The sequence below is a fragment of the Amblyraja radiata genome, chromosome 29, assembly GCF_010909765.2.
Source record: "Amblyraja radiata isolate CabotCenter1 chromosome 29, sAmbRad1.1.pri, whole genome shotgun sequence".
Taxonomy (NCBI): domain Eukaryota; kingdom Metazoa; phylum Chordata; class Chondrichthyes; order Rajiformes; family Rajidae; genus Amblyraja; species Amblyraja radiata.
In genome coordinates, this window is record NC_045984.1 from 22,187,021 (window position 1) to 22,259,109 (window position 72,089).

A 72,089-nucleotide genomic window follows, 5' to 3' on the forward strand; every position below is an offset into this window, starting at 1 on the left:
AAAATCGAAACAACTTCTGAAAAATTTGTGGTGAGAATTAAATCACTTCATTACATTGAGGGTGACTGAACATTGAGAACAACAAGGAGAAAGCTGGCAAATAATAAGAGTATTTCGTAAACTCTGCTGTTTCCGATATCTGTTTAAGCAAACTGACCTTTCAGTGTATTTGTTTTAGTTTAGTGATACAGTATGGTAACAGGCCATTCAGCCCAATGAATCCGTGCTAACCAGTGATCCCCGCACACGAACACTATCCTACACACGCTGGGAACAATCTACAATTTTACAATCTTACCAAGCCAATTAGCCTGCAAACCTGTACATCTTTGAAGTGTTGGAGAAAACTGGAGCACCCGAAGAAAAGCTATGCAGGTCACGGGGAGAACATGCAAACTCTGTGTAGACAGCACCCATAAAATTGAACCTGGGTCTCTGAAGCTGTAAGGCAGCAACTCTACCACGGTGCCACTGTGCCGCCCACTGCCTTATTTAGATATCATACTGAAGTGACAGGTTCTGATTGTGCTAAATCTAGATTTGTCAATTTTATTTTAATTATAAGCTATAATTTCTAATAATGTGAATCTCGGAATCTGGACCTGCAGATTGACAATCTTACAGGAAGCTGCATTTGGTCTCTGTATAGGTGTGAAAACTAAACGCCTACTCAAAGCTGAAATCATATCTCTGAGCATAAAGGAAGTAAGGGACAATAAGGGACTAATTCCGGTATCAAAAGACTTAGTCTCCCAGAAAAATTTAATTTGTTGTCCAAACTTATGAATGTAAGGGTGACCCAGTGGCACAGAACCAGAGTTGCTGCCTTACCGCACCAGAAACCCGAGATCGATCCAGACTACAGGTGCTGTCTGTACGTTCTCCCTGTGAACTGCATGGGTTTCCTCTGGGATCTCTGGTTTCCTCCCACACTCCAAAGACTTCCAGTTTTGTCGGCTGAATTGGCTTGGTATGATTGTAAATTGTCCCTAGTGTGTGTAGGATAGTATTAGTGTGTGGTGTGTGCGCTGGGCGGCATGGGCTCAGTGGGCTGAAGGGCCTGTTTCCACGCTGTATCTCTAAACTAAAAAAAAAACTAAACCACATCCCGCCTACTGTTATTCCTCCAAAAGTACCAACTTATAGTCAACGGAGCCAGATGTAGGAAGACTCGTGAGAAATTAAGTTTCTTCTGTCTTCTCTGTGTCTTTCCATAATGTTTTTCTCTACGAAGCTGTTTCTGCAAGTTGGATATAATGTGATCATTGAATGAGAGAACACGATTCGCATTATGTGGTTACAATGTTATTTGTTATTTCAATCAGGAACTAGAAAATCACTTAAAAGTTATTCTGGAAATCCCCCCCCCCCCCCCCCCCCCCCCCCGCTCCCCCAACTGGTACTGCCCTCAGATGTCTGAGCAAAAATGATGTTTGTAGATCAAGGTTTAGCTCTCGTGGTCGATGAAAGTCAACAACAGCAGATGACGAAAATCTGAAATGACCGTTAACCATCACGTTGTCTGACCTCCTGAGTGTTTCCAGTATTTTCTGTTTTATACAAAGGTCATAGTCCAATGGGCAACAGTGAACCCTGAATGCACCTGAGACTTGGGTTACGTACAACAGGGAATTCAAATCACACCAAGACACAAAGTCCTGAAGGATATCAGCAGGTCAAGCAGCATCTGTGGAGGGAATGGACAGGCAACATTTCAGATCAGTAACCTTCGTCAGACCGATGGAGTTGGGGGGGGGGGGGGGGGAAGCACTGACCTTCTGAAGAAGGGTCCTGACCCAAAACGTCTGACCATTTCCCTCCACAAAGGCTGCCTGACCTGTCCAGTTGCTTCAGCACTTTATTTCTTGCTCAAGATGCCAACATCTGCAGTCTCTTCTGTCTCATATCCTTTGGCACAAACTACTGATCCAACATTGGGCTCCATGGTGACCTCCAAGCCACCGAGCTGGACGAGAAACAGGTCTTCCCCAAACCTGAGCCCCAACAATCATTCTAGCATGTGCACAAGGTTCTAGCATCTGCAGTTTCACATCACACCAATGTTGTTTCCACAAAACTCCCTCAACCCTTTGGCAAAGGAACCATAAGCAAATCAAGATCACTATACTCTTGCTGGCTAACACCTCCAGCACTGAGTCCTTCTACACGTCATTGGCTTCATGGAGTAAGTGCCACACCATACTCATGAGTTTAGTTTAGTTTAGTTTAGTTCAGTTTAGTTTAGTTTAGTTTAGTTTAGTTCAGTTTAGTTTAGTTTAGTTCAGTTTAGTTTAGTTTAGTTTAGTTTAGTTTAGTTTAATTTAGTTTAGTTTAGTTTAGTTTAGTTTAGTTTAGTTTAGTTTAGCTTGTTATTGTGGGACCTATTGACCCAGGTCAGTAACAACAATAACAGTTTTTTATTGTCACGAAAACCGAGGTAGTGAAAAGCATTTTTTTGTGTGCTATCCAGTCAAGAAAAGTACAAAAATACAATCAAGCCATCTACAGAGAAGAGGGGTCTGGTTAGCTAGTATCACTGATAATTTATTATAGATTTTTATATATTTTCTTCTTGTATTAATATTTTAATGTGCCCGAAAAGATATAGCAAGTAAGAATTTTATTGTTCAGTTCTTGATGTGTGTGTCAAATGAAATCTCTTGACTCTAGTACAGGAAGGTGCTGTTGAGATGAAGGTTCAGCCTTGATCTTGCTGAATGGCAGAGCTGATGTGATGATCTGAGTGTGCTCTTCCTGATTCTATCTCTATCATTTTATCTGTTGGTTGAACTGATGTAACAAGGACATTGTGTCCCTTGTTCAGCGGCTGTTCTAGATTTTGTGGGTTGAACTGTTGAAACTCAGCACCTGGGCAGATTCTGGGTCCTCAGTGTATCAGCCTCAGCCATAATACAGAAGTTTAGACTAAACATTGTACTCATAATTAACTTGTGCAGAAATCTTTTTCATTATCTCTTCAGTCTTCTAACTCGAAGATTAAAGCGGTATCATTTGGAACAAAGCATTCTTCTCATTGTTGCCTAATTTAGAGTTTAGAGCTTACAGATACAGCCCAGATATAGTCCAGGTCAACCATCGATCACCCGTTCACACCAGTTCTACGTTACCCCATTCACGCATCCACTCCCTACACACTAGGGGCAATTTACAGGTGGTAAAAAATCTACAAACCTGCACTACTTTAGGATGTGGGGGGAGACCAGAGCACCCAGAGGAAACCCACGTGGTCACAGGGAGAACGTGCAAAGTCTACACAGACAGCACCTGAGATCAGGATCCAACCCAGATCTCTGGCGTTGTGAGACAGCAGCTCCACCAGCTGCACCGCTGTGCCATCAAAGTGCATTCACCCATTAAGGGTGTATTTGTTTACATGAAACATTGACAAATAATTTCAAAGCAAGTGCAGGGCAGCTCAGCGCTCTTTTTGTTCATTTGTCTTTCTCATGGTTAGTTTGGACTTGACATTTGTGTTGTGATCAGATGAATCCTGCTTTCTATGTTCTCTCAGTTACTGACCTGGCTGCATTACGCTACACTTTCCACATCACAGCCAATAACCCCAGTCCCTGGTTGAATCGGGTTAGTGTTTCTGAAACATTTTGTTCCTTATTATTTGCCAGGTCTATATTTTGTATGAAAGTCACATGGTTAACAATTCAAACAAGCATTTGGCCAGACTCTGATTCACAAACACGTTCCTTGTGGTAACGTATAAGATATCGTTTTACAACAGGATTTAAATTGGTCCTACTCCAGTTATGGATGTGACACAGAACCTCAGTCAAGACATTTTATCTGCAATTAAGTTGCATCGAAACTTATACCCATTAGAAAGTAGAACGGTCCAGCACTGGCAATAGCCTCCATGCCAAATGCCAAACCCCACGCCATGCCTGCGTTCCCCACTCTGAAGAAGGATCTCGACCCAAAATGTCACCTGTCCATGTTCTCCAGAGATGCTGCCTGACCCGCTGAGTTATTCCAGCGCTTTATGTCCTCTCATGATGCCAAGTTAAACAAATCTCCTCTGCCTGCACGTACATGGAACATAGAACAGAACAGCACAGGAACAAGCCCTTCGGCCCACTATATATGTGTTGAACATGCTACCATTAAACTAATGGGCCTGTCCCACTTACGCAACTTTTTCGGCAACTGCCGGCACCCGCCATGCGTCGTTGCAAGTCGCCGAAAATGTTCAACATGTTGAAAATTCAGCGGCGACCAGAAAGACGCTACGACTCTTTGGGCGACTGAGGAGACTACTCACGACCATGCAGGCGACAGCCTGGCGACACATGGGTGAAGCCTGTATGGTCGTGAGTAGTTACCCAAAGAGTCGTTCCTTGTTCTGGTCGCCGCTGGATTTTCAACATGTTGAAAATTTTCGGCGACCTGATACAACTATGACTGGTGTGGGCAAGACATCAAAAGAATCACATGAGTGGGACAGGCCCATAACCGCCTCCATAGTCCCCCATTCCCTGCCTTTCCACATTTCTATCTAAAAGCCTCTTAAATGCCACTATTGTATTGCCTCCACCACCACCCCTGGCAGTGCATCCTCTGTTTAAAAAAACATGCCCCACATATCTTCTTTAAACCTTGCCCCCCCCCCCCCCCTCCCTCACCTTAAAGGTGTGCCTTCCACGCTTTGGCATTTCCATCCTGGGAAAAACGGTTCTGACTGTCTACCCGATCTACGCATTGCTTAATTCTATATACTACTTCTATCACAACAACCCAAGTTTGTCCAACCTCCCCTTACACCCAATAGCCTCTAATCAAAGCAGCATTCTGGTAAACCTGTTCTGCATCCTCTCCAAAGCCACTCCACCCTTCCTGTAGAGGCAACAGAACTGCACACAGTTAAGTTTAGCATTGCCATTAAAGCATTTAATACTGAAGCCGTATATATATGTATATATATATATATTCAGCCAGAAGAATGAAGTTACAATGCATTACAATCTTTAGAGAATCTTCTGACTTTCATTCTGATGAAATGGACATTGTGTTAAGAGACTCAAGAGTGTTTAATTGTCATGTATATTGGCAACAGAACAATGAAATTCTTGCTTGCTGCACCTATACAGACCCATTAACGCAATAACATATAAATAAAGACGACCCAAAATGTCGCCTATCCATGTTTAGTTCTATTTTGGAGTCAATTATAAAAGATGAAATAGCGACATATTTGGATAGCAGTAACAGGATCGGTCTGAGTCAGCATGGATTTACGAAGGGGAAATCATGCTTGACTAATCTTCTGGAATTTGTTAAGGATGCAACTAGGAAAATGGACAAGGGAGAGCCAGTGGATGTAATGTATTTGGACTTTTAGAAAGCATTTGATAAGGTCCCACATAGGAGATTAGTGGGCAAAATTAGGGCACATGGTATTGGGGGTAGAGTGCTGATATGGATAGAGAAGTGGTTGTCAGACAGGAAACACAGAGTTGGGATTAACGGGTCTCTTTCAGAATGGCAGGCAGTGACTAGTGGGGTACCACAAGGCTCGGTGCTGGGACTGCAATTATTTACAATATACATCAATGATTTAGATGAAGGGATTCAAAGTGACATTAGCAAATTTGCAGATGACACAAAGCTGGGTGGCAGTGTGAACTGTGAGGAGGGTGCTATGAGAATGTAGGGTGACTTGGACAGGTTGGGTGAGTGGGCAGATGCATGGCAGATGCAGTTTAATGTGGATAAATGTGAGGTTATCCACTTTGGTAGCAAAAACAGGAAGGCAGATTACTTTCTAAATGGTGTCAAGTTGGGAAAAGGGGAAGTACAACGGGATCTAGGGGTCCTTGTTCATCAGTCAATTAAAGTAAGCATGCAGGTAGAGCAGACAGTGAAGAAAGCGAATGGCATATTGGCCTTTATAACAAGAGGAGTTGAATATAGGAGCAAAGAGGTCGTTCTGCAGTTGTATAGGGCCCTAGTGAGACCACACCCAGAGTATTGTGTGCAGTTTTGGTCCCCTAATTTGAGGAAGGACATTCTTGCTATTGAGGGAATGCAGTGTAGGTTTACAAGGTTAATTCCCGGGATGGCGGGACTGTCATATGCTGAGAGAATGGAGCAGCTGGGCTTGTATACTCTGGGGTTTAGATGAATGAGAGGGGGTCTTACTGAAATATATAAAATTATTAAGGGTTTGGACACACTAGAGGCAGAGATGTTCCTGATGTTGGGGGAGTCCAGAACCAGGGGCCACAGTTTAAGGATAAAGCATAAGCCATTTAGAACGGAGTCGAGGAAACACTTTTTCTCACAGAGGGTTGTGAGTGTGTGGAATTCTCTGCCTTAGAGGGCAGTGGAGGCCGGTTCTCTGGATACTTTCAAGAGAGAGCTAGCTGGGGCTCTTAAAGATAGCGGAGTCAGGGAATATGGGGAGAAGGCAGGAACGGGGTACTGATTGGGGCTGATCAGCCATGATCACATTGAATGGCAGTGCTGGCTCGAAGGGCCGAATGGCCTACTCCTGCACTAAATGTTGTCTATTTAGTTTAGAGATACTGGGTGGAAACAGGCCCTTCGGCCCACCGAGTCCGCGTCGACCAGCGATCGCCGCACTATCTATCGCACATCAGGGACCATTTACAATGTTACCACGTCAATTAACCTACAAACCTGTTCCATCTTTGGAGTGAGGGAGGAAACCGGAGCTCCTGGGGAAAACCCACACAGGTCACGGGGAGAACGTACAAACTCCGCACGGACAGCACCCGTAGTCAGGCTCAAACCTGTGTCTCTGGCGCTATAAGGCAGCAATTCCACCGCTGTGCCACCGGAAAGGCTTGGATAGAGTGGATGTGGAGAGAGGATGTTTCCACTAGTGGGCGAGTTTAGGACTAGAGGTCATAGCCTCAGAATTAAAGGACGTTCCTTTAGGAAGGAGGTGAGGAGGAATTTCTTTAGTCAAAGATTCAAGGTTCAAGGTTCAAGGTTCAAAGTTCAAGGTTCAATTTTATCTGTGAACTGTGGAATTCTTTACCACAGAAGGCTGTGGAGGCCAAGTCAATGGATATTTTTAAGGCAGTGATAGATAGATTCTTGATTAGTACGGGTGCCAGGGATTATGGGGAGAAGGCAGGAGAATGGGGTTAGAAGGGAAAGATAGATAGCCATGATTGAACGGCGGAGTAGAGTTGATGGGCCGAATGGCCTAGTTTTGCTCCTACACCCACAGAGGGTATAATAGGGGATCTAGCCCATGCACTTTCAAAGGTTAGTTTGTTTACTGATATACACCAGCCCATCTCTAATTCTAAATGCGCGGAGTCCATCTTCAGCCAAGTGCTTGTTGGCTGATGTGCCAATTGGCCTCTCTCCAAAGAAATATATTTTCCAGCACAGTTTGTGAGATTTCCTGGCCAACTTCACCTGTGGCCAAATCCAGGAGTTGAGGAATCCAGCACCCAACTGCCATCCTGGTTCCAGTAGTGAACTCAGCACAGCACAGCACAGCACAGCACAGCACAGCACAGCACAGCACAGCACAGCACAGCACAGCACAGCACAGCACAGCACAGGGCCGTTACTGGTGTCCACCTCTCACTGGCTCTCGACCCACGCCTGACGCTTCAGAACTTTTCATAAAATTCTCCCAATGTTATTGAAGATCTGATTGCTTAGGAGGTTATGAGAGAGCCAATCAGCTATTCAAGAGAGTTACAATCAGCAATGTATCTGGTGGCTTCCAACGTAAAACATTTTCATTCCAAAATAGTTGCTACAGAGAGCGAGAATTTTGGGAGTGTTTTATTCGTGTGCCCTCAAAGAAGTCATCAATTATTTAAAATCTATGGCCTTCACAGTATGCTCACCCAGCTAGTATAAATATCCAGGAAGAGAGAAGAGAGGCCAGTCTCTGAGAGATAGATAGATAGATACAGTAGATACATAGATAGATAAATAGATATGTAGACAGACAGACAGACAGACAGACAGACAGACAGACAGACAGACAGACAGACAGACAGATAGATAGATAGATAGATAGATAGATAGATAGATAGATAGATAGATAGATAGATAGATAGATAGATAGATAGATAGATAGATAGATAGATAGATAGATAGATAGATAGACAGACAGACATGGGTGTCCGATGGGTATTGTATTTGTAAATGTATTTTGTATTTCTACACTGTATTTCTAAAGTCTAATGTCTAAAGTCTACCTATGCCAGGAGAAAGGCTGAAAACTACACTTGGCATCCGTTAATGCTACTGTCGCTGAATGTCATGCCATCAATATTCTTGGTCTGAAGAGGGATCTTGACCCGATACGTCACCTATATCTTCGCTCCATAGATGCTGCCTCACCCGCTAAGTTTCTCCAGCATTTTTGTCTACCATCAATATTCTTGGTGTCACCATTGAACAGTAAGTTCACATAGGGCCAGTCACATAGGTCCTGTGGCTACTAGAGCAAGGCAGAGGTGGGGTTAGGTTTATTCGGCTTAGGTTTATTACTGACGTGTACCGAGTAACTGTGAAAAGTTTTGTCTTGCATGCAATCCAGTCAGATCAGATAACACTATACATAATTACAATCAAGCCAAACTCTACAATATGTACATCAAAGGGGAAGATGCAGAGTGCAGAATATAGTTCTCAGCATTGTAGCGCACCAGTTCCAGGCCAATTACCCTACAAACCTGGGACGTGGGAGGAAACTGGAGGTTAGTTGAGTTTAGTTAAGAGATGCATCACGGAAACAGGCCCTTCAGCTCTCCGAGCCAGCGCCAACCAGCGATCCCTGCACATTAACACTATCCTACAAACAAGCTAGGAACAATTTTACATTTATACCAAGCCAATTAACCTACAAACCTGTACGTCTTTGGAGTATGGGAGTAAACCGAAAATCTCAAAGGAAACCCACGCAGGTCACAATGAGAACGTGTAAACTCTGCACAGACAGCACCCGAGGTCAGGATCAAACACAGGGCCCTGACACTGTTGCTAGTCAAATTTTCAGTAGATTGCAAAAGGTTGGAAGGTGTACGGAATAGTATTAAACATGAAAGTTATCTTGACAAGACAAAACTCTGCAGTCTTGCATTTAGGCTTCACAGACCACTGAGTAATTTGTGCATCTAATACTACTCCGTTCTCAGCTTTCACTTTCCCAGGGCCATTCTGTCTCTGGCACAAGCAGAGAGAACGTTGGGAACATCAGCCGCTCGAGTGAGAAGAAGCCTCCGAACCTTACAATCCATTCCCTTGTCTTCGCGTGTGTGTGTTTGGAGGTGTTTATGACGGTCAAATTTATTTCTGGTGGTGTGCCAGCTCTAGTTAGTTTCTAGGTCAGTGTTTGTGTAACACGAGCAGGGAGACACACTCCACTGGGGCTGCTTCAATTTCCAGCTGACGTCACCCTCTCAGTCACCAGGTGAGTGCAGAGTCTTTTCTCCAAAGATAAATTTAACGCCACATATCTTCCTTGCGATACGGTAGAGATTTTATTACACAGAGGGTGGTAAGTGCCTGGATGGTCGAGGCAGTTACAATGGTGACTTGGAAGCGATTTTTGGGTAGGAAGATGGATGTGCTTGGAATGGAGGGATGTGGATCACGTGCAGGCAGATAAGATTTGGCATCGTGTACAGCACAGGCATTTTGGGCCAAAGGGCCTGTTTTGGTGCTGTACTCTTCTGTGTTCTCCCTCATTTTGACTCTGGGCAAGGCAAGCTATCTCAAGCCTGAGTGTCCGTACTTCTTTGTGACATAGGGGTTTATGGTGAGAGGGGAAAGATTTAGAAACATAGAAACATAGAAAATAGGTGCAGGAGTAGGCCATTCGGTCCTTCGAGCCTGCACCGCCATTTGATATGATCATGGCTGTTCATCCAACTCAGTATCCTGTACCTGCCTTCTCTCCATACCCCCTGATCCCTTTAGCCACAAGGGCCACATCTAACTCCCTCTTAAATATAGCCAATGAACTGGCCTCAACTACCTTCTGTGGCAGAGAATTCCACAGATTCACCACTCTCTGTGTAAAAAATGATTTCCTCATCTCGGTCCTAAAAGTCTTCCCTCTTATCCTTAAACTGTGACCCCTAGTTCTGGACTTACCCAACATCGGGAATAATCTTCCTGCATCTAGCCTGTCCAACCCCTTAAGTTTTGTAAGTTTCTATAAGATCCCCCCTCAGTCTTCTGAATTCCAACGTGTACAAGCCGAGTCTATCCAGTCTTTCCTCATATGAAAGTCCTGCCATCCCAGGAATCAGTCTGGTGAACCTTCTCTGTACTCCCTCTATGGCAAGAATGTCTTTCTTCAGATTAGGAGACCAATTTGAACTCGAGGGGCAACTTTTTCACAAGGAGGGTGGTGGGTGTATGGAACTACCTGCCAGAGAAAATGGTTGAGGCAGGCACAATGATAGCATTTAAAAGACATTTGGACGGGTACGTGGATAGGAACGGTTTGGATATGGGCCAAATGCAGGTAAATGGGTTCAGCTTAGATGGGGCATCTTGGTCGGCATGGGTGAGTTAGGCCGAAGGACACATTTCCATTCCATGAATCTATGAATGTAGCTCACCATTGAACAAGACTCTCTGCTTTAAGAATCCTTTTTGGACACATTTAACATCTAAGCTAACCCCATTTACAACTCTTACCCCATATCCATCTAAATCTTTACTAAGTGGATTTCAGGAAGTGCAGATGCTGGTTACTCAAGGGAAGACACAAAGTGCTGGAGTAACTATTTTCCTATCCATGTTCCTGCGCACTGGTTAAAGGCTGGAATGTGATAAACATATTGTGATGCTGGAGAGGTTTGCAGCCGTTTATCAATAAGCGTGTGTGACCGTTTACACGTGGGTCTAATCAATAAATCCCCCCAGATCGGCACATTTCATGTTGGTTGTAAATCCTATTTTAAAGCAACACTCAAACAAAATGCTTCAAACAGAGTGGTAACCCGAGAATATGACATGTAATACATCTTCCCATAACTTGGCCAGTTGTAAATAGAACTGTGGTCATAGTGTCATACAACAAGCATACAGGCCCTTCGGCCCAACTCATCCATACTGCATGAGATTTCCTGCGTTTAGCCAATATCCCTCTATTCCTTATCTATCCATGTACTTGGGCAGAGATTATGGGGAGAAGGCAGGAGAATAGAGTTGAGAGGGAAAGATAGACTGGCCATAATTGAATGGTGGAATAGACACAATGGGGTGAATGGCCTAATTCTGTTCCTGTTACTTATGAACATAAACTTACTTGCCCAAATGCTTTTAAAATGTTGTTATTTTATCTGTCTCTACCACTTCCTCCAGCAGCTTGTTCCACTAATCTACCACCTTCTGTGTGAAAATCTTACCCTTCAGAACGTCTTCAAATAATTTCTCTCTCACTTTATAAACCTATGCCCTCTAGTTTCTTTGCCCTCTAGTTTCTTTGCCCTCTAGTTTCCCAGGGCATAGGTTTAAAGTGCGAGGAGCAAAGTTTCAAGAAGTGTGCAGGGCACATTTATTACACAGAGAGTGTTGAGTGCCTGGAACTCACTGCCGGGGGTTGTGCTTGAGGCAGATACGATAATGATGTTTAATAGGCTTTTTGACAGGCACATGGATATGCAGGGAATGGAGGGATATGGTTCACGTGCAGGAAAGGAGATTAGTTTAATTGAACATTGTGGACCCAGAGGTCCACCGTGCTGCCTCTAAGTTTGTGTTAATTTGGGTATTTTTTAAATACCCTGATGATTATGATCATCCCCATTCCTTCAGACAGTCACCGCAGACATCGCTGGTTGAAAACAAAATGGTCTCACCTCCTTTCCAACCATTCTTCCTTTGATCTCTGTCCTCTGGGTATAGATATCTCTGCTCAGGGAACTGGGCACTTCCTGGTTACCCTGTCTCAAACTTTCATGGATTCATACTCGTCCATTAAATCTCCCTTCAGCTGCCTTTGTTCCAAAGAAAGCATCTCCACCTTGGACAAAAGATAGACACAAAAATCTGGAGTAACTCAGCAGGACAGGCAGCATCTCTGGAGAGAAGGAATGGGTGACGTTTCGGGTTGAGACTCTTCCTCAGACCAGTCTGGGAAAAAGGAGATGAGAGATATAGATGATGATGTAGAGAGATAAAGAACAATGAATGAAAGATATACAATAAAAATGTAACGATGATAAAGGAAACAGGCCATTGTTTGCTGTTTGTTGGGTGAAAACGAGAAGCTGGTGCAACTTGGGTGGGGGTGGGATAGAGAGAGCAGGAATGCCGGGGTTACTAGAAGTTAGAGAAATCTCTAACAGTGGTTCATACCACTGGGCTGTAAGCTGCCCATGAAAAATATGAGATGCTATTCCTCCAATTTGCATTTAGCCTCACTCTGACAATGGAGGAGACCTAGGACAGAAAGATCAGTGCGGGAATGGGAAGGAGAATTAAAGTGTTTAGCAACCGGGAGATCAGGTAGGTTCAGGCGGACTGAGCGAAGGTGTTCAGCGAAACGATCTCCCAGTCTACCTTTTGTCTCGCTTCTTGAACAATGGATGCAGTAGATGAGGTTGGAGGAGGTATAAGTGAACCTCTGACTAATCTGAAAGGACTCTCGGGGTCCCTGGACAGTCGAGGGAGGAGGCATAGGGACAGGTGTTGCATCTCCTGCGGTTGCAGGGGAAGGTACTTGGGGAGGGGTTGGTTTGGATGGGAAGGGATGAGTTAACCAGGGAACTTGACCCAAAACGTCACCCCATTCCTTCTCACCGGAGATGCTGCCAGTCCCGCTGAGTTACTCCAGCATTTTGTGTCTATCTTTGAGTTAATCAGGTGGAAAGGGGTGGAGATGGGAAGATATGACTAGTGTTGGGATCCCATTGGAGGTGGCACAAGCTGTGCCCATGACTAAAGTCCTGGCAACTTCCTGGTGAACCTTCTCTCCCACGCTCTCTCATCGGGTACGATGTTTTGAGAGTTTATTAAATAAAAACAGAGGACAGTCGATGAACATATCTTTTTTTGGTCTGTACGTGTGCGTCAGTGGATTGGAAAGTGTTTGGTCTCTGCATTGGAGAGGCACTTGTGCTCTTTTTGTCTCTAAGTGTCAAGAGAGTCAAGAGTGTTCACTTGTCATATGTATCGACAACAGAACACTGAGGGTCTTACTTGCAGCAGCATTACGTGTCTGTTAATGTAGTACACAATAGTACACAAAATAAACAAGCAAAAAAATGTTCAATAAATAAAAACTACAAGATAAAGCAAAAGCCCGAAGTCCCTAGTATGAACAAGACAGTTCATTGTTGGAAATAGACCCAAAAAGCTGGAGTAACTCAGCGAGGCAGGCAGCATCTCTGGAGAGAAGGAATTCTTCAGAAGGGTCTTGACCCGAAACGTCATCCATTCCCTCTCTCCAGAGATGCTGCCTGTCCTGCTGAGTTCCTCCAGCTTTTTGGGTCTATCTTCGGTTTAAATCAGCATCTGCGGTTCCTTCCTACACAGTTCATAGTTGGAAGTTTAGTTGGAGTTTGTCTGATGGTTGTTGGAAAGATGCTGTTCTTGAACCTGGTGGCCACAGTTTTCAGACTCCTGTAACTTCTTCCCAAAGGCAGGAGTGAAATGGGAGCGCGGCCAGGGTGGCGTGGGTCCTTGGTAATGATGAGTGTCAATGAACTGGAAAGCCATAGAGTGATAGAGTCATGCAGCATGGAAACAGGCCCTTCGGCCCAACTTCCCTATGCCAACCAAGATGCCCCACTGCACAAATCCCACATACCCGCATTTGTCCCCTATCCCTCTAAACCTTTTCTATCCATGTACCTCTCCAAATATCTTTTAAATGTTGTTATAGTACCTGCCTCAACTACCTCCTCTGGCAGCTTGTTTAATACACTGACCACCCTCTGTTTAAAAAAGGTTGTCCCTCAGGTTCCTATTGAATCTTTGCCCTCTCACCTTAGACCTATGTCCTCTGCTTCTTGATTCCCCTACTCTAGGTAAAAGACTGTGCATCTGGCCTCTTTAATCACCTCATGATCTATACACCTCTAAGATCACCCTTCAGCCTCCTGCACTCCAAGGAATAAAGTCCTAGTCTGCCCAACCTCTCACTATAGCTCAGGCCATCAAGTCATGGCAACATCCTCATAAATCTTCTCCATAGCTTAATAACATCCTTCTCATAATGGAGATTGGCCCAATCCATTGTAGAGGCACCTGTTACACCAAGTGCAAAATCTGGATACATGCAACAAAGGAGGAACTACTCAGGATTCACTATTTTATACCAGTCGGTGAATTTACATGCAATCCATTGGCTCAATCCATCAGCAGAAGGTTTATAAATCGACTTTACAGCATTTCAATAGAATCAGGAGTGATATCCCCACTTGCTGAGGGAATCGGGCATCTAACAGGAAGTGTCGTGGTTATTGACTCACTTTGGTACATGAGTCACATTTTCGGGATATTACAAGGTTATATGGCCAATGTAGACTTATTGCCAAACACACAGCCATAGTTGCATCATAAAAAGATGACCTTGAATTCAAAAATATAAACACATGCACTGATAGCGTGGAAGTTATTCCTGTTTAGTAAATATATTTATAGAGGATTATAGCACTTTCATTCGTTTTTCACTATCACATTGCACAGTGGTTGGTATCAGTATTGGTTTAATATTGTCATGTGTGCCGAGATATGATAGAAAAACGTGGCTTACATACTATCCAGTCTAATCATACTGTACATGGATACAAAAAAACATGCACAAAGTGCTGGAGTATTTTATAAACAGTGGAATTGTTGGAAGAATTTCAGAATTGTTCTGAATTTATTGTTTTTTTGTAATATGTAGGTCGTGTATGAGAGACGCAAGGAACTGCAGGTGCTGGAATCTTGAGTAAAACACGAAGTGCAAAGTGTTGGAGTAACGCAGCAGGTCAGGCAGCATCTCTGGGGGACATGGACTGCATCGGGTCAGGACCTTTCTTCAGACTTTTCGTAAACCCCCATCTGCTGCTCTAAGTGTCTATATTTTACTGTTCCACTGCAAAATCTCCTCAGGTTATGTCCACTTTGAAGAAGTTCTCCTCCTCTCAGAGTCTAAGTAAGGGTCCTGACCTGAAACATCGCTTATCCATGTCTTCCAGAAATACTGCCTGACCCACTGAGTTACTCCAGCACTTTGTGTGTGTTTTCTTTTTAAACCAGCAACTGCGGATCCTTGTGTACACATGAGTGCAATCAAGCCAAACATAAGTACAACAGGTAGTGCAAAGAGAAAAATACCAGAGTGCAGAATAGTGTTACAGTTTTATAGTGTTACAGTTGCAGAGAAAAATGCAAGGTGTGCAATGAGGTAGGTTGGAAGATCTGGGCTACACCCTAGCTTGTTGGAGGACAGTTTAGTAGTCTGAATACAGTGGGGAAGAAGCAAGAATCTAAAGAATCTAAAGGGTTGTGAGTGTTTGATTTTCATATGGACCAGGAACAGAACTATGAAATTCTACCTAGCTGCAAAGTTAATCAATAATATAATGAATTATCCTAGTTATACTCGGTATACAGACCATAACAGCATCGAACATAACTACCGGAGTAACTCAACAGGTCAGGCAGCATCTGCAAAAGGAATGGACAGATGACGTTTTGGGTCGGAGTCCTTCTTCAGACTAATCTATACCTCCACATGCTTGACCCACTGAGTTCACTTCAGCACTTTGTGTTTTGCTCAAGATTCCAGCATCTGCAGTTCCTTGTGTCTCCATAATTGGGTTGATATAAGTTAATGAGAGAGAATAGGTTACAGGAAGGTGAGTGGGGAAGTAGGATTGATGGGAATAATCTTACGAGTCAGTATAGACTCAATGGACCCAATGGTCTCTGGTTGAGACCCGTCTTCAGACTGAGAGTCAGGAAGGGTCTCGTCATCTATTCCTTTTCTCCAGAGATGCTGCCTGACCCACTGAGTTACCCCAGCTTTTTGTATCTTCGGATTTAACCTGCATCTGCAGTTCCTTCCTACACAAATGGTCTCTGGTTTTGTTAGGAAATAAGGGGAAACAGGATCTTGAATCATCAATGTGTTTGATCTTCTCTGCCATCACACCAACACTTTATTCTGCTCCTCTTCTGCTTAAAAATCCGTGCATCAAATCCATGACCTTTTGACCAGTGGTTTTGTAATACTCTCTGTTTTAGCAAAGCAGACGTATTTGCTTAGAAAAAGGTACATGCAGATCCTCAGCGGCAGGAAAGCTTTGGTCTGTTCGCCAAGGTTCTAGGAACACAAAACCTGGCCCTCTCCAGAGGGGGAGTCAGATTCCTTTCCCGTCAGGACTGACATACATATGCTTTTCATTAGCTTGTTCATTAAGGCTGAAATCCACACTGAGATTAAACGCAGCCTCAAGAACATTCCACGGATATTTTTTTTAAACATTCAACCAGCCAGCCATTATATTCCTCATGAGCAGAGTGCCAACAAAAAACTCTCAATGTGATTTGGTAGGAATTTAGAATAAGAAGCATTTAATATTTTGCAATAATAAGGAACCCCGTTAAATGAGAACAGCAATGTCACAGATGGGACTTGTTACAGCACCTCCAGGAGCATAAGTGTGTCTAAGCTGTTCAAAAGGGAACTGCAGATGCTGGAATATCGAAGGTACACAAAATTGCTGGGGAAACTCAGCGGGTGCAGCAGCATCTATGGAGCGAAGGAAATAGGCGACGTTTCGGGCCGAAACCCTTCTTCAGACTCAGAGTGTGTCTAAGCTGTTTAGATACAACTTTGGCTTTGGTCTTGGTTTTCTTGGTTGAGTGCTTATCCTGGTGTTATAGCACAAGAACTTAACAGTAATTTTAACAGTAATTCTCTACTCTTCTTTTCCCATCTCCTTTTCTCTTTTTTGCTCAAACCTACAGTAGTTCAAAACGAACTAAACTATGAACTATGGACTGTCTTTGGTTGCAATAAGGATTTGGTGGGGGGGGGGGTTTGCACTAGTATAGGAGTTATTAATTTATTGAACTTTGGTTAATTTATGTTATCGGTGCGTATTGTGTTTGCAGGCTTGTTATGCTGCTACAAGTAAGAGTTTCATTGTTCTGTTGTCGTTGCAAACTATAATTTGGAATGGATAGGGTAAATGCCCAGTGTCTTTTATCCAGAGTTGGGGAATCGAGAACCAGAGGACATGGGTTCAAAATGAGGGAGGGGGAACCTGAGGAGCAACTTTTTTACACCAAGGGTCGTAGGTGTATGGAATGAGCTGCTGCAGCAGATAGTTGAGGTGGGTATTATCGCAACAATTGGGCAGGTACATGGATAGGAAAGATTTAGAAGCATATGGGCCGAACACAGACAGGTGTAAATGGGCAAGTGTTGATCGGAGTGAACAAGTTGGGCCGATGGGCCTGTTTCCATGCTGTATGTCTCTAACCACTCTTGACTCTTTACAATGTTCCATTCGGGTATAAAGATCTGAGAGTTCTCGTGATTCCTGTACTGTTCTTCTGAGCTTCAGAACTGAATTTGTACCTCAAAAAACTTGTCATCGAATGCTTCGTATGCACATAGAACACTTTCACAATTTTCTCCTTGTGTCAGGCACACAAACGGAGACTACACCATTTGCACAATGACACAGAGGTGCATGTGTCACAGGTTTCGATGGTGCAAGAATTCTTTGTGCAGTTGAAGCCCATCAAGGTCAGGCCTGATTCATAGAGTAATTGCATCCTACAGTACAGGAACAAGCCTTTCGACCCAACTCGTCCACACCGACGTAGATGCTGGTCCTCATTTGGCCCACGTCCCTCTGAACCTTTCCTTTCCATGCATCCATCCAAAAGTATTTTAAATGTTGTTATAGTACCTGCCTCAACTACCTCCGCTGGCAGCTCGTTCCACATGTCCACAAGCCACTGAGTGAAAGGTTTCCCCTCAGGTTCCTATTAAATATTGCCCTTCCCACGTTAAACCTGTGTCCCTGTTCTTGATTCCCTTTCTCTGGGTAAAATCCTCTGTGCTATCTAGTTCCCTCATGATCTTATACACCTCTATAAGAGTGAAAAGGTTGCCCCTCGGCTTCCCATTAAATCTTTCCCCTCTCACCTTAAACCTTGGTCCTCCATTTCTTGATTCCACTACGACTCCGTGCATTCTTCCTATCTATTCTTCCTCATGATATTATACACCTCTAAAGGAATACATTCCTAAATCAGAGCGTCCAAGCGTGCTTTGGCATTAGTTAAATGGGCCGCAGATCAACAACCTGACATATTCTAGGTCCTCTAAGGAGTCTCTTAGGTCCTGAGACAACTCTACCCAGACTCAAGAGTGCTCGTCCGATGAACCCTCTTCCACAACCTTATCATGCGGGTGACCATTCCCCCAACTCCCCCCCCCCCCCCCGCCATCCCACCCCTCCCCCCCAATGTCTCATTCTCCCTTCCTCTGCTGTAGGAAATATGGAAATATGCCATTGTTGGACAGGGTGCTGAAGAGATTCACCAGGATGTTAGGCTTGCAGGCTTCAGTGACAGTGAAAAGTTGGATAGGCTGGGATCTTTCTCATTGCAGTGCAGGAGTCAACGTAGAGGACATAGGTTTAAGGCTGAGAAGGGACAGATTTAATAAGAACCTGAGGGCAACTATTCCCTGTAAAGGGTGGTGGGTGTATGGAACAAACTGCTATAGGAGGCAGTTGAGGCAGGTACAAAAACTGCATTCAAAAGATATTTGGACTGGTACACGGATAGTAAAGTCCACACCGAGTCCACAGCGACCATCGTTCAGCCGTTCACACTAGTTCTATGTTATCCCACTGTCACGTGCACTCCCTGCACACTGGGGGAAATTTACATTGGGTCAATTACCCTACAAACCCACACATCTTTGGGGATGTGGGAGGAATCCAGCGCACCTGGAGGAAACCTGTGACGTCACAGGGAGAACATGCAAGCTTCACGCAGATAGTACCCAAGATCAGGATTGAATCTGGATCTCTGGCGCTGTGAGGCAGCAGCTCTACCAGCTGTGCCACTGTGCTCCTCATGCAGCTCACAGATGTGACAGCACACTGTGGAACGTGTTTATAAATAATACAACGGCCCTGTGTAGACTTGCTCGCACTAATGTCATGGGCACTGTGCTCCCGTGTGGTACAGGGTTTGAACACTCTATGAGAATCGAGGGTTTGGGCCTGATGTGTGTGTTGTGCTTTATTTTTTGGAATGTTGGCCATGTTCTGACACTTTCACCTGCCACTTGTTGCACCGTCATAATTCAGCAAGGAGGTCTATCAGTTGTTGCAAAGAATGATGCAATTGTCAAGAATGTTGCAGAGAGAGGGGGAGAGAGCTTAGTGCATTTAGAAACGTGCAATATCAGTTAGAGCAGAATTCCTCCCCAGCGGTCAACGTCATAGTCATACAGCATGGAAAACAGCCCCTTCAGCCCATCGAGTCAACACCCACCATTGCATTAATTCTACACCACCAATCAAACCTCCCAGGCCTGTATCCACCTATCACTCGTCCTGCTCTGTGCTGCCCTCATCTCTCTTTTACAACTTTCTACCCCTCAGTCAGTCAGTCTGAAGATGGGTCGCAGCCCAAAACATCGCCTGACTCTTCCCTGCACAGATGTTGCCTGACCCGCTGAGTTACCCCAGCACTTTGTGTTTTACTACACCAATCCCATTTTATTTTGCCCACGTTCCCTTCAGCTCCCCCCACATACTACCTGCACACTGGGAGAGAAAGTTACAGCGGATAATTACCAACCCGTACGTCTTTGGGATGTGGGAGGAAAATGAATCATACATGCTTTATCTTAATATAGTAAAAATAAGTTATTCTATCAAACTGGGTAAGCCACAGCCGTGAAGCATTTTGCCCAGTGGGATTGCATACCCCTGTGGCAGGGTGGCTACATATCCCTCTTGTCTGCTACATGAACCAAGGCAGAACATGTCATATTTTCAGCAACATGTTAAAGTCATAGTCATACAGTCCAGAAACAGGACCTTTGGGCCAGGTCATCCATGCAAACCAAAATGCCCCATCTATGCTGGTCCCATTTGCCCGCATTTAGTCAGAAACCCTCTAAACCTTTCCTATCCATATACCTGTCCAAGTGTCTTTTAAATCCTGCCTCAATTGCCTCCTCTGGCAGATTGTTCCATATACCTACCACCCCCTGTGAAAGAGTTGTCTCTCAAGTTATTCAATCTTTCCATAAACTCATCTCCTTTGATTCTAGGTTCCCCTACTCTGGGTAGGGGAGTACGTCATACACCTATGACCTCTGGCTTTTCTTTCCCCTTTTGATTCTGGGTAAAAGATTCCGTCCATTCACCCTATCTATTCCCCTCATGATTTTATACACCTCTATAAGATCACCCCTCAACCTCCTGTGTTCCAACAAATAAAGTCTTAAGTCTACCCAACCTCTCCCTATAGGACGGGTACATGGATAGGAATCGTTGAGACGAATATAGGCAAACAACAGGCAAATTGGGACTAGCTTAGATGGGGCATCTTGGTCAGTGTGTGGACAAGTTGGACCAAGGGGCCTGTTTCCATGCTGTACGACTCTAAGATAAGAATCCAAAAGCATCTGTATTTCCTTGTGTTTCTAAGTTAATGGAGTTGGCATGTAGTTTAGTAGAGATACAGCATATGAACAGGCCCTTCGACCTACTGAGTCCACACCGGCCATCGATCACCCGTTCAAATTGGTTCTATGTTATCCCACTTTCACACCACTCCCTACACACTAGCCTACAAACCGGCACAACTTTGGGATTTGGGAGGAAACCCACGTGATCATAGGGAGAACATGCAAACTCCACAGACGGCACCCGAGGTCAGAATTGAACCGGGCTCGCTGGCACTCTGAGACAGCGGCTCTACCAGCTGCGCCACTGGGTGTCGCCCATATCTGTCATTCTACAACTGCAGATATATCAACACAAGGTTAGATCATTCTGATAAAAAAGACACAATGTGCTGGAGTAACTTAGCAGGTCAAGCAGCATCTCTGGAGAACATGGATCGGTATCCTTCTTCAGACTGAACCCAAAACGTCACCTTTCCATGTTCTCCAGAGATACTGCCTGGCCTGTTGAGTTATTCCAGCACTTTGTGTATCAACCAGCCCTTTGTTTCTAGATCATTGTGATGGTGGAAATGGTGACATTTTGTATTCTGACCAAACATTCTAAGGGGAAGGGTTGAACAAAATGCACAGAAGTGGAGGGACAGCTTGTCCCAGCGGTTCCATTGTCTGATGCAACCGGGGCGGAGTTTGTGAAACTCTCCGGCGAGGAAGGAGTTAAGTGCACGTAGCCATGAGCACTGTGATTGGGGCGGCTGCTGTACAGTACAGCGCACTGTTCCCAGGCTAATCTCTGGCTACGCAGCCCTGACGGGTTGGCACGTAGGCGGCCTTGCATGTTTACAGCTGGGAGGTTATAAATGAGCGTGTCCCTACGGCTGCCGCTTGTAGATTAGCACTAGGCTGCTGGCTGGCTAGTGAAGGAGTGTTGTGCTGGTAAGTTATTGTGCTGGAAAATGGAAGGTGCATATTTTTTCTAATGCAGATTGAAACTGCTTGCATTTAATACAAGCTGTCAGCAGTTTTAAACAGACGTTGATGCAATCTGAAAATGCACTTTATAAGTTGCATTTACAACATGTATTAGGAAAAGCGATCGGTGTGTGGACATATCGGAAGGTGGTGTGATCTAGTTAGGGGTTGGACGTTTATTTGGTGGCTGTAGGTTGGATTTGCAACGATTTCAAGGAAAGATTAAATATCTAAATGTATCGTTCTATTTTTGGTATTGCAGGCCATATACACTGGGACAATAGCGAGCACTTCCACCTTCAAACTACATCCTCTGCCTGAGACTTCAGCTGATTCTTTTTTTTGTGTGTGTGTGTGCGTGGAAATTGTTACTGTGAAGGGGGAAAAAATGGTTCAGAACAAGACTGCAGAGTTGAAAGGATTCCACCGTTCATTCAAGGTAAAACTTGCCGAGCCTTGTCTGTGAGGCGGAGAAAAAGAAGATAAACATAAATCCATTTTTCCTCCATTTGCTTGTCAAGCGACATTTAAAATCTCGGAGTGAACGGTGTTGCTGGCAAGGAGCAGAACGTGGGGAAAATGACCAGGGAGATTGTCCTATATTAATTTTCACCGCGCCCTTGTTGCATTAATTCCTGTTCATTTGGGTTTAATGAAGCTTTTCAGTGGGAGGACTAATGCCCTGGACACCTTTCAGGGTTTAAAGCCGGCTCCATTTTGAGGCATCAGCTGATGCAAACCCCAAGTAGGCGCTCTCCTTGTAACTGTGATCTTTGTTTTGGTTTGACTAGCTGGTTACAAAAAGCCTCTTGCACTGCACTGCATCCTACACCAGCTATGAATTTGTAATATTAACCTGTATTTGTGTTACAGGGCCAGACACCTTTTGATGATTATTGTGACGACACTGGGCCATCTCATATTGAGAAGGTGTTTAATTTCGACCGTCCTGCCAGGCCTGGTAAGTTGTTGCTGAGCTTATTATTATTTTAAAATGCTGCCCGTGTGAGTTGTGTTTTATTCTTCCTGTCTGCTCACATGTGAAATTAAAACCGAGTGTGGTTTGTTGCAGGTATGCCCTCTAGTCAGCCCATTGACATCCCAGACGCAAAGAAAAGAAACAAGAAGAAAAAGCGATGTCGTGCCACAGACAGCTTCAGTGGCAAATTTGAAGGTAGGCTTTCTCTCGCCGGATGTGTTACTTTGCTACATTTGCAGATTGCATTCCACGTGCACAATCGTTTCCTGTGGTCACAGCTAGGTGCACATTTACAGCTGGGAGAGCTGCTGCCTCACAGCACCAGAGACCCGGGTTCCTGACCTGACCTTGAGTGCTGTCTGTGTGGAGTTTGCATGTTCTCCCTGTGACTGTGCAGGTTTCCTCTAGGTGCTCTGGTTTCCTCCCAACGTCCCAAAGACGTGCAGGTTTGTAGGTTAATCAGCCCCTGTAATTTGCCCCTAGTGTGGACACAAGGCCCTCCTTCTGAAGAAGGGTCTCGACCCGAAATGTCACCCATTCCTTCTCTGCAGAGATGCTGCCAGACCTGATGAGTTATTCAGCATTTTGTGTCTATCTTCAGTGTTAACCAGCATCTGCAGTTCCTTCCTACACTCCTAGTGTGTAGGGCTTGGATGGGGAAAGTTGGATAACATAGAACTGGTGTTAATGGGTCAGTGTGGATTCAGTTGGCCGAAGGGACTTTTTCCATGCTGTATGTTTCACATCAATCAATTTAAATCCCTGTGTTTAAACAATGGGCAGTCAGGAAGGGCTTAAATGTTGTTGAAATTGCCAGACTTGCAGTGGAATGTACAGGAAATATCAGTAACTGCGTTTTGTTTTACCAGATGCAACTGAAGTGGAGATTCATGGTTTGGGATATTGTTCAGCTTAGCAAGAGCATTAAAAGGGGTTTAAAAGAAAGAGGGGAAAGGAGGAATTTGGTGATGTTTCATGTTGAGACCCTTCAGTCTAGTTGAAGGGCCACCTGTCCATTCCCTCCACTGATGCTGCCTGATTCGCTGAGTTCCTCCAGCACTTTGTTTTTTGCTCCAGATTCCAGCATCTGCAGCTTCTTGGGTCTTAGTTAAAAGGGGTATCTGTAATTAAAAACCTTTTCTCCTTTGACTTTCTGCTTAAATGCACTGCAGATACTTAGCAAATTTGATTATTTATAGGCTGCATAATCCAGTAACTGTTCTTGTATGTGAGCAAGGGTTTTATTTGAACAAGGTTGAGTTTTGTAGGAGTGATATTTACCTTTGCTTGAACTTTAGAAAATTATTTATTCACAAATTTTAAATTTGGTTGGTGTTCCTCATGTTGGGCAGTGAGGATTATGTCTGGACAGACCCTCTTACTCAAAGAAAACATAATGTGCCAGAGGAACACAGCGGGTCAGGCAGCACCTGTGGAGGGAATGGACTGGTGACATTTCGGGATGGGATCCTTCTTCAGACCTGACCCGAAATGTCGTCTGTCCATTCCCTGCACCTGACCTGCTGAGTTCCTCCAGCACTCTGTGTTTTGCTTAAAATTCCAACATCAAATTGTTTTTTTACACACAGAGGGTGGTGTGTGGTGATCGTGGAGGCAGAAATGATAGTGGTGTTTAAGAGACTTTTGGGATAGGCACATGAATATGCAGGGAATTGAGGTTTATGGATTATGCGCAGGCAGGTAAGAGTTGGTCTTGGCATCATGTTCAGCACAGACATTGTGGGCCGAAGGGCCTGTTCTCTCGCCGTACTGTTCTATGTTCTGTGTCTTATCTGCAGTTCCTTGTGTGTCTCTTATTTTGCCTTTTTTTTTCCTGCTGTTCTCGCAGATGTTTACAAACTCAATGGAGAGATGTTGGGGGAAGGATCTTTTGCCAGAGTGCAGACTTGTGGGAACCTAATCACCAACAAAGAATATGCTGTGAAGGTGAGTTGTGTGCTTAGTAACTCTGAATGTAAATTGCATCACGCGCTTGTTGATTGAGCAATCTGGGTTAGTTTGAGGGCGCGGCTGTATTAGGAGGAGTTGCTCTGAAATCTTATCCTCTCCCTTGGTTATGATATTTCAGCCAAAGCGTTCTTGGCAACAAGTCATCGAGAATGTAGAAACCAGGAACTGCAGGCGCTGGTTTACAAAAAAAAAAGAAAAAAAAAAAGAGGCAAAGTGCTGGAGTAACTCGGCGGGTCAGGCAGCATCCGACCAACATGGATAGGTGAAGTTTTGGGTCTGGAAGGGTCCCAACATGAAACATCACCTATCCATGTTCTCCAGAGATGTTGCCTGACCTGCTAAGTTACTCCAGCACTGTCTTTTATTAGTTAATAAGAATGACTGGTATCTGCCTTGAATGTATTGTCCCCAAATCTAATTAAAGTTTCTGAAAATTAACTTCGCCAGAGACCCGGGTTTAGCCCTGACCTCGGGTGCTGTCTATGTGGAGTTTGCATGTTCTCTTTGTGACTGCGTGGGTTTCCTCTGGGTGCTCTGGTTCCCTTCCTCATCCCAAAGACACATGGGTTAGTGAACTAATTGGCCTCTGTAAATTGTTTCTTGGTGTATAGGCAGTGGATGAGAAAGGGGGATAACATAGAACCAGTGTAAATGGGTGATCGATGGTCAGCGTGGATTCAGTGGGCCGAAGGGCCTGTCTCCATGGTGTATCTCCAAACTAAACTAAACTTGATGCACGCTGGGGACACTTGGAAAAGATCACTGTGTGCTTTGGCTTGCACTGTTATGGTCTGGGTTACTTGTGTAACTAATAATGTATTGCCTATTTATTGGTGGTGTTTAATGTGCCTGTAAAGCTGCAGCAAACAAGGATGTCATTGTGGAGCCGCAAGGCAGAAGTTGGAGTCTTGAGCAAAACACAAAGTGTTGGAGGAACTCAGCGGGTCAGTGGAGGGGATGGACAAGCAACATTTTGGGTTGGGACCTTGCTTCAGAATTTCATTGTCCTGGTACTTATGGTCAATAAATAATCTTGATACTCTTGACTAAACACAGATCTTTCAGTAAGTTTAGAATCTTATATTGTGCATCCTGATGCAGAGTCTCAGCCCGATACGCCCCCCCCCCCCCCCCCCCCCATCCATGTTCTCCACCCACTGAGTTACTCCAGCACTTTGTGTCTTTTTTCAGAGTGTTAGTTTGGTGTGTAGCCGCACTTAAATGAGCAAACAGAATTTAACAGAAATCTCAGGACTCAAAGATAGGTTTGCGTTCAAATAGCCTATTCCTTATAACTTCAGCTATCCTTTAGCTCGGAGAGTGCCCCAAGGGTTATTAAATTGACAGATGGGTGATGGTATTCTTGTTGATGGTACTCTATGTCAATGGGTGCAAGCTGAATAAATGTTCATTCTACAGCTAGAGCAACAATTTCAGTCACGGAGAGCGGATAAGAGAAATCCAGTTGGCTGAGAGGTCGTGGAGCTGGTAGATGCAGGGGTGAACAAAGAGAATAGAGACCTATCTGACCAATTGTAGTCTATTGCGATATTGGTGGACTTGTTCAAAAGTTCATAAGTAATAGGAGCAGGATTAGGCCATTTGGCCTGACGTCTGCCATGGCTGATCTATCTCTCCCTCCTAACGCCATTCTCCTGCCCTCCCCATAACCCCTGACACCCGGTGTATGTTGGTGGTTAGGATAATAATTGGAGGCTGCAGTTTGAATTCCAGCCCAGATTGTAATTTCAGTTTTTTTTTTTCCATACTTGGCAGTGGCCTCTATGGAGGAGGTTAAATGTAGTGCAGGCAAGCTAAAGTCTAAGTTAACCCATCAACTTCCAATCATGTGATTTGCTGAAACTCATTGTGAATTATACAATGAAAGCCAGCGATGAGTCATAGTCATGCAGTATGGAAACAGGCCCTTTGGCCCAACATGTCCAATCTTGCAAAGAAAACAGGTGCAGGAGTAGGCCATTCGGCCCTTCGAGCCAGTACCACCATTCAATATGATCATGGCTGATCATCCAAAATCAGTATCCAGCTCTTGCTTTCTCCCCATATCCCTTGCATCTGTTAGCCCTTGGAGTTAAATCTAACTCTCTCTCGAATACATCTTGCCTGCACATCTCCTTTAAACGTTGTCCCTCTCAACCTCAGTATACCAGTGTACATGGTTCATTTTCTTCAGTAATATGGGGCACAACATGAAAAAGAGGTTTAAATGAGTTGGTGCGAGAACTGTGGAAGTTATTTTAAGATAACCGTATTTTGGTATCATTAGTAGAAGCAGTGAAAATAGTTTTGGGATTGTAAATTGTAGGTTTATATGGGGAAATAAACTAATATAACAAACTGAAGGCAGCATGGTTTGAAAATTGAGCCCTGTTGTAGATGTTATAAAGTGTCTTCCGGGCTTGCAGATGATGAAAGTACAAGATGTATAAACAGAAAACTCTGTGCCACTGTCTCAGTGGATCAGGCAGCATCTGTGGAAAGAGAAATGGTTAACATTTTGGGTTTTTTACTCTACACGGCAATCTATAAATGTCAAGGGTTAGAGGATGTAGCTTGAGAGGGACAAAGTTTAAAGGAGATGTGGAGGCAAGATTCTTTTTAACACAGAGGTGGGTACCTGGAACACATTGGTGGAGGCAGACATAAATCTGGGGTTTAAAAAGCTTTTAATAGACACATGGCTAAGGAGAGGTATGGATCATGTGCAGGCAGAGGCAGTTAGATTAACTTTGCAATATGTTGACCATAAGGTCTGTTCCTGTGCGCTATTGTTCCATGTAGATGTTGCCCGACCTGCTGAGTATTTCAGCTTTTTCCCATTTTGATTTTTATTGAAATAATTTGTGTTTCGCCTGCAATTTTTGCAAGGTGCAGTGGGCTTTTGTCTCCCTTGTGAAGATTTTTTTTAAGGAAATGGAGCTTAGAAACAAGTCCTCATTCCCCATCCTCATTCAACTGCACTTGGCCCAAAGGTTACTGTGCCTACTGTGTTTGGATACTAAACTATTATGGGTGTCTCTTGGGCAGAATCTTCCAGATTTCAACCTGTGTGAAGAAAATCTTTATCTGTTCCTTTCTAAACCCACATCCCCTTATCGTGAACCTATACAAGAGTTTAGTTGTCATTTGCACCAGGAACAGAAAAATTAAATTCTTAGACACGAGGAACTGCAGATATTGCTTCGCCCAAAAAGACAGAAAGTGCTGGAGTAACTCAACGGGTCAGGCAGCATCTCTGGAGAACGTGAATGAATAGACGATCTTTTGGGTTGGGACCCTTCTTCAGAAATTCTTATTTGCTGCAGCTTTTACAGGTACATTAAATGTAACAACATGACAAAATGAATTCAATGTTTTTTAATTTCAAAAATAAACTTTATTTGTAATAAACAATACAGAACAAAATATATGCAGGAAAAGGACACAAAGTGCTGGGGAGTAATTCAGCAGATCAGACAGCATCACTGGAGAACATGTATAGGTCGCGTTTCGGGTCGGGACCCTTCTTCAGACCTGTCTAAAGACGGGTACCGATTCCTATCCATGATCTCCAGGGACAATGCCTGACCCGCTAAGTTAGTCCAGCACTTTGTCTTTTTTTGTAAACCAGCATCTGCAGTACCTTGTATCTACTTCTAAAAATATGCAAAGTCCCTAATACATTTCTTAGTGTGTCTGTATGTTCGGTATTGCTAGTGGTATACCCTGCAGTAAAAGTCGGAAGAAGGGTCCTGACCTGAAATGTCACCTAGCCATGTCCTCCAGAGATGTTGCTTGACCGGCTGAGTTACTCCAGCAGGTTGCCTTTTATTTATTTTTTTATACCCACTAGTGTTGGTGCCCCTCTTTTTCCCTGCACATAGCCCTATAATCGCCCTCTAGTTTTAGACGCTTCAACTAGGAGACAATCACGGTGGGGTTTTGACCCTGCAGGAGGGTATTCTGGCCCAGCCGCCACTTTTACAGAGTCTGTGTCCTTTGTCTTCGGAGCAATCAAAGCTCAGTTTATTGGTGATTGAAGAGGGTGGGACTGCCTGCCTCCAGACAACGCTATAGGCAGCTGGCAGCTAGGACATTGTGTTCAGCAGCAAGAGCCAAACAATGCAGTGTTCTCGACCGAGGGGGGGGGCGGGGGGAGGGGTGGGGTGGGGGAGGGAACTCTGCACAACTCGCTGGCAGAGGGCAAACTTTGCTGCAAGCAGCTGTTTTTAATTTGTGTCTCCAGTGAACTCCAAAGAGCTTTTTGTTCGAATTGCGTTGCTAAACTGAAGAATTTACCAAATGTTTTGGATTGGAAGAGGATTTTTTTTTTTTTAAATGGCAGCTGAAATCATTTCCTTTGTGCTAAAGGAAGCTGACACACTTTTAGACTGGGACTCAACGAATCGGCGAAAAATATGATTTTTATATTTCTTAACTCCAGTTCCTGATCACGCTATTTTTAAATTCTTGTGATCTTTAGACCAGAATTCTTGTGCTTTGTAATAAACATAGATATACCAGATATGCCTTAACAGTACATACTGTCCAAATAGGGTTGCCTTGAGTGTGGTTTATAACAACAATATCTTTTTTGAACTTCATTTAACCCTTGCTCAGCCAGATCTATCAATGTAGGGCGATACCTTAAACACACACAGTAATTACTCCACAGTAATTACTCCGCATAAGTATAGATGCAAGCAACTGCAGGTATGGTTTACAAAAAAAAGATACAACGTGCTGGAGTAACTCTGTCGGTCAGGCAGCATCTCTGGAGAACGTGAAAAAGTGATGTTATGAGTCGAGACCCTTCCTCAGACTGATTGTGGGGGTGGGGTGGGATGGAAGAAAGTCTGACAAGTGAGAGGTGGACATCGGTGAAGGGGGTTTTGACTGGCAGATGTATGTATTTTGACATTATTGAATCAAAATCATACTCAAGAATGTTTAATTGTCACATGTACGGACAACGGAACAATGAAATATATTTACTAAATAGTTAAATGTATTCATATATCAGTTATAACTGTTTCTGTTGCTGAACTGTGGACAATCCAATAATGCAGATTGGAAATATTTGTAAAACAGAATTGCTAATATTAGCAAAACAAGCTCGGCAACAATAAATCAAACTTGCAGGAGTAGCTCAGTGGGTCTATTTTACAGACCTGTGGATAGATGAGGTTGTGGGTCTAAGAGTCCCAGCCCAAATGTTGTCTATCCATCTATAGATGCTGCCTGACTCTATGAGTTGCTCCAGCACATTTTTGGTTATAACGCAATTTTGATACAGAACAAGGAAACTACTGAAAAGTTACTTTGGAAATTGATAAGCAGAAAAATTGCTGTCTTGAGGAGATGATAGATTTAGCCATGATCTTCTTGAATATTGTCTGAAGAAGGGGCAGATGGTTACTTTACAATAACCTCAACTATAAACTACAAGTTGTCGTGGTTGTACTAAGGACTTTGGGCTTTTTTGCACAAATATTGGAGTATTTTAGTTTATAGATACAGCGTGGAAACAGGCCCTGCATTCCACACAGTCCATGCTGACCAACAATCACCCATACATGAGTTCTGTCCTACAGCCTAGGAACTATTTACATGCCAATTAACCTGCAAACCTGCACGTCTTTGGAATGTGGGAGGAAATGGGAGTGCCCGGAGAAAACCCACCTATCGCAGGGAAACGTGCAAACTCCGTAAGAGAGCAGCTGTAGTCAGACTCAAACCCGGGTGTCTGGCGCTGTAAGGAAGCAACCCTGCCACTGTACCGCCCGTTAAATTAACGACATTTCTTTTTTGATTATCTAGTCTTTCTTGTGTTATCTATTGAGTTTTGTGTTTACAGACCCGTGGGGCTGTTTGTTGCAATTAAGAATGTCATCGGTCTGTTTTTGGTACATGTGACAATTAAACACTCGCTTGCCTTTCATGAAAAGTATGAACAAGAGAGTGTGGGCATAAGTCACGAAGGTGTGATGGGACTTTGTGCCTGTGGCTGTACTAAAGGGTTTTACTTTGATTGCTTGTTGCAGATTATTGAGAAGCAACCGGGCCGTAGTCGCAGCCGTGTGTTCCGTGAAGTGGAGATGCTCTATCAGTGTCAGGGACACAGGTACAGCTTGGCTCTCACTTAATCCTAAAGACAGCACGAGACAATTAATGCTGCGGCACACCCGCTGTTTGCTGACAGGATCGATTTTAGTCCATCAGGTGATTGCTGTAAATAGATAATCCTGATGCGCGACTAGGAAATGGCTTTGTCTTAACAAAGCCTAAACAATGCATCAGCAGCACAATTATTTCTGTCACACTGCATTTTGATCTTGCTGGTGAAATGCATTCTCTCATTCATCTGCATCTTTTATTTATCATTGCCGGCAAATTTGTTTATGCATTTTTAGAAATGCAGTGCAAAGTGACATCGCGCGGTTTAAATGAGTTGGGCACGTTAGTTGGTGCGCACTTTCGTGCTGTCTCGGCTTTTAGAACTAACCTTTTTTTAAATATTGTTTGCCTTTAGGAACATTCTCGAACTCATTGAATTTTTTGAAGATGAGGATAAGTTCTACTTGGTTTTTGAAAAGATGAAAGGAGGTATGAATTTAAACTAATTAACTGATGGGTGTTTTTAGATAAAGTGCAGTTTGAAAGATTGGTATAATCATGGCTCATTGAGCACTGAACCAGGCCCTCCCTGTCAATGCTGATCAAGTAACTATCTATCAATAGTTGGTCTGAAGCCTTTTATGCCTTGATGATTGAAGTGCACAGCAGAATTGTAATTAAATGCTATGAGACTATCACCCTCACCTTCTCGGGCACTGCATTCTGAACTCCAACCATCTGGCTGAATCAAATCTTCCTTGTGTCCTCTCTAAACCACTTACTTCTTATCTTCAACATCTCGGTGAAGAAGAGTCCCATGTTCTCCAGAGATGCTGCCTGGCCCGCTGAGGTACTTCAGTGCTCAACATAGCACAGTGGTGCAACCGATACACCTGCTGCCCCATGATCCTGACCTTGGATGCTGTTTGTGTGGAGTTGGCATGTTCCCCCTGTGACCACGTGGGTTTTCTCCATGTGTTCCAGTTTCCTCTCGTATCTCAGGGACGTGCGGGTTTGTAGATTCATTTGTAAATTGCCCCCCAGTGTGTATGGAGTGGATGAGAAAGTGGTTATAACATAGAACTAGTGTGAACAGGAGATTGATGTTCGGTGTATCTTTGAACTAAACCGGAGGTCAGGATCGTACCCTGTTCTCTGACACAGCAGGGCATCAGTTGCAGAATTGCCCTTTATTATTGACCACATTTTGGATATTGAATTAACTTTTGACGTCCTAACTCCCCTGACTTTTTTTTCTCCAGGGTCTGTATTAACGCACATACACAGGAGAAAGCACTTCAACGAGCGAGAAGCCAGTATTGTTGTCCATGAGATTGCAAGCGCATTGGACTTCCTTCACAACAAAGGTAACAAACAGACTGGTCTGTTACTTAGTTTATTCAGATATATGGTTACAGCTACAATTAGTGCCGATGTAGGGAGTAAACAAGATGCTACTGCTATTTGTCACTTCATGAGATTAGATGACCATCTGATTCTTGGCTGAATTGTATATAAAACTCTCCATAAGGTGCTGAAACCTTGGAAGTCTCTTAGCTATTCTATTTAATTAGTTTAGTGTTAGAGATACAGCATGGAAACAGGCCCTTCAGCCCATCAATTCCATGCATACCATCGATCGCCCATTCACACTAGTTCTGTATTATCCACTTTTCATCCAGTCTCTACCAATTGGGGGCATTTTTACATACATATATATGAGGCAAAACCTGCACATCTTTGGGATGTGGGAGGAAATCAGAGCATCTGGAAGAAACTTACGTGTCATAGGGATAACATGCAAACTCCACACAGACAGCACTCAAGGTCAGGATTGGGCTCTGGCCTCTGGTGCTGTGAGGCAGCAGCTGCACCACTGTGCCGTATTTGATGTTGTATCACTTCTTACTATGCCCCTCCCTGCCCTGCACTCACTGTCAAGCCCAGTCTATTTTCATCCAAATCCGCCCTTATTCAACAAGTTCCAACTGGCAGTGTTTAATTTTCATATATACTGACAAGCAGAACAATGAAGCTCTTACATACAGCAGCATAATATGCCTGTAAACACAATGCACACGCTATGTATATGTATATGTGTGTGTACAGTGTGTGTGGGTGTGTTGTCATACAGTGAGTAGCGTCAACAATAAGAAAATAAACTATAAAGTCACCAATATTTTATTTTTAGTCTGCATAGTCCTCCACCTCTGTAGACACAGGGAACTGCAGGTGCTGCTTTACCAGTGCCAGTGTAACTCAGCGAATCAGGCAGCATCTCTGGAAAATACGGATAGGTGACAGACATTTTGGGTCGGATCAGGATTGAAGAGTTGCAAATTGTGAAGCTAGAGGAAGGGATGTAGTGGGAAGGGGGGGGAGGCTGCTGCCTGATCCACTGAATTATTCCAGCACTTAGTGTGTATTTTCCCTCTGTCCCTGTGTTTGACATGAGAACATTTATGGACAAAGGATATATTTAAATGGCAATTGCTGATCTAATTCCACTAACAAGGTTGCTCTTTCTGTTAGGCATGGCCCACCGTGATTTGAAACCAGAGAACATCTTGTGTGAAAACCCAGAACAGGTATGCACAGTTGGAATCGTTTTGAATTGCAAAGAATGCTTATTAAAAGTACATGAAGATAGTGTTTTGTTTGGAGAGTAATTGTCGATGACTCTAGTTGGTTAATTAGTAAGTTTGAGAGTCTGTCTATGTAGGAAATAAAACTCGTAGACTCACTAATGCGGAATGAAGGCTTAATTGACGATTGCTAAATGTTTGGATTCTAAATCTTTTGTAGCCGGATGGTCTCCTTAGTCCATCATTGTAATTACTTACACAAGAGGGTGCATTAAGTTTTCACCTTCCCTGCAATGAATTGGTTGCAAGGGCTGGTGAAAAGGAAGACCAACCTGTATAAATTCACAGGGAAACATTACATTGCTAGAAATCTCCAGCTACATCTAAGAACATACAACTGGGCAGTCAGTACCCACGGGAAAGGTATGCAGGGCATTTTAGTCATGTTCCTGAAGTAAAAAGAAGGTGGAGGTTATGTGCCAATAGGTTGAGATTACTGACTAATTGGAGGATGGACATGTTACTTGAACCTCTGTCCACCATTTTGTTTTGGAGTGATGCTGGCAATCCTTTTGCCCTGTTCATTGAGTGTGACTTTTGGGCTTGATTGACCAAATGGGAGAAATAGTTTAACATGCACACGCACGCACCCACTGACAGGTGAGTGGGTGTGCCCACACACTGACCCATTTGACGTGCGCACACACACATATTGACACATTTATTGGCACATGCAGATGTGCACACATACCAACTCACACTTACTGGCACACATACATACTGACACATGTTAACACGCACAGACACTGACATGTGTAAATACACACGTGTAAACACATGCACATACTTACTGACACACTAATTGATACGTGCGTCGACGCACACGCCCAGTCAGAGATGAGTCATTTTTGTTTTTAAACCTAACCAAGCTTTGCTCATTAGTTTGCAGTTAGTTCATGTATTTTTCTTTTGGCTTTCAGCTGTCTCCTGTAAAGATCTGTGACTTTGACTTGGGAAGTGGGATAAAATTGAACGGTGACTGTTCCCCCATCTCGACCCCTGAACTTCTGACGCCGGTAAGAAGGGGCTTTAATTAAGGCTGTAAAATGGTATTACACTCCGCGTCTACACTGCTGTGTAATCTGGGGCTATTTAAAAACCTGATATTTTGCCATCGACTGCAGGTAACTCTGTCGTGTCGCAGCGATCCATTTGTCTTGAGATTATCTCAGCTGTCACCTACAGACCTCGTGCAAGTCACCTGGAGGCTTCCCCAAGTCCATTTGTACGTTCCTGCTCTCAGCAACTTTCTCTGCACCTCTGCTTGCTGCAGATTTCACCACCTTGGCAAAGCCTGACACTTGAGAACTAACGAATGTTATTGCATTGAGAACAAGACACTTAACCTAGATTTATTGTGGTGCTCTCTAAACCCTCCAGTCCCTTGAATATCATTTGTCAAGAGTCGTTCAATTAGCACATGGAGACTTTGAATCTTTTCTCTCTTATTCTTCGGCTACTTTAGAAAAAAATTATATTTGGAAATATCTTGTCGGTTGTGTGATCTAGAAGGCATAGCTTTAAGGTAAGAGGGGCAAAGATTAAAGGAGATGTGCGGGGCAAGTTTTTTTTTTTACACAATGTGGTGTGGGTGCTTGGAACGAGTTGCCAGGGGTGGTGATAGAGGCAGATACGATAGATTAAGAGGCATATAAATAGGGACGTGATTATGTAGTGGAGAGATCAGTTTAACATTGTCTAGTATTCAGCACCAACATTGAGCCAAAGAGCCTGGTTTTTTGTGCTGAACTATGTTCTATGTAGTTTAAAGATAAGAGAAACTGCTGGAATAGGCTGATTATCTTGTTTTGTATACGCTTCCTAATTTGGAGCATAACATTGGATTCTCAACATTTTAAATTTCTGAAATCACCACAATTATATAAAGCATCCACTGTCGGGACCATCACCCTCAGAAACCCATGGAGAATGTGAGTGAGACCAGGCCCAGAACTATGAATCCAACTTCAATTTGGGCAACCTTTATATTCCATTTGTGGCATAGAGTCAGGCAGCACAGAAAATGGCCTTTCGGACCAAGTTGCCCCTGCCAACCAAACATGCCCCATTTACACTACTCCCAACTGCCTGTGTTTGGGCCCCTGTTCCTCTAAAACTTTCTTATCCATGTACCTGCCCAAAAGTCTTTTAAATATTATAGTAAATGTCTGTACCATTTTATTGCAATTTTAAAGTCTGGTTTTAAAATATTTGAGATTATGTTTCGGGTCAGTTTTTAAGATCATGTGCCTGCGACGTTTTTGAAGGAGTAATCCTTGTCAATAGTGGTGTAGTCTTTCAGTGTCAATGAACTTGTGAATCGTTGCTGACTCGCTTGCTGCTGTGAAGTTCTGTTTTGATACGGACGGTTCTTGCTCAAGGTCGGCGTGTTCTAGCCAACAAATGCTTTCTCAGAAAGGTTTCCAGCAATCCTCTGGGGTAGGGAGGGCTGAGTATTTTCCGAAGCACTAATAGGCTGCTCGGGAACAGGAGGGTTGGGGCATTGGCTTGGAGCTTGAGAACATAATCCCACAAAACCATTGGTGCAAATACTTTTCGATATGCGATGAATTTCAGGCACTCTCATGGACTTCCTTCAGGGAAGCAGATTGCATCTTAGTAGAAGTTTTAATGATGGACGGAATCAAAGTTTGCTTTTCCAGATGGGCAAATTTCACAATGGGTGCAAGTCTTAAGTTGGAAAGAAAACCGAGAGCATGGAACAGTACAGCATAGGATAGTGTTTGTGCCGAATAAGATCCCAAATTAAACAAATCTCATCTGCCTGTACATGATCCATTCCCTGCACTTCCATGTGCCTATCCAAAAGCCTCTTAAACACCACCATCATATCTGAGTCCACCACCACCCCTAGCAACCAATTCTAAGCTCCCACTGCTCTCTGTTTAAAAACAAAACTTGATCTGCACATCCCTGCTAAACTCTTCCCCCTGTTTGGAATTCTTGCCGTGTTTGGCTCCAAACATCCTTGCTCATTGGAAAAGTTGATCCTGGTGCCAAACCATTCACAAGATATTCGAGTGCACCCCTTGCCCTTGGGTACAGGGATGTGTTGTGGCCCAATTTTAATACAACAGGGATGCTATAAAAATGCAAGTTGTCATTGAGATGTAGATCAGTGAGCATGTTGCTATTTGTGTCATATCTACTGCACTTCCAAAAACAAAAAGGTATAAGCAGGTAGACATAGAACTACGCTGCACAGGAACAGGCCCTTCAGCCCCCAGTGTCCGTGCTCAACATGATGCCAAGTTTAACTAATCTCTGCCTACACGTGATCCATTCCCATCTAAAAGCCTCCTAAATGCCACTGTTGTATCGTGTCTGCACCACCACCCCTGGCTGTGTGTTCCATGGACCCTTCTGTCCTCTTCACAACATCTCCTTGCATCTGTTTTCTTATTTGGAAACCAGACCAAGATTCCAACAGTAAAGCGAATATTGCAAAGAAAGGGTTAACAAAACTAAAATGGTTTGACTTGGCGAGTACTAGTGCGACTCCAAGTGCAACCAGCAAGACCTCATTACTCCAGAGCTGAAGGGTCCTTTGCTCTCTCCCAGAGAAACGACCTCACTTCCAGATTTGCAACAGACTATCTGAGCTGAGCAGAACTTCTCTTGCTGGAGGCAACCACAGCACCTGATGGGATACAAGAACAACCCACCATCCTTCAAATGAATATCATAATCGTCATTTATTGGCCAAGTATGTTTTGCAACATACGAGGAATTTGGTTTGCCATAGTCATACCAAAAAAGCAACAAGACACACAACTACGCAAAAATTTGACATAAACATCCACCACAGCGGCTCCTCCACATTCCCCACTGTGATGGAAGGCAAAGTCTTATCATCTTTCCTCCTTTTCTCTCGCAGTCGGGGGAGTTGAACCATCCGCAGTCAGGGCGATTGAAGTTGTGGGTGGGAGTGAACGGAACGCGTCTTGTTTAAAAAAAATCCCCCGCCCACTCCACAGCATTTAATCTTACTGTAAAAGTATATTAAATTATGAAAGGCATGGATAGAGTAGGCTTTTTTTACCCCCCCCCCCCCCGGGGTAGAAATGTCAAAGACAAGAGGGCATTACTTTTAAGGTGAGAGGGGAAAGCTTAAAGGAGATTTGTGAGACATTTTTTACATACACAGAGTGGTGGGTGCCTGGAACACGTTGCCAAGGGTGGTGGTGGAGGCAGATACGATAGTGGCATTTAAGATGCGTTGAGATAGGCATCATCATGGATATGGATCATTTACAGGCAGATGAAAGAGGGTTATCTTTTTTAAATCAAAAATATTTATTCAAATAGTATTTACAACACAATAAAACAAGACAGAACCCACCAACATAATACAAGACAAACAAATATACTAAGTAAATTACTAAACAACTATATTGCAATCCTTGTCCAGGATACATTCAACCCCCCCGCAGTGCCCAGCGGTCCCGGAACCCCCCCTGGTTGCCCGTGGACAGGGCGTAGTCCCTCTCTAGTACTACCCGGGCGCAGACGTAACCCCGGAAAAAGGGCAAAGGTCGGTTTATCTTGGCATCATGTTTGCCAACAAACATCGTGCTGTTACAAAAAACCTGGTGATTTAGCACAGGGTAATGTGAATTGTCACCAGACCCAAGAACCGCTCCTTCCATTTTGAACGGTGCTTGCACAAGATAAGATGCCACAATGTTGAGAACTATATTCTGCACTCTGTATCTTCCCCTTTGCTCTATATCTATTGTACTTGAGTGACTTGATTGTATTTATGTATGGTACATCCATGTTCTCCAGAGATGCTGCCTGACCCGCAGAGTTACTTCAGCACACTGTCTCCTTATATGGTATCTGTTTGGATAGCGTGCAAACCAAATCTCTGTAAAACGTGGCAAAATTAAAGCTAAACCTAATTCCTATGAACTTTCTTTTAACCATACTAGTGTGGCTCTGCCGAGTACATGGCACCAGAGGTTGTGGAGGCGTTCAACGAAGAGGCTTCGATATACGACAAACGCTGTGATCTCTGGAGTCTGGGTGTTATATTGTACATCATGCTCAGCGGATATCCACCCTTTGTGGGTAACTGTGGTACTGACTGTGGCTGGGATCGTGGTGAGGCCTGTCCTTATTGTCAGGTGAGTGCCCAACTTTATTCCCATGCTTTTTAACTGTATTGCTGGGCATTTTATACTCGGTTTGTTATTGAAACTGAACCAGCACCAAAGTCATCAGAGCAGCATGGTAGCGCAGCGGTAGAGTTGCTACCTTACAGCGCCTGACACCCGGGTTTGATCCAGACTACGGGTGATGTCTGTGCAGACGGAGTTTATACATTCTACCCGTGACCAGCGTAGGTTTTCTCCGGGATATCCGGTTTCCTCTCACGCTCCAAAGGTTTGTAGGTTAATTGGCTTCTGTAAATTGTCCCTTGTGTTTGTCGATAGCATTAATGTGCAGTGACCACTGATCAGCGAGATCTCAGTAGGCCGTAGTGCCCGTTTCCACGCTGTATCTCTAAACTAAAACTAAAACATACCACTGAAGGATTCCTCGATGGCACTGTGTAGTTCTTGCATTGGGAATGGGTGTTTCTGAATTAGCAGTGTGATAAATACTCTTGTATTCAGAAGTTGCTGTTCAAAGGATTGATTTATTGAATGGATATATCAAATACACAGTAACTGGGGATTAATTGATTTCGCCTCATCTTTTGCCCTTGCCAATGCCTTACCATGAGCAGTAATCCAATGGATTATTGTTGCACACTAATCTTCATCCACCCCCACGTCCGTAGAGAAGCAAGAGGATGGTGTTGGGAGGGGTGGTGCTTTGCGGTAACATGATTTTGGAGATAACTGGCTGCATAATGGGAGATAACAGGTTAGATAATAAGATAGTTGTGGGAGAATCTAGGATCAGAGGGAACAGCCTTGGAATAAAAGGATGTACCTTTAGAATGGAGATGAGGAGGAATTTCTTTAGCCAGAGGGTGGCCAATCTATGGAATTCATTGCTACAGGCAGCCATGGAGGCCAAGTCATTGGGTAATTTTAAAACAGAAATAGATTGTTTAGTTTAGAGATACAGCGCGGAAACGGGTCCTTCGGCCCACTGGGTCCGTCCGCGCCAACCAGCGATCCCCGAATATGAACACTATCCTACACCCACTAAGGATCATTTTAAATTTACCAAGCCAATTAACCTACGAACCTGTACGTCTTTGGAGTGTGGGAGGAAACCGAAGATCTCGGAGAAAACCCCTCACAGGTCACGGGGAGAATGTACGAACTCTGTACAGACAGCACCCGCAGTTGGGTTCAAACCTGGGTCTCCAGAGCTGCATTCGCTGTAAGGCAGCAACTCTACCGCTGTGCCACCCTAGGCACTTGATTGGAAGGGCTTCTAAGGTTATGGGGAGAAGGCAAGTGAATGGATTTGATGAGGGGGAAAAATAGTTCAGCACGATCGAATGGTGGAGCAGACTTGATGGGTGCTGTCCGTGTGGAGTTCGCACGTTCCCCCTGTGATGGTGAGCAAAAGGGACTACCTTCTGACGGTGCGTCTTGGTTGGTATGTACGAGATGGGCCTGTTTGCTGTTTGACACTGACTATATTAGTGAGTTGCGTGGGTGTTTCTCCTCTGTGGCCATGACATGCAGGGCTGGGAACTGCGACACCCTGCAGCTGCTGTGGAAACCACCGAGCTGCCAGGCGGGGCGTGTAACCTGATAGCTGAAGCAGCCGTGCATAACTGCTTTCTGAGTTGGTTTCACAAAATGAGTGTTGCGAAGAACATCAGGTTGAAAAGTGAAATCCTGCGGCTAATGCCATCTTCCTGTGGTCACTGGCTGTGGCTGACGCCATGTGCAAGACGGCACTTAGTTAATTGGAACAAAGATGCCGAACATTTAAAGAATTTAATTTTTTAAATTTTTTTTTTAAATTAGCATAATGAGATGTTCGTGTTTCTTATAGAAGTGACCTGATAAAATGATGTATGTGTATAAAATGATGATGGGCATAGGTAAGGTAGACGGTCAGAATCCCAGGGTGGAGTTGTCAAAGACTCGAGGGTATAGCTTTAATGAGAGTGCGGCAACGTTTAAAGGAGATGTGCAGGGCAAGTTTTTTGACACAGTGGTGGAGGGTGCCTGGAACTTGCTGCTGAGGGTGGTAGTGGTGGAGGCAGATACAATAGTAGTTTGGAAAGCAAATTTCAAGTAGGCATATGATTTATTACTGTCATGTGTACCAAAATACAGTGAAAAGCTTTTGTTTGCACACGATCCACTAAAAAAAAACATGAATATAGTCAAACCAGGCACAGTGCAAAGATAAAGGATACAACATTTATGCAGAGAATGGAGGGATATGGATTAGGTGCAGGCAGAGCAAATTAGTGCATCATGTTCAGTATGGGTTTTGTGGGCCAAAGGGCCTGTTCCTGTACTGTACTGTTCCATGTTCTAAGTGAACATAACGCTTTGCCAGTTGTTTGCTGCCATCATTTTGAGTTGTACATGATTCCGCGACTTAAAACCTCTCCTTGTCACACCCCTTTTTGGCCTAGTGAGGTTGAAACTTTCTTCATTGCTCGGGCAGTATGCCAATAAAGTATAATCACAGGGTGCTAAGTGGCAGAGTAGCTCAGCGGGTCAGGCAGCATCTTTATTATTGTGACCAAAGGGTCCCGACCCGAAACGTCACCTATCCATGTTCTCCAGAGATAGAAACGTAGAAAATAAGTGCAGGAGGAGGCCATTCGGCCCTTCGAGCCAGCACCGCCATTCATTGTGATCGTGGCTGATCGTCCCCTATCAATAACCCAAATTTTTATTTTATTTTGTTTTATTTTTTTTGTGAGAGAGAGGCCTTACCCACAGAGTTACTCCAGCAATTTGTGATCTTATGTGTAAGTCAGCATCCGCTGTTCCTTGTTTCATAGGGTAATGAAGTAAGAAAGCCAATGCAAGCCTTCAGCGTTGTGAATTCAAATGGATCCCCTCTCTCCGTCCCCTTCCATCTGTATCTCTCCCTCTGGATTTGCATTTCACTCTTCTCCTTATCTGATACAATGTTTTCACCTTTAGCCTTTTTCACTTACTCAACCCATCTGCCATTCAACCCACTCCCCCCACCCCCCCTCATTCCTTGTGTCTCCACTTTACAGCTCCATTGTAGAACCTCAAAGTACGCCCACGTTGAAGAGGTTCTCCTGTTTTCTGACCGGAAAGCTCTCTGTGAGACCCTCTCTCGCTGTCCCCGCCCTCCCCCCCTCCTCCCTCTATGATTCGTGCTCTGAAAAAAGGGTCCCGACCCGAAACATCGCCTATCCATTCCTTCCACAGATGCTGAAGATAGACACAAAATGCTGGAGTAAAACCAGCATCTGCAGTTCTTTCCTTCCACAGATGCTGCCTGACCTGCTGAGTTCCTCCAGCACTTTCTGTTTTGCTCATTCCAGCATCTGCAGTCTCTAATAACTCCAGTCATATTTTTCCCCATTTATTACCCAAGGGCACCCAGTCCTCCAAACTCCAGTTGCTCATGGAACAGAACTGAGTTCCCCCAGCCTTTTTTTTTTTTTTAGAAAGTTGTGTGTGATTGGTAAGATGTAATGGTTTTCAAGGTTAAAGCTTCAGATTTTGACATGACGAGGCTGTGCATTGCTGACTTGGGTGGAAGGATGGATTAAATGCTGCAGAGGCTGAGGAGCTGATGCTGGTTCAAGAGGAAATTCTAACACTTGCCGTTGCAGGACAGGAATGTGGCTGTGAAGTGGGAGCGGCCCTTTCTTGAATGCGTCTGCACAAGTTTGTGAATTGCAGGGAAGTTGTTCGGCTTCGAAGCTGGAAAAGCTGGTCTCATTAGGACGTAGAGAGCAGTGATTGAGATGTTTAATAAGTCTGATGGGCTGGAACAAGCAGTTCATTGCCAGACCGCACTGGGGAATGGGACGGAAGATACGAACAACTGCAGATGCTGGAATCTTGAGCAAAACGTTGGAGGAACTCAGTGGATCAGGCAGCATCTGCGGAAGGAATGGACAATGTTTTGGGTCAAGATCCTTCAGATTCAGCAGGATTGGCATTGTTTTATTTTTCCACTAAGTTGCTTCAGGACTTAGTGTAAACTGGCATCTGCAGTTTCTTGTTTAAATATTTAAAAGACACTTGGACAGGTGCATAAAAAGGAAAGGTTTGTAGGGAAATGGGCAAAATGCAGGCAAATGGGACTCATGTAGATGGGGCATCTTGGTTGGGCCGAAGGGCCTGTTTCCGTGCTGTATGACAGACTAAAATTTGGTGCAGAAACAGTAAAGACTCTATAATTAAAGCGCAACTTACCCCCACTTTGTTAATAGTTTTTTATTTTATTTACAGAATAATCTCTTTGAGAGCATTCAGAAAGGAAAGTACGAGTTCCCTGAGAAGGATTGGGCTCACATCTCTTTCGGTGCCAAGGACCTCATTACAAAGCTCTTAGTCAGAGATGCCAAGAAGAGGTTGAGTGCAGCACAAGTGCTGGAGCACCCATGGGTGCAAGGGGTATGTATCCAAGAGCAGCCAAGCACCCAAATTGTCCTTTTGCTTTTTTCACTTGCACTGAATTTGTATTGATCCCTCTGATTCTCTTGCTTTCAGCATGCTCCAGAGAACACCCTTCCAACACCCCGTCTGCTCCAGAGGTAAGTCATCGAATCACCCTCAAGCACGAGTGTTCGGCACGGGCACTGTGGGCTGAAGGGCCTGTTCCTGTGCCGTACTGTTCCATGTAGAAACTAGGAACTGCACATGCTGGTTTGCAAAATAAAACACCAAGTGCTGGAGTATCTCAGCAGGCCAGGCAACATCCCTGGAGAACATGAATATATACAAGACCACCAAACAGCAGTAGGGATGTTGGGGATAGCATCAGGCAAGAATTACGGATGCTTGTAGAAAGGTACAGCGACTATCATGGGTGACTTTAATCTACATATAGATTGAGCCAACCAAATTGGTAACAGTGCTGAGGAGGAGGATTTCCTAGAATGTATACGGGATGGGTTTTTCAACCAATAGAACCGACTAGAGGGTAGGCCATCCTAGACTACTGTGTAATGAGGAAGGATTAGTTAACGATCCTGTTGTGCAAGGCCCCTTGGGCAGCAGTGATCATGATATGGTGGAATTCTGCATTAGGATGAAGTTAATTCTGAGACTGGGGTCCTGAACTTGAATAAAGACTTTGAAGGTATGAGAAGGGAATTGGCTAGGATAGACGGGCAAATTATACAGATCAAAGGGTTGACTGGAGATACAACGACCAATATTTAAAGATCGCATGGATGAACTCAAGAAATTGTTCATCCCTGTCTGGCGAAAAAATAAAACTGGGAAGAGACTTATAAATTGGCCAGAAGCAGCAGCAAACCAGAGGACTGGGAGTAATTTAGAACTTAACATAGGAGGACAAAGGGGTTAATTAAGAGGGGGGGGGGGGGGGTGGGCATGGAATATAAAAACTGACTAACATTTTCTTTAGGTATGTAAAAAGGAAAGGATTAGTGAAGATGAATGTAGGTCCCTTACAGTCAGAGACAGGTGAATTTACAATGGGGGTACAAGGCAATGGCAGAACAGTTAAATTAGTACTTTGGTTCTGTCTTCACTAAGGAAGGCGCAAACAATCTCCCGGAAATGGCTTGATGGGCAGCATCCCAGAGTACTCAAGGAGGTAGCCCTAGAAATCGTGGATGCATTGATGATCATTTTCCAATGTTCTCTCGACTCTGGGTACCCTCCAGTCCACAGGAACTGATCCACTTTTTAAGAAAGGAGTGAGAGAGAAAACAGGGAATTATAGATCAGTTAGCCTCACATCGGTAGTGGGGAAGGTGCGGGAGTCGATTATAGAAGATGTTATAGCAGCGCATTTGTAGAGCAGTGATGGGATCAGTCAAAGTCAGCATGGATTTATGATGGAGAAATCATGCTTGACTAATCTTCTGGAATTTTTGAGGATGTAACAAGTAGAATAGATAAAGGAGAGCCAGTGGATGTGGTGTATCTGGACTTTTAACAAGCCTTTGACAAGGTCCCACACAAGATTAGTGTGCAAAATTAGAGCAAAACAGAAAGGCAAAGTATTATCTGAATTACGTCAGATTAGGAGAAGCGGAGGTGCAACGAGACCTGGGTGTGCTTGTACATCAGTTACTGAAAGTAAGCATGCAGGTGCAGCAGGCAGTGAAGAAAGCTAATGGGATGTTGGCCTTCATTGCAAAAAGATTTAAGTTTAGGAGCAAGGAGGTCCTACTGCAGTTGTACAGGGCTCTGGTGAGACCATACCTGGAGTATTGTGTGCAATTTTGGTCTCCTAATTTGAGGAAGAACATTATTGCTATTGAGGGAGTGCAGTATAGGTTCACCAGGTTAATTCCCGGGATGGCGGGACTGACATATGAAAGAATGGGTCTACTGGGCTTGTATTCACTGGAATTTAGAAGGATGAGAGGATATCTTATAGAAACATATAAAACTCTTAGTGGATTAGACAGGATAGATGCAGGAAAAAAATTCTCAATGTTGTGGGAGTCCAGAACCAGGAGTCGTAGTTTAAGAATAAGGGGTAGGCCATTTAGGACTGAGATGAGGAAAAACGTTTTCATCCACAGAGTTGTGAATCTGTGGAATTCTCTGCCACAGAAGGCATTGGAGGTCAATTCACTGGATGTTTTCAAGAGAGTTAGCTCTTGGGGCTAAGGGAATCAAGGGATATGGGGGAAATGCCAGAATGGGGTACTGATTTTGGATGATCAGTCATGATCATCTTGAATGGCGGTGCTGGCTCGAAGGACTGAATGGCCTCTTCCTGCACCTATTTTCTATATTTCTATGAATGGGTGACGCAAGTGTCATCTGAGTCTGAAAATGGGTCCCATGAGATATGTCACCTATCCATGTTCTCCACAGATACTGCCTGGTCTGCTGAATTACTCCAACACTTTGTGGCTCCTATACTTCTATATTCTAAAGTTTATGGGGAGAAGGCAGGGTAATGGGATTGAGAAGGGAAAAAAATTGATTAGCTGTGATGGAATGGTGGAGCAGACTTGATGGGCCGAATTGTCCAATTCTGCTCCTGTGTCATACATTGTCCAGTATGTTTTGTGCAATGCACTGAAACAGCTTTAAGCAGACAATTTTGGGGGCCAATTTTGTGACTGTTGTTATGCGGGGAGAGAGCCAAGCTTGAAGCATTCTAATGCAAACAAAACACAGCCTTTGTTGGCTGTTCCAGAATAGTTTCAACAGGATTACAATTCCCTTCTTAAATATTCTGACCTGCTACAAAACGCCAGTAGCCTAAACTATTGTTGCTGGAATTCTGTTTAAATGTTACAATCATTCGACCGCCCAAATTGTAACCTGAACCTTCTAGATGCTCTTTTTTTTAGAACTAATTATTCGTTTATTGAAGGGCCTGGGTTTGTAAAATAGTAAATTGATCCGTCCATATGCCCCATTTAAAAAAAAAAACGAATTGTTTGTTTATTGAAGGACTTTAGCTCGTAAAATTAAGCTGCCGAGACAAAAGCCTGGGAGTGGATTATCGAGTGGTTTGTCGCAGTGTTGAGGTTGTGGTTTGTGTTGTGCCATGCTTAGAGCTGTGTTGACTCATTGTTCTGTCTTCTCCACCCCCCCCCCCCCTCCCCAGGAACAGCAGTGCCAAAGATCTCACGTACTTTGCAGCTGAAGCAATCGCAGTTAACAGGCAGCTGACTCAGCATGAAGAGAATCAGGACGAGCACAATCATCCAATCCTCATCAAAGCTACCTCATGTTCTGTACGTCTCTCTCCGCCCTCCGAATCTAAATTAGCCAAACGGAGGCAGAAGACCAATGCAATTAATGCAGCCAATCAACAGTTGTTGCCACCCTTAGTCCTGGTGGACAATTGCGCGTGACGTCGTTTAGTCCCCGAAGTACATAGCAACTAAACCAGGATCTTCTGTTGGCTGGCTTCCAAGTCTGTCAATGTTACAATGCTATAGATACGAGGAACGGCAGATGCTGGTTTACAAAACAAAAGGACACAAAGTGCTGGAGAAATTCTAAAGAAGGGTCGCGATCAGCTACGTCGGCAAGGTCTGAAGAAGGGTCCTGACCCAAATCATCGGCAAGTCTGAAGAGGGGTCCCGAGCTGAAACGTCAGCTATGTTTAAAGAAGGGTCCTGACCCGAAAAGTCACCTGTCCATGTTCTTCAGGGATGTTGCCTGACCCACCGAGTTACTCCAGCACTCTGTGCCTTCCAATGTTACAATACTGCTTCAGACAAGACGGAACTGTTTACAACATTTGAAACCTGCAAGGGGTAGTATGCAAATTTAAGATGCTAAGAGTCAAAAACAGCTGAGAAACATAGTGAGAATTTAAGCAATTCTTAGTCTCTTCACCAAAGGAATGTTTTAAAAAGCAGGTTTTAAACTTTATTTTGTACTGTGATAGCCCTCACAACAATTTGTAGTTTAGTTTTAGCTGCTTTTATACTCTGTATTAGTTTGGGTTACTAGGTTTGAACTGTGCATCTCTGCATTTACCAACGGCTTCCTGTGTGAAGCTGTCAGATGTATTTTTCCATTGTCTTCCCTGGGCACTGGTCACCGCGCAGTTCAAGGCTTACGTGGGAGGTGACCACAGCTGAATTAGTTCTGCACTTCAGAGGCAAGAAACACAAAGGCACTCCACCATTCGGTCTTGCATTTTTCCATTCGATGCCATCTTGTCCCAATAAAACAGGCTACTTGCGCATCCCAGACGTTTGAGAACGGTGCATGAGAGAGAGAATTTATACATTCAATTTCCTTTAAAGAAAAATAGCTCTATTTGTACACCTATCTTCCTCTGTCATTTCCTCCCCCATTCTTGCAGCTACTCTGACCAGCATATTTTGTGGTGGGGGGGGGGGGGGTGAAGATAAATCATCCTGTTTCCTTAATATCTATCAGGTTCAGAAGTACAAGTATCATACATTTATGTTGATTCTTTTAACTATTTTGCAGAATTGGGGAAAGAAGACAATATTAAAGATGGGGGGAAGAGAAAAAGAAGAGTTTGAGTGTGAAAAAGGCATTCCAGATACAGAAATAAGAGTAGTCTCTCTCCGAGATTTGTGTGAAATCTTCCAAATGTTAATGTGTTTACATTTCCTTTTTGTTTTGCAAATATCTCTGGATGGAATCTGAAAAGTGCTGCGTACTGATTTTGAAACTTGAAGTGGGTGCTATCTGTGTTTATGTGACATGGGCTCCTTTTGCCTATCCCTATCCAGGTGGCCATTGTGTTCAAAGCCATTGAATGTATATTTGAAGCTTTTCACTGTAGCACAGTGCTGGAGTGTACAAAGTCACTGTTGACCTCTGAAGGCCATGGGAAAGTGTACAGTGGAGGTGTGTGGGTTTAATGTTTATGTGGGGGAAATGGGGAGCAAGGGATCATGGCTTCTCTCGACTCTCTGCCCCGTAGCAATAGGGTTGGCCAAACAGAAACTATTGCAGGGGTGAGAATAGCAAAGTATTGAGGGAACTCAGTGGGTCCGAGACATCACCTGTCCATTTTCCTCCACACATGCTGCCTGACCCTCTGAGTTTCTCCAGTAGATTGTGTGTTGCTCCTTATTACAGCATCTGGGGTCTCTTGGGTCTCCAACTACTGCAGGGATGTCTGGATAACACCGGATGTACTGCCTCTTCACAGGGGTCTCTGAGATGTGCATCAAAAATCTTGTTGAAGTAAAAACTCTACCACAGAGGAATGTACTGTTGGGGTGTAGCGATCCACTGTCACTTTTCATGGAAGATCTGCACAATGGAAACTAGTACCCAGATCTGGTAGAGCTTTTTTTTTTTTTTTTTTTTTGTGGTTCCCACAAAGATTGAGGGTTTTTTTTTATTTTAAAGAAAACAAAATGTCTTCCTGGTGGCAGGACTAGGAAAGTTTCTGATGTGTTTCCCAGCCTGTGCTGAATTATTTGGCCTCAACCATGCCCAGCGATAGGACAAGTTGCAAACAGTTGCTGGTTTTTGGAACTAATTCTTGCTCTTGTTCGATGCAAGTAGCAAATGCAAAGCCATTTGGAGCTGGGAGTTGGCTGGGCAGTGATGTCGGCACAAGGGAAAGAATACTGATGAGTTTGCAGAGGGCAGTTTGACGGTGGATAGTTAAGCAAGCAATGCCTGTCTCCAGCGAGTCTGGGGATGGCAAAGAATTAGAACAATATCCCATCAACTTAAACTATGTTGAGTACCTCTAGCTTTAACAAGTAACTGAGGTAGAAAGATCAAATCTTCATAGGTGTTCCACCTCCTACCTCCCACTCCATCCACTGTTCACATTTGATTTTGCTTTTTAAGGAAAATGGTTTGAAAGTATCTTTTGGTTGTGACTTCCACTGATTTTGGAAGTTGCAAAAGTTTGTCTGTCTTCTATCTTCTATCGAGTCTTCCTGGTGGAATCTATGCAAACAAAAACAAAAATAGCATTGGGGACTTGTTTGTTGAAGTGAATGTCTTTAACCTTAGACTTGCCACCCACATTGGCCGGGGGAACATAGGTTGGAACTACCTAACACCAGCCCTGTGTTTTGTAGTTTTGTGGGTTCCATTAGGACATGAAAACGTCCAGGTGGATCTCCGAAGCCTTCAAATCAAAAAGCTTTTTTGGAGTTTCTTCTGAAAGTGGTAGGACTTTGGGTGGATTTGTACTAATCACAACCTGGCTCATTGCAGATGTGCAAGGTTTGTAAATGTATCCTTTTTTTTTTTTTTTTGGTTAGTTGGTTGCATTGCCCAATCTGACTCTTATTTCCTGAAACAGTATTATCAGTAACTGTATGGTACTATGTAATGAAAAGCTGGTAGAACATGAAGCCAATTTGAATTGTAAATTGCTATTCCTTTTTTGCTGAAATATGTTCCTGTTGTCTTATACTAAGACTATTTGAATTTTGTATGCATTGCGTCATCTGACTGCAGGCCTGTGCTGAGCAGCAGCAGGGCACGGTTTAGTTAAGCACCAGCCATAATCAAGCACTGTTGGTATATTAGCTGGCTCCTAAGGGGCGTGAAGCGAAAGCACTTTATGCACCAGGTGACTGATGAGGCTCACTCTAAAACTTACTGTTGTCAGGATTTTTGTATTGTTTTATAAAAATTTGAATAAATGCTTTGAACTTGTGTGACCGTGTCTAGTTTTTTTTTTTTTTAAAAGAGGATGCAAATCAGCGTTCGTTTTGCGCCCGGTGTTGGTGCTCCACTGATACCCGTCACTGGTTTAAAGATGTGTATGAAAGAACTGTCTTTAAACCAAAGATAGACACAAAAAGCTGGAGTAACTCAGCGGGATGGGCAGCATCTCTGGAGAGAAGGAATGGGTGACGTTTCAGGTCGAGACCCTTCTTCAGTCTGAGATACTAAGATAGTATGTTTGAATTTCGGGGTGGCACAGCTGGTAGAGCCGCTGCCTCACAGCGCCAGAGACCCTGGTTAGATCCTGACCTTGGATAATGTCTGTGGGGAGTTTGCACGTTCTCCCGAGTGAGCTTCCTCCGGATGCTTAGGTTTTCTCACGCATCCCAAAGGTCATAAGACACAGGAGCAAATTAGGCCATTCGACCCATCAAGTCTGTTCTGCCATTTCATCATGGCTGGCCTATTTCTCGCTCTCAATCCCATTCCCCTGCCTTCTCGTAACCCTTGACACCACATAACCTACCAGTCTGCTTTAGAAATACCTAACGGCTGCCACAACAAATATGTGGCAATGTATTTCACAGAATTATTTGCTAGGGTTCAATGAAATTTCCCCACCCCGTCATCCTCTAAACTCCAGTGAATGCAGGCCCAGAGCCATCAAAAGCTCGTCATTCATTAACCCAATCGCCCTCAGATCATTCTCGTAAACATCTTCTGGAACTCTGCTAATGCCAGCACAGCCTTCCTCTGAAGATAGACACAAAACACTGGAGTAACTCAGTGGGACAGGCAGCATCTCTGGATCGAAGGAATGGGTGACGTTTTGGGTCTCAATCTTTTATCCAAAGATGCTGCCTGACCCGCTGAGTTACTCCAGCATCTTTGGTGTAAACCAGCATCTGCGGTTCCTTCCGAAACATCCTTTCAGATATGGGGCCCAAAACTGCTCATAGATGAACATTGGTGGGTCCTGTGATGTTGGAATTTAAGGTTGAGCGTGGCTAGTGGGCATCAACATTCAGCCAAATTCTTAATCTAGGGCTTGGCTGAGAGGAAATGGAGGCTTCTGGCTCACAGTATAATAGGTCTCACATTTCCAGTTATGATCTGCTCTGATATTAGATTAGATTAGATTAAACTTTATTAATCCCCTTATTCAGGGGAAATTCAGATGTCCTTGCAGCACACTAATAAAAATACAACATAGTATTCAAAAAGAAGTTCAACACAAAAACATCCCCCCACAGTGGTTCCCACTGTGGGGGAAGGCACAAAGTCCAGTCCCCATCCTCTTGTCCACCCAAAGTCAGGCCTATTGAGGCCTCCACAGTCGCCGCCACGGCGCCCGATGTTCTCGCCGGGTGATGGTACTCCGGCGTCGGGAGAACCCCAGCGGCTTGGGGTGCCAGGAACGACCGCCTTCCCACCGGAGACCGCGGTTTCCAAGCCAACAGACCGCACCGGACGGAGCTCCACACACTGGCGATCTCAACGAGAGATCCCAGGCTCCGAGATGTAACGTTCAGCGTCGCAGCTGGCCGCTCCACAGAACCGCGGCTCCACAATGTTCTTATCGGCGGTCCCAGCATACTGGAGTTCTAGCGCGGCGACCCAGGAAAGGCATCGCCCGCTCCGCAATAGCGCTCCAGCGCTGCGCCGCCGCCAAAGCCGATGTTCTGCGCCGCCGCCAAAGCCGATGTTCTGGCCAGGTCCCCTCGGAAACGTCGCTCCAGGACCCGCTGGTAGGCCGCAAGGACAGGTCGAAGTCGCTGCTCGGAGGAAGGCAACCCCTCCGACCAGGTAGGGACTCGAAAAGCAGTTTCTCCCTTCCCCCCCACCACCCCCCACACATAAAAAGATTAGGCCCCCTGACTGCACCCTCAACGTACTAAAAATAATAAAAAAGAAGGGGAAAAAAACGGACAGCTGCAGGACAGGCAGCCGTTCAGCACAGCGCCTCCTCCGGAATGAATGTAGAACACAAAATACTGGTGGATCAGGCAGCATCTCAGGAGGACATGGATAGGTGACATTTTATGTTGGGACCCTTTTTCAGGCTAATTATGGTGGAGGAGAGAAAGCTGGGAAGAGATGGTGGCGGAACAAAGCCTGGCAAGTGATAGTTGGTGTCTGATGTAAGTGGCCAGCTGAGATCAATGATCTCAGACATGCAAACCATCAAAGCTTGCATTCCATCTCATCTGTCATTGCTATCTACGTATGTTGGGCTGTGTGAATATGCGCAGGAAGGACCTGGAACAGATTTTGGAAACTGCGGTCTCGTGCACCATGTATCTCCCAATCTCATTTAGAGAACCTGTTTAGGATTACATGCCTTCTGCGGTCAAAAATATTGTCCAATGTGAAAGAAAATTCCAGCCCTCTATATTTAAATATTTTGTGGCTTGGAACCACATAAAATAACACTGGTGCAGATGACACAAGATTTGTCAAGTATTTTTCTTAGTGTAGAAGTTTAGATAAGCAATTTATGAACTCAGGGCTTTGGTAGATTAAAAACTGGCAGTAACATGAAAGAAAAGATGCTTTGAGGCATTTAGAGCCAAAGAGATATCTTGGAGCATTTAGGGCCATGAGGAGACATCTTAGGGCATTTTGGACCAGAGAGGATCTTAAATCTAGATGTAAAAGAAGGATTTGGAAAACATAATTTGCCAATGTAGAAACTAGAAACAGCGGATGCTGTTTAATACACAAAAGAACTCAGTGCTGGAGTAACTCTGGGGTCAGGCAACATCTTTAGGGAACATAGATAGATGATGTTTCCAAAACATCACCTATCCATGTTCTCCAGAGATGCTGCCTGACCCGCTGTGTTATTCCAGCACTTTGTGTCCTTTGACTGTATATCGGATCTGTTTATTCCAAAGAGGAGCTATCATGGAGCATTTGGGACCACGAGGAGATATCTTGGAGCAAGGTAGAGGGAGTTGGAAAAAGATGACATTTTAAAATCAAGGTAGAATTGTGAGATCGGGTGTGAGTAGGATTTTGATGAAAATTACGGTACATGTAATAGAATTTTGGATGTCCATTTTGCAGAAAGTGTGGGAAGCAAGCTCAAAATCCATTGAGATAGTCAGGTTTAGTGGCACAAATACTTGTCGAGGATTGTAGCCACAAATGAGTAGAAGCAGTTGATATCGTGGAGGTAGATGCATGTTGTCTTAGCAATGTTTGCACATATGTGGTTGGAAGCTCATTTCAGTATCTAACTGACAACGGTGCTGTGAACTGTCTGCTTCAGTGAGAGACAGGTATTGTTACATAACCAATTCTTAGAGTTGATGACTTATTACTACAGGGACAGTGACTGCACATAAAAATGACAGCAGCTTAATATCACCTTCAATGGCAAGATAGGAGAGAATTGGGGGACATTGATGCTGTAATTGTCTTGCAGCATCAATAGACCTAAAGTCAGTCTTGCAACATCACCAGTTCCACTTAGCTGGATGGGTAAAGACCAAATAACTGGTTCGGATTTGCCTGGGAAAGTTAAGGAGCAATATAAAAAAACAATTAAAAAATATATTTGACTTGCTAAAGAACTATAGCCGAGTGTGCACAACAAGTAAGGATCTATTTTTTCCTTTGTGACATTTACTGTTTGTACTGATATCATTTGCCATTTTCTCTTTGGTTAGCATTTATTTTCTAGCAGATAACAATTTTATTGGTGCCTTAAATGGAAGGAAGGGTTGGTGTGTGCAAAGGTTGTTTATCTGACTAATAAAACCTTATGGGCACCACCTGATTTGTTGATCATTTCAGGATTTATTTGTAATTTAACACCAATTCATGAGCAAAATAAAATTGAGATGAAAATTTGCAACATACAAGAGAGACCAATCTCTGCCATTGACTTCAAATAATTCCTATTCCTATTTATTTCTTCCCATATTCCCAAATCTACTCTCATATTCATTTTTGTTAAGAAAGGAACTGCAGATGCTGGTATATATTGAAGATAGACACAAAGTGCTAGAGTAACTCAGCGGGTCAGGCAGCATCTGGTCTTGACCCGAAACATCACCTATTCCATTTCTCCAAAGATGCTGCCAGACCCGCTGAGTTACTCCAGCACTTTGTGTCTACCTTCCTTTTTTGTTATCGTGTATAATTACTTTATTTCAAGTTGAGATTGTCTTTAATGGCAATCATATATCGGTGTATCTAAAGATTAGCACCTTTTGAGTATCAGCTCTAGACTAGCTGATTATTTCATGATTCATAATCATTTGCAAAGAGTTGCAATTGATTAGCAATGATCCTGTTTTGGTTCTGAGCCCTAACATCTGCTGATGCAGAGACTTATTTTACAGATTTGAGATTTTCTTCATTTCTACTCTCTGCAGAGAAGATTTATTAAGAAGTTGCCTGGACTCGGGGGCCTGAACTATAGGAAGAGACTCTAACATAAAACCTAGTACATCTGACTTAAAAAGGAACTTGATCTAGATGTTCAGGTCTCTATTGATAACCTGCTCCTATACGAGCTGTCAGTGCTAGTCACTATATAGACGTGTGTTCTTCATTGTCTATAATTGGCAGGCGGTCTTCATTTTATTTTGCAAAGGGATTGAGTCATGAAACATAATTTGCCTACGTAGAAACAGGAAATGCAGATGCTGGTTAATACACAAAAGGACACAAGGTGCTGGAGTAAATCAGCAGGTCAGGCAGCATCTCTGGAGAATATGGACAGGTGATGTTTCGGGTTGAGACCCTATTTCGTCATTACCCGAAACATCACCCATCCATGTTCTCCAGAGATGCTGCCTGGCTGCAGAATTACTCCAGCATTTTAAGTCCTTTTGCATCATTTGCCTATGACTTCCTAAAGGTAATATACAAATTTAAAACTAAGAATTTATAAATTCAGTTTACAAAGCCAACATCCTTTGAAATAAGTCAAAACTGTGAGGATTGATTTTGGTAATTATTGCATGGTGATAAATGTTATAATTTCCCCATGGCAGCATATTTGTTAAACATACCACATTTTAATTTTCTCTGATTATAATATCTAAAGAAACATATGCACTGTGAAGAGTTCATTTTAATGATTTAGAATCCTCATAATCTTCAACGATTAGCCCAGCTCGAGCAGAACAAAGGTGATGTTTTAAAAATACATTTAAAATGTAATGTTCAATAATATTTGAAGAATAACATTAACTTTGGCAACTGCAGCCTCACCACAAAGAGATGTTTACAAATTCTGTCCCATTTTTCTGAAGACAAAATGGCCGCCCTTCACTGAGATAATACTGAACGTTAAACTTTTACTCAGTCAACATGTAGCTCCCTCTGGTGTTTTCTGATAAGATGCACAGTGTTATTTTCACAAATGAACAGTTTGTTAAATGTTTAAAATGTATTTAACTTCAAAATATCCTAAATTTAAATGTCAATTGGTGTGCCTAACAATGTAATGGCTATCTTTTTGAGTTGTTGCTTTCAATCAAGCACATTTTACAAATCTGCAAGTGGAACTTCAAATATCCAAGCCTACATATAGAATTATTGATGGACAGTTAGATAGCCATACAGCATGGATACAGGCCATTCAGCCTAACTTGCCCATGCTAACCAGAATAAACATAGAGCATAGTTTGTAGAACATTGCAGCACAGGAATAGACCCTTTGGTCCCGGATATCTGTGCCGGATATGATGCTGACTTAAACTAATCTCCTCCACCTGCATGTGATCCATACCCTTTCAGGTTTCTGTTAAATCTTTACCCTCTCGCCTAAACCCTATTATTCTCGATACCTCTACCTTGTGAACAAGACTCTGTGCTTTCACCCTATCTAGTCTCCTCATGGTTTTGTACACCGTTACACAATCACCTGTTAGCCTCCTGCACTCCAAGAAATAAAGTCCCAGCCAGCCCACCCTCTCTCTATAGCTCAGGCCCTCGAGTCCTCGGAAATCTTCACTGCACACTTTCCAACTAGCAGGGTGACCAAAACTGAATAAAATACCCCGGGTCTGGCCTCACCACTGGCTTTTATTCCTTCTCATTTTTAAATTTTTTTTTTTTTTTTTTTTAACATATTATTGGACTGTTTGACCACAGGTGCATGACAGCAAGATAGATAGCAACATGACAAAAGCACTCTACATCACCGAAAGAACATGCAAACTCCACACAGACAGCATCTGAGGTCAGATTGAACCTGGATCACTGGTGCAGCTCGACCAGCTGCGCTACTGTGCCACCCTTTTGCCACTGTTTTTAAATACCATTATTAATCTGAGATATTTTAAAAACATTCAACTTGATTTAAGTAAATTAATCACTCAAAAGAAAATTATAGCATAACAAATTTATTTTAAAATAATTTAAACTAATGGAAATTAATGAAAAGCCTAAAAATAAATGAAGAACAAGGAAATTGAACACACCACTTGATTGTACTTACCAAGGTCACAACACAATAACAGCTTGGGCTAGGAGTGCTTTGAGGTGTGTAAGAATGGTTAGTGGAGAGGCTCATTGCAGGAAAATAAATACTTGATCTGATTTGATTATTAGTATAGACAGGCACAGAGGTACACATGGACGTGGTAAGTTGAAGGACCTATTGCAGTGCTGTAAGACTCTAAGACTCTAAATCTTTCAATCCACAATCTGTTCTTATTCAGGTGCAAGTAAAAGTCGAACAATGGGAATTATCATCTTCATCCTGCTTTGGCACCCAGTCCCTGGAGCTTTTTGTGGTCTTCTTGGTCCTTAGGTAAGATTTAACATTGAATGTAACACTTAATGTAACATTTTTAAAAAAGTGGCCGCACGGTGGCACAGCCGGTAATGCTGCTGCCTCACAGCGCCAGGGACCCAGGCTCAATCCTGCCCTCGGGTGCTGCCTATGTGGAGTTTGCGTGTTCTTGCTTGTGACCGTGTGGCTTACCTCCGGGTGCTCCGGATTCCTCCCACATCCCAAACACATGCGGATATCTGGGATAATTGGCCTCGGTAAATTGACCCTAGTGTGTAGGGAGTGAATGAGAAAATGGAAAATGAACTAGATGATCGATGGTCAGCGTGGACTTGGTAGGCCAAAGGGCCTGTTTCCACACTGCTGCTTTCAACCAATCAGTGTATTTATAATTGCACTGACTTGCCATCCTTCGCAATAGTTGTTTATATTTTAGCTACGAGTCTCTCACTACCTCATTAAATGTATTTTGTCTCCTTTAAAACATTCCACATATTCATTTTCTATTCCATCAATCATTTCTGTTCTCCTTTCTTAAAACCAGGAGTGTCTAGTCTTTTGTCTCCCAATGTCGATCAGTTATTTAGATTCAGACACTGTGAACCAGAAAAATATAATTGTATGCTCTCAAGGTGCAATCTTTAATTCCCCAGCTCCCTAATTTGCGGCCCTTTGTCGATTTCTAATTGAATGTTTGCCACATTACATTTAACCTCTCTGGCGTAAGGATCAATGAAGAGCCACTTCTTTCATTGTCTGTGTGAGCCCATTCGTCACATCGGGCAGATGCTCGCTGGCTCGTGAAACACAAAACTGTCCATAATTCAGCGTCCGATCGATGCCGTAGCACAGCTGGTAAAATAAATGGAAATGCACCAAGTGCACACATCAGATTTTTAAAAAGATGGAAAATTCTAGAAAGACTCAGCAGACCAGCGAACATGTTTGGAGAGGGAAACAGAATTAACCCCAAGTACTGACAACGGAACAGTAACATTCTTACTTGCAGCAACTTAACAGGCCTGTGAACATAATACACGCACAAAATATAATAAACAAAAATATCAATAAATGAATAACCCCAATTCTAGTGCAAAAAAGCCCGAAGGCTTTAGTGTAACCAAAGACAGTCCATCGTTCATGGTTTAGTTAGTGTTTTGTACTGTTCAGGAGCACGATGGGTGTTGGGCAGAAGCAGATACAATGATGTCTTTCAAAAGACGTTTGGACGGATATGTAGATAGGAAGGCTCATTTAATCTGTCTACACATGATCTATAATGCCCCTTTCTTGCCTATGCACATTAAATTCATAATTCATAATTATAAATCTCCCTTTACCGTTAGCTTGCATTTTTAACATTTATTGCTTAAATTTAATATGGCACACTGAAGATTATGTGTGTACATCGGAGGTAATTTGATACTCCTGCATTTACTTACAATGGCAATTATTGTTTTAATTTAATAATGAAACAGAAAAAATGTAAATGTTAATTAAGAGAGTGGCATATTTTCTTTGGTCCTTACAAATGCTTAAAATATGTGGCATGGAAATCATACTGCACCCTAAAAGGGTGAACAATAGCAGCTTTTGATGTAATTAAAGCTGTTGGTTCATTATGCACATCTCTTGCCACTGACACTGATTTCAGAATATATAGAAAAACACAAAGAATATGTGCAACTGCTCTATTAAACTATGTAACAACAGTGCACATACATATGCATAATGTCATATATTTACATTGACTACAGTGAAAATAAACAGTAACTCAGACATCGTACATTCACAAAAGGTAATTCAACACCGGAATGAGGAGAATCAGAGACAGTAACGAAGGGACACAAAGTACTGGAGTAACTCAGCAAGTCAGGCAGCATCTCTGGAGAACATGGATAGGTGACGATTTGGGTCGGTAGCTATCCATGTTCTCCAGAGATGCTGCCTGACTTGCTGAATTACTCTACCACATTGTGTCCATTTGTGCAAACTAGCGTCTGCAGTTCTTTGTTTCTACAGTAACAAAGATATCTGCTGAATACCTTGATGACAGTCTGATGCAAGCTCCGAAACTTAACAAACTCTGGAACCAACTGGTTAAATCATGTAGCAGAGCATCAAAAGACTGGCTTTAATCTGACCTCGGGTGCTTTCTTTGTGAAGTCTGCACGTTCTCCCTGGGTTTCCTTCGCGATGTGGATATTTCCAGCAATGAGATAGTATAAGATCAGAGGACACAGACTTAAGGGGCTATCCCACTTGGGTGACCTAATTGGCGAGTTTAGAAGAGTTTAGGAGAGTTTGAAAAAATGTAATGTAGAAGACCTCCTTCGACCATGTTGAAGACTAGCTTCGCTAGCTACGACTAACTTCGGGAAAATTGGACACCGAAGAGTGGAGAGTGAAAAAGACCTCTTTTGACCTCCCTTCGACTATGATGAAGACTATCTACGACTACCTTTGACTACCCTCGATTACCTACGCCTAACATGCTGACATACTACGACTAAACCTACGAGTAAAAAAAGTATTGATTTTTTCCATGGCGACCTTTTTTTCACACGCGGGCATTTTTCAACATGTTGAAAAATACGCCGCGACCTAGCTGAGGCCTCGAGTACATGGAGACTACTCTCGAGCATGAAGGAGAGTTACAAAGACCTCCTATGACCTCGTGTCGACCATGCTGCGGGTATGAGTCGAGGGCAAACTCGCCAGAACTCGTGGATTAGGTCGCCCAAGTGGGACAGCCCCTTTAGAATAAAAGGATGTATCTTTAGAATGGAGATGAGGAGGAATATCTTTAGCCAGTGGGTGGTGAATTGGTAGAATTCATTGTCAAGGTTTCAAAGTCTGTTTATTGTCACATGTACCAATTAAGGTACAGTGAAAGACAATTACCATTTGGTACTTTTAAAGCAGAGATTGATCGATTCTTGATTAGTAAATGTGACAAAGGTTATGGGGAGAAGGCAGGAGAATGTGATTGAAAGGGAAAGACAGATCCGCTATGATTGAATGGCGGAGTAGACTCAATGGGCTAAATGGCCTTATTCTGCTCATTGATCTTATGATCTTTTGGGAGCTCTGGTTTCCTCCCAAAGACTTGTGCCTCTGTAAATTGTTCCTGAGGTGTAGGGATGAGAAAGTGGAATAACATAGAATTAGTGTGAATGGGTGGTCATAAGTTGTTAAGTTTTGGAGCAGATTTAGGCCATTCGGGACATCAAGTCTACTCCGCCATTCAATCGTGGTTGATCTATCTTTCCCTCTCAACCCCATTCTCCTGCCTTCTCCCGATAACCCCTGACACCCTAACTAATCAAGCATCTGCCAATCTTCGCCTTAAAAATATCCATTGACTTGGCCTCCACAGCCGTCTGTGGCAATGAATGCCACAGATTCACCACCCTCTGACTAAAGAAATTCCTCCTCATCTCCTTTCTAAAGTTTTGTCCTTTTATTCTGAGGCTATGGCCTCTGCTCCTAGATTTCCCACCAATGGAAATCCTCTCCACGCTCACTCTATCCAGGCCTGATGGGCCTATCGATGGTTGGCATGGATTCGTTGGCCCGTAAGGCCTGTTTCCACCTGGTATCTTTCAATCAGTCCAATCAATAATGTAATTATTAGCAGAATGTGGAATTATTAGCTGAATATGGAGTTATTAGCTGAATATTAAATATGAGGAGATAGTGGAATGTTGGTGCCTTGTATTGTCGCCTGTGGAGTGGATCATTTTTTTTGCCACCAAACTTGTGATGATCGAAACTGAAAGGTGAAAAAAAGAATCAATTATTAGAAAAACATACAAATGGATAAAATGTCGTGAAAAACAAGACTTCAAGTAAAAATTGGTTTCTTTCCTATCCTAATCCTATCGCCCATAATAATAGTGGGAGCAGCAGTGCCCGATTTTCTGATGAGAAGAACGCCAGCTGGAAGTAGGGGATGTGTTCAGCCATTTTTAATTTTGCTGAGAATAGTGGCCTGTGGACCTGGTTGAATTGTGTACATCAACTTTAAATTATTATTGGGAAATCAAAGTGAAAGGCGAAAGTCTGTATTGCATGAGCAAAGACCAAAATAGTGCAAAAGAAAGTCTAGATAAATCAGGAACTAAAGTTATGAGATATTATAAGGCAAGGCAAGGCAACTTTATTTATATAGCACATTTCATACACGGGGCAGACTCAAAGTGCTTCACATAAAAGTGCTTCATATAAGTACAAAGGAGACACAAGGAACAAAGTACAAAGGAAACTTGAGGAACACAGTGGGCCAGGCAGCATCTGTGCAGGGTCTAGAAGAAGGGTCCTGACCCAAATTGTCAACTGTCCATTCTTTCCACATATACTGCCTGACCACCCAGTTCCTCCTGAACTTTGTGTTTTACTCATAATTACAAAGGAGGCCTTTTGACAACCGGCTCTTTGTTTTCTCTGGAGCTTTGGGGAGACCTAATACAAAATATATAAAAGTATCAGTGGCATAGATACTTTAGACAGTCAGAATCTTTTTCCTAGAGTGGAAACGTCAAAGACTCGAGGACACAGCTTTAAGAGGTTTAAGCTAAGAGGTTTAAACCAGATGTGTTGGGCAAGTTTTTATACACTGAGGCTTGTGCATGCCTGTAACGCACTGCCGGGGTGGTGGTGGAGGCAGATATGATCGTGGCATTTGAGGGGCAGGGACAGGCATTCGTTGCTCCCCAATGTGCCCTCCTTTACATCGGCGAGACGGAGCATAGCCTAGGCGACAGTCTTGCTAAACACTTGCACTCTGTCCAGCAAGGCCTGCTGGATCTCCTTGTTGCTAACCCTTTTAACCCCCCATCCCACTCCCATACTGACCAATCTGTCCTGGGCTAACACCATGGCCAGAGTAAGGCCGCATGCAAACTGGAGGAACAGCACCTGATATTCCGCTTAGGTAACTTACAACCCAACATTGAGTCCTCCAATCCCTCCACCCCACTGTACACCCTGCTCCTTCCCCCTACTACATACACTCACCTTGCATTTATTTATCCCTTATATCCCTCCTCTTCTCCCCCTTTTGCCTTTTAATATATCCCTTCCTTCAGCTTCACAATTCACTCCCCCCCCTCCTCATCTGACACTCCTTTTCACCTGTAGCCTTTGTCACTTACTCCACCCACATGACAACCCCCTCCCCCTCCCGTCTGCTTCCACCATCCACCCATCAATTGCCAGGCTTTGTCCCATCACCGCCTCTCTTTTCCAGCTTGCTCCTCTACTACGATCCGTCTGAAGAAGAGTTTGGGTCTGAAACATTGTCTGTCCATTCCCTGCACAGATTTTCCCCTGGCTCCTCCAACACTTTGTATTTTGCACGTACCAGTGTTTCCCAGCCTAACTCCTGCAAGTCCTTTCCCCAACGTAAGACTCTGGTCCCAAGTCCAACGGTTTTCAGCATTGTTGATAGTTTCTCAGTACTTAATCATTTCCCCTTATTATCTCAGGCCAGATCCAAGCCAATACGAGACTCACCACGTGTGTTGCCTGCTACACCTACACTCACAGATACAGAGAGCCAATCAAACACAACATCTCTCAAAGAGGCATTGCAAGGCCTTGACTGAGTGCACTCCTTGAGTGGGGTGCTGTTGAGGCCACATCACAACAACGCTTAACAGCCTTTGAATGGAAGTCCCAATCCTGTCAAAGGCCGAGGACTTTAACCATTAACATTTGAAGTCGGGTCTGAAGAAAGTCCTGACTTGAAACATCACCTACTGTGTTTTCCATTGATGTGTCTGGCCTGCTGAGTTACTCCAACACTTTGTCTTTTATTTTATAATTTAGGTAATCTCTCCTTGTAATTTAATACAACAATAGACTAGACATATTTGTAGAAAAGCATAAACTAATCACTGAAAGTCAATATGGATTCAGATCAAACAGATCAACATCACTTGCAATAATAGAATCAATTGAAGATATCACAAACGCTATTGACAATAAACTATATGCAGCTGGGATATTTATTGATATAAAGAAAGCATTTGATACGATCAATCATGATATTTTATTAAAAAAATTAGAAAGGTATGGCATCAGAGGTCTAGTACTGGATTGGATAAAAAGCTATTTAAGTAACAGGCAACAGTTTGTGAAGCTGGGCAGCTACAGTTCTACATGTTTGGACATTGCTTGTGGTGTCCCCCAGGGGTCAGTGTTGGGTCCAAAACTATTCATCATGTATATAAACGACATTTGTAATGTGTCCAATGCCTTGAGGCTGGTCTTGTTTGCAGACGACACAAATATTTTTTGTTCTGGGGAGAATTTAAAACAACTACTGGACAAAATAACAAAAGAAATGGGCAAACCGAAAACATGGTTTGACAGGAACAAAATACCATTAAACGTGAGCAAAACCAAAATAATGTTATTTGGTAATTGCAGAACAAATACACAAGCAAATATAAAGATAAATGGGGTTGAAATTGAACGAGTACATGAAAATAAATTTCTTGGGGTTATAATGGATGATAGAATCAGCTGGAAATCACACATTAAACATGTACAATCCAAACTGTCAAAAAGCATTTCTGTATTACACAAAGTTAAGCAGGTTCTGGATCACAAATCACTCCGCATTCTCTACTGTTCACTAATCTTACCCTATTTAAATTACTGTGCAGAAGTCTGGGGCAATAACTATAAAAGTTCGCTACATTCATTAACTATTCTGCAAAAAAGAGCAATACATATTATTCACAATGTCAGGTATCTGGGTCACACTAATCCATTATTCTTACAGTCAAAACTATTAAAATTAGAAGATTTGGTTGCATTTAAAACAGCACAGATAATGTTTAGGGCCAAAAATAAAAACTTACCTGGAAATATACAAAAATTATTTAATGAGCGAGTGGGGGGTTATAATTTAAGAAGAATATTTAATTTTAAGGTACAAAGAGTCCGCACGACCAGAAAAACTTTTTGTATTTTGGTCTGTGGAGTAGGATTGTGGAACAGTTTGAATGTGGAGTTAAAGCAATGTCCAAACATGAACCAGTTCAAAATGACATACAAAAAACTTTTTTACACAAGGTACAGGGATGAAGGGGATGGTTGACAAACAGGGGTTAATGTTTATTTATTATTTTATTTATTATTTATTTATGTTTTTTGGTTACTTCATACATATTACTTGTAAGTGTATATCAGTTGTATGTATATATATGTCTGTATGCATCTCTAAAAATTGTCTGGGGTATTATTATTATCATTAATTAATTAATTATTAAATATGGAAGAAGGGTTTAGGGAGAAGGGGTGAGATTAAATAAGTTATTCTTCTCACTCCTTTTCGAGCTTGTAAATAAAAAGTGTTGGACATTTAAATTTTGCTTTATGCTTTTCATTGCTTTGTAAATATTGCCTGGAATGTCCAATTGTTTGACTATTTCGATTTTGTTGTTGTTATTTATTCCTATTTATGTCTTTATTTGTTCGGAACAAATAAACAAATCAAATCAAATCAAATCAAAATACAAGTCCAGGTAACATTCTTCCTCCCACATCCCAAAGACGTGAGGGTTTGTAGGTTAATTGGCCTCTTTAAATTGCCCCTAATTTGCTGGGAGTGGATAAGAAAGGTGGATAACATAAAACTAGTGTGAACTGGTGATCGATTGTCAACGTGGACTAGGTGGGCCGAAGAGCCTGCTTCCATGCTGTATCTCTAAACTAAACTAAATATTAATTCTTAATGTGTGGTGCATACAACCTCTTATGATATTCCTGTGCGTAGTATTTACAGTACTATACTTACCAAACTTGTTACCTGGGAACAGGTATGTCTCGCCATCTCATTTGATACCATAGGGACTGTGTAGGTAGAGTAGCACTAGAACAGTTGGTTTCTCTCAGCTGCACAGTGTGGGCTATTGAACCAAAATTTACACAATAAGTCAGTTCATTGTTAATCAGCAGAACAGAACAAACAGTTTCCTTGCAGTGCCACGTGCAACACTCGTGCTACAGACATTGAAAGACTAAAAATATTTATTTAGTTAATGAAACAACTTGTTCAGGCTGAATTAAACAGTGGAGTGAATTTGAGCTAATCTAACTGTTCTCAAGTTATTTTTGCAATTAATAAAACTGGTCCTCTCAAATTGGTCACCGAGATATGTTATAAAAATCAACAGGCACATTAGTGAATGCTGGAGTACACAGTTTTGAAATGGAACAGTTCTACAAATGGTAATGAGCTTAGAGATACAGCATAGAAACAGGCCCTTCGATCCACTGAGTCCACACTGACCACTGAGTCTATACTGTCCATAATGTTCTACATTATCCTATGCTCTAATCCACTCCATATACAATATGGGAAATTTTACTGTTACAGAAAGATTGTGCAAACTCCATACAGACAGCACCCAAGGCTAGGTTTGAACCTGGGTCTCTGGCACTTTGAGGCAGCAGCCCTACCAGTTGCACCAATGTGCCGCCCTTCTGGGTAATCTGAGTACAAGAGTCAGGACGTCATGATGTAACTCCTGGACTTCTTCTAGACTTTGGTTAGGCTACATTTGGAGTATTTTGTGTAGTTCTGGTTGCCCCATTACAGGAAAGATATGAAGACTTTGGAGAGAGTACAGAGGAGGTTTACCAGAATACTCGCTAGATTAGAGGTATTAGCTACAAGGAGAAGTTGGACAAAGTTAGATTGTTTTCTCTGGAATGCTGGAGGTTGAGGGGAGATCTGATAGAAGTAAATAAAATTGTGAAAGGCACAGATAGAGTAGGCAGTGGGAATAGCCAGGGTGGAAATGCCTGAGCCTGGAGCTGCGAGAGAGGTGGGAAGCTTTAAGATGAGAGGCAAAGTTTAAAGGAGATGTGTGAGGACAAGTTTTGTACAGTGAGTAGTGAGTGCCTGGAATTCGCTACCAAGGGTGGTGGCAGAAGATTAATGAACAACAAGCAAACAATAGGCATGTAAGAGGTCTTTAAATAGACACATGGATATGGAGGGTTATGGATCCTGTGCAGGCAGATAATATTAGTTAACTTGGCACCATATTCGTCACAGACATTGTGGGCTGAAGGGCCTGTTCCTGTGCTGTCCTGTTTTACGTTCTCTAATCTTCTATTCGGGTAAACTTGTGTTTAACACCAGGTGTTGTCACGGGTAATGGTTTCGCTTGCTTTGATAGAATTGTCTCAGGAACTAGATGTTGTGTCTGACAATGTATAAGCTTGTGATCAAATTTGCGCACACATTGTTCATTACATTTTTTAAAAGTACAGATGCTGGAAATCTGAAACAAAACAAAAGATAAGGGAAACAGAAACAGCTGAGTGTTTCCAGCATTTTTCAGTTTAGAGAAACATTGTTAAGATTGCATCTTTAAAATGTCTTAGCTGGCTTGGCGTGTTGACATTATTTGTTCCATGAAGAGCAAAGTAACTCAATATACAATGTGATCTAGCGCTGTTTATGTGACTTTTGGAAATTGACTGCTGTGATCGACTATTAAACTAAAGTGACTACACCGCTGAAGTAATTTATTGGGTTTCATTTTTATGAGGATGTGAAAGCCTCCACATAAATGCAGGTTCATTTTAAGGTGATTGTACAATTAGAACATAGAACATAGAACAGTACTGCAGAGGAACAGGCCCTGCGGCACACTCCAAAGCTGTACAGGTATGTAGGCTAATTGGCTTGGTGTATGCGTAAATTGTCCCTAGTAGTAGGATAATGTCAATGTGCGGGGATCGCCTGTCGGTGCAGACTCGGTGGGCCGAAGGGCCTGTTTCCGCGCTGTATCTCTAAACTAAACGAAACAAAATGTCTATGCCGAACGTGATGCCAAGTTAAACTAATTTCCTCTGCCTGCACATGATCCATATCCACCCATTCCTTGCAAATCCATGCGCCTATCCAGAAATCTCTTAAATGCCACTGCTGCATGTTCCAGATATCCACCACCCTCTGTATAAACACACTTGCCCCACATACCTCATTTAAACCTTGCCCCTCTCGACTTAAAGCTATGCCCTCTGGTCTTTGACCTGTCTGCCTCCATCCATCCACCTGTCTCTGCCTTCGACCACCACCTCCCCCCAAACCCCTTACCCAGCTTGACTCACTCATCATCCTTCATCTCTCAATCTAAGACTAATTCTGAGTCAGCATCTGTCTGCCCATTCCCCTCCACAGATGCTGCTCGACCCACTGAATTCCTCCAGCAGGCACTTTGAAGGCTCTGCCTCCGAAAGACAGCTGGCATCATCAAGGACCTACACCTCCCTGGCCACGCTTTAATTTCACCCTTGCCATCGGGAAGAAGGTACAGGAGTCTGAAAATAGTGAATGGTCAGGTGGAAGAACAGCTTCTTCCCAACAACCATCAGGCTCTCGAACTCTACGAACACCAACCAAACTACAAGCCAGGAACTGTCTAAGTTGAACCAGGAACTTTGGGGTTTTGTTTTGCACTAATACTTTTTGTAATTTATTAAACTTTTGTTTGTTTATTTTGCCATCTTTGAGTGTACTGTATTTACAGAAGGGCCTCGACCCAAAACGTCACCCTTTCCTTCTCTCCAGAGATGCTGTCTGTTCCTCTGCATTTTGTATCTATCTTTATGTCCACAGACCTGTTCTGCCGCTGAAAGTAAGAATTTAATTGTTCTGTTTTCAGTACATATGACAATGGAACATTCTTGACCAAAGATCATACAGCTCTATGATCTTTGTTCTTGACTCTTGCCAGATTGTTTGCTGCTGCAGATGTTTTGTGATGATGGCACATTGCTGCCACCTATTGGCAGAAGATAAACATTGCTTTGCTGCCTTTCGGAATTCGGTGCCCAGTTCCACAAGGACAAAACAAGAGTCAAGAGTGTGAGAAGGAACTGCAGATGTTGGTTTAATCCGAAGATAGACACAAAAAGCTGGAGTAACTCGGCGGGACAGGCAGCATCTCTGGAGAGAGGGAAAGGGTGATTAGTTGTCATATGTACCGAAACATAAGTGTAATGTTTTTTTAAATTAATGTTTTTGAATTGAATTGAATTTGAATTGAATTGATTTTTTTTTTTTTTTTGAATTGATTTTTATTAGGGACAGTGCATATTAATAAACGTTTGCATGTAATATGCAAGATTGTAGCCAGTAGCTAATTTCCATCTTTAGTCCCAACACAAGGTAAACACATCCCAAACAAGGTAAAAACAAAAGACAAAAACAAAAACAAAACAAACAATAAAGTAAAAAAGTAGCAATAAAAGAGTACCATAGGATAATTTTAAGGTAGATTATGATTGCAATTTTGATTTTGCAGTAACCATGTTTTTAGATGTTTGGTAAATGAGGTAAGGGTTGGCAGATCCCGTATGACGCATGGTATCGCGTTCCAGGTCTGCGACGCTCTATATGAAAATACTGACTGCCCAAAGACACTTTTCCTAAACGGGACTATACAATCACCCCTGGAGGCTGCTCTTGTCGACCTATTTGTGTTTTTCTTTATGAAGTCCTTTAACGGAGGTGGGGCTAGTCCACGGAAGATTTTGTAAACCAAAATCGAGTCCGAATATTTTATTACGTTTTCCCAGCTCAGCAGATCAAATTTCTTCAGGATGCTACAGTGATGGTACATTCTGGGCTTTTTGTCAAGAGTTTTTAGGGCTTGTTTATAAGCAATTTCAACAGGCTTTAGTGTGGACTTACATGCCAGTGACCAAGTTGTTATACAGTAGGTCATGTATGGCACAATCATTGCATTAAAGTATAGTTTGGCTGAATCAATAGTTAAATTATTTCTAATATATCTAAAGTTGGACAAATTAAATTTTATTAAATTTACTGTTCTTTTCACCTGTTGTTTGAAGCAGAGCTGTGAATCGATCACGATTCCTAAATATTTAAACTCATGTACAATTTTAAGTTTTGTTCCATGTACAAACACATCAGGATCTCCATCAGTACTTGCCTTTTTGGAGAAAAACATACAGACAGTCTTTGACACATTAAGATGTAGATCAGAAAACTGCAACCAGTTTGACACATTAATCATAGCAGCTGATAGGTCTTGTGCAGCTTGATGTTTGTTTTTGGCATGTACATACACAACTGCATCGTCAGCATACATCTGGCAAGTTACATTTGATGTACAGCTACTTGGTAGATCATTAATGTACAGACTGAATAATAGCGGTCCCAAGATTGAACCTTGAGGTACACCAAGAGGGTTTTTAGAAGTTGCAGATTTACTGTTGTGCACTCTAACACATTGTTTTCTCTGTACCATATATGACTCAATCCATTTCATCGTGCTCAAAGAGAGGTTAAAATAGGACAATTTGGTCATCAAGATCTGGTGGTTCACAGTATCAAAGGCTTTTCGTAAATCAAGAAAAACAGCTCCTATAACACCACCTGCATCAATGTATTGTATTGGAACAGTGTCAGATATGTCAACATCTAACTTCCTGGAAATCCTGGACCTTCATAGACGCAAAGTGGGACCTCAGTGGGACAGGCAGCAACTCTGAATAGAAGGAATGGGTGATGTTTCCGGTCGAGACTATTCTTCAGACTGGACCTTCATATTTGGACCTTCATGTTTGATCGCAGGTCTGCAGAGATCCAAGCGTCGGCCGAGCCTTCCCCACCATCAAAGACATCTACATTAGACACCGGCTCAAGAAGTCATCATCTATCATCAAGGATCCTCACCATCAGGGCCTCTTCTCACTACTACGGTACAGAAGCCTGAGGTCCCACACCACCAGGTTCAGGAACAGCTATTTATGTACATCTACCAAGTTCTTGAACCAACCTGCACAACCCTAACCCTAATCAGAGTGAGGTCAAATGCAAATTGGAGGAATAGCATCTCATATTTCACTTGGGCAGCTTACAACCCAGGGGTATGATGTTGATTTCTCTAACTTCAAGTAACCCCTGCATTCCATCTCTTTCCATCCCTCCCCCACTCAAAGCACACCAGCTTTTTGTTCTCACCTAGAAAACAGCTGACAATGGTGCATTTTCTTTATCATTGGTACTCTTTTGCATATCTTTTATTCATTTGTTCTATATCTCTCTACATCATCGTCTATATCTCTCGTTTCACTTTCCCGTGACATTCAGTCTGAAGAAGGGTCTCGACACGAAAGGTCACCCATTCCTTCTCTCCGGAGATGCTGCCTGTCCCGCTGAGTTACTCCAGCATTTTGTATCTAGCTTCAGTTTAAACCTGCATCTGCAGTTCCTTCCTACACAATCCTAATACGACCTTGGCAATGGAACACTACGGACCACATCTTGCACTACCTTTGTTTCAATTTCTAAATGTGTTTTGCAATAACGTCGCATTTTTTCCCCCACTCTTTTTCTTTCTACTGTCTTGCAGAATGTTATGTATAATTTATGTATAACTAATGTTTTTTGTGCATTTGCCTGTGATGCTGCTGCAGGCAAGATTTTCATTGCACCTGAGCCTCGCTGTATTTGTGCATATATGACAATAAACTTAACTTGACTGGAGACCCTTCTTCAGACCTTCAAGTCTGAAGAAGGGTCTCGACCAGAAATGCCGCCCATTCCTTTTCTCCAGAGATACTGTCTCACCCGTTGAGTTACTCCAGCATTTTGTGTCTACCTTTAACTTGACTGGACTTGACTTGTAACGCTAGCTGTGAACCTCTGAAGAACCGCCAGCTAGGTCTGAGCTCAGCCCTACCTTGTAATTGAAGATAATATGAACGGGTTCCGTGTAATAACATGGTGTGTGCAATTGATTTAATACGCATGGCAAATGTAATGATATTATCTTAAGTGTGACTGTTATCAACGTGATGGGAGTAATGTGAGTGTGACAATTTATCACCATTCAATGGCATTTATTCTTAAATATTCTTCCCATGAAATTAATGCAATTATTCATTCTAAACCCCTTATTATGTTACCGTACCTGGTGTAAGGCTTGCCTTTTCTCTCTCACGATAAGACTGGAGCCATCTGTTGTACGTCAATCTGTTGTTGCAGTTTGTCAGTTCCATATAACACATCTGTCCAGGAACCGTCTCTGAGACCTTCCAGTAAACTGAATTTCTGATGACAGGTGCAGCATTTGCTGTTACATAATCAGTTTGTGGGAGCCTGAAACAATAAAAAAAATATACACTGGGGGGAAGGAAATAAGACAAATAAGATTCTTGTTTTCATTGTCTACATTTGTCTGAACTGCATAGAACATACAACAGTACAGCACAGGAACAGGCACTTCAGGTAGACACAAAATGTTGGAGCAACTCAGCAGGTGAGGCAGCATCTCTGGAGAGAAGGAACGGTCCAGCATGTTGTGTCTACCTTTGATTTAAACCAGCATCTACTGTTCTTTCTTACACAACAGGCCCTTCAGCCCACAATGTCTGTGCCGAATATGATACCTTAGTTAGACTGATCTCATCTGCCTCCTCATGATCCATATTCCTCCATTTGTTGCATATCCATGTGTCTATTTAAAAACCTATTTAATGCCACTATTATATCTTCATCCACCACCATTCTCGGCAGCACATTTGAAATACCCAAAAAGTTGTAAAAAAAAGTTGCCCTGCACATCTCCACTAAACTTTGGCCTCTCACTCTCGAGCTTTGACATTTCAATCCTGGGCAACAGGTTCTGACTGTCGACACTCTCTATGCTTCTCATAATTTTATATACTTCAATTGTTTTTATATCTTATATACTTTTAACACACATGCATAATTTCAAAATAATCCTGACAGTTTTATAGTGTGAGCTCCTGTAATTTAATATCAGAGTAAAACTTCAGATAGCAAAACAAATTAAACTTTCGTTCTTCACAACAATTATGCTACATTTCTACTTAAATCTAAATCTCGTCAGAATTTGAGCTTTGAATGTGCATGCAAATCACTAACTTCTATTAACTTTTTATTTGATTTGCTGTAACCCTTATCACTTCTTATGCTAAATCCCAGGACTCACACCTGTAATCGATGACAATCATTGGCAACTGACACAAACAACTGTTATTTCAATAGAAAAAGAGAAAGATTTGGTATATGTCAAATTACATTCCATAGCAAGCAATTGCTATGATGTTTCAAATATCCATTAAATTCTACTCTCTCGTCATTGGCTGATGTAGGAACAGTCAGTAATATCTTCAGAAAAATAAATATGGTTATTAATCAAATAGAAACATAGAAACATAGAAAGTAGGTGCGAGAGTAGACCACCAGGTCCGTCGAGCCCGCACCGCCATTCGCTCATGGCTGAACACTAAACAGACACACTTACCCACAAACAGTAGACACAAGACACAGAACACAAGACACTACCCTCCCCTTTATACCGCTATCACCCCTCTCCACCCCAAGAACCTCGTGATCTCCTGGGGGAGGCAAAAAACCGGATAAAAACCCAGGTCCAATTCGGGAAAAAAATCCGGGAAATTCCTCTCCGACCCCAATCCAGGCGATCGACACTTGTCCAGGAGATCACTCAGGTCTTACTATACTAACCATACCTAGGTCCATATCCCTGCCCTCTCCCCGTAGCCCCTTATCCCCTTGGCAGCTAAAAAACCATCTATTTTAGTCTTAAATATATTTAAAGTTTCTGCTTCCACTGCTCCCTGGGGCAGTGAATTCCATAAATTAACCACCCTCTGGGTGAAGAAGTTCTTCCTCATCTCAGTTTTAAAAGAGCCCCCC

The 72,089-nt window shown here is 43.0% G+C and overlaps 1 protein-coding gene and 1 long non-coding RNA gene across 2 annotated transcripts; one reads left to right on the forward strand and one right to left on the reverse strand.

The window, feature by feature from the left end:
• The first annotated feature begins 21,437 nt into the window (after nucleotides 1–21,437).
• mknk2 (MAPK interacting serine/threonine kinase 2) lies at nucleotides 21,438–49,571 on the forward strand. The gene is made up of 14 exons (XM_033046847.1): nucleotides 21,438–21,589; nucleotides 21,888–22,064; nucleotides 22,499–22,586; nucleotides 22,698–22,799; nucleotides 24,454–24,551; nucleotides 30,620–30,699; nucleotides 31,108–31,181; nucleotides 31,955–32,059; nucleotides 33,225–33,280; nucleotides 34,258–34,353; nucleotides 38,293–38,487; nucleotides 42,736–42,900; nucleotides 42,997–43,040; nucleotides 46,055–49,571. Exons 2-14 carry the CDS (start codon nucleotides 22,014–22,016, stop codon nucleotides 46,302–46,304), a joined length of 1,404 nt encoding a protein of 467 aa, XP_032902738.1. The 5' UTR covers nucleotides 21,438–21,589; nucleotides 21,888–22,013; the 3' UTR covers nucleotides 46,305–49,571.
• A 10,517-nt stretch (nucleotides 49,572–60,088) lies between these two features.
• LOC116989463 lies at nucleotides 60,089–70,495 on the reverse strand. The gene is made up of 3 exons (XR_004416253.1): nucleotides 70,315–70,495; nucleotides 64,152–64,263; nucleotides 60,089–60,116 (listed from the first exon to the last, which is right to left on the reverse strand). It is a non-coding gene; the product is annotated as an uncharacterized LOC116989463 (long non-coding RNA).
• Between the last annotated feature and the right edge of the window lie 1,594 nt (nucleotides 70,496–72,089).

Bases quoted from the DNA above. Each gene is read 5' to 3' on its own strand.
- mknk2 (XM_033046847.1), top strand. From the start codon at position 22,014: ATGGTTCAGAACAAGACTGCAGAGTTGAAAGGATTCCACCGTTCATTC. The intron at 22,065-22,498 runs GTAAAACTTGCC...TTTGTGTTACAG, and splicing joins GATTCCACCGTTCATTCAAG to GGCCAGACACCTTTTGATGA. The intron at 34,354-38,292 runs GTAAGAAGGGGC...TAACCATACTAG, and splicing joins CCCCTGAACTTCTGACGCCG to TGTGGCTCTGCCGAGTACAT.